At 41.3% G+C, this 68,850-nt stretch overlaps 1 protein-coding gene across 2 annotated transcripts; it reads left to right on the top strand.

The window, feature by feature from the left end:
* The first annotated feature begins 9,241 nt into the window (after positions 1-9,241).
* LOC137307222 (5'-AMP-activated protein kinase subunit gamma-1) lies at positions 9,242-59,828 on the top strand. Of its 2 annotated transcripts, XM_067976634.1 has the most exons (13): positions 9,242-9,422; positions 28,961-29,009; positions 38,410-38,516; positions 41,317-41,398; positions 43,882-43,940; positions 44,817-44,862; positions 47,025-47,079; positions 48,372-48,498; positions 51,530-51,695; positions 52,315-52,352; positions 52,437-52,583; positions 54,850-54,943; positions 55,875-59,828. In XM_067976634.1, the coding sequence occupies exons 1-13, from the start codon at positions 9,414-9,416 to the stop codon at positions 55,901-55,903; spliced, it is 1,008 nt and encodes a 335-aa protein (XP_067832735.1). In that variant the 5' UTR covers positions 9,242-9,413; the 3' UTR covers positions 55,904-59,828. The 2 variants fall into 2 exon arrangements, with proteins under 2 accessions (XP_067832735.1, XP_067832736.1); XM_067976635.1 differs by lacking the exon at positions 28,961-29,009.
* Positions 59,829-68,850: the final 9,022 nt, after the last annotated feature.

Below are 68,850 nucleotides of genomic sequence, written 5' to 3'. Positions count from 1 at the left end.
CACCTCCCCTTGACATTCAATGGCATTACCATCGCCGAATCCCCCGCCATCAACATCCTGGGGGTCGCCATTGACCAGAAACTTAACTGGACCAGCCACATAAATACTGTGGCTGCAAGAGCAGGTCAGAGGCTGGGTATTCTGCGGCGAATGACTCACCTCCTGTCTCCCCAAAGCCTTTGCACCATCTACAAGGCACAAGTCAGGAGTGTGATGGAATACTCGCCACTTGTCTGGATGAGTGCAGCTCCAACAACACAAGAAGCTCGACATCATCCAGGACAAAGCAGCCCACTTGATTGGCACCCCATCCACCACCCTAAACATTCACTCCCTTCACCACCGGTGCATCGTGGCTGCAGTGTGTACCATCCACAGGATGCACTGCAGCAACTCACCAAGGTTTCTTCGACAGCACCTCTACCACCTAGAAGAATAGGGGCAGCAGACACATGGGAACAACACCACCTGCACGTTCCCCTCGAAGTCACACATCATCCTGACTTGGAAATATATCACCGTTCCTTCATAGTCACTGGGTCAAAATCCTGAAACTCCCTACCTAACAGCACTGTGGGAGAACCTTCACCACACGGACTGCAGCGGTTCAAGAATGCGGCTCACCACCACCTTCTCAAGGGCAATTAGGGATGGGCAATAAATGCTGGACTTGCCAGCGACGCCCACATCCCATGAACAAATAAAAAAAAGTGCATTCCAGATCATAACAACTTGCTGCATAAAAAAAAATTCTCATCTCGCCTCTGTATCTTTTGCCAATGACCTTAAATCTGTGTCCTCTGGTTACTGACCCTTCTTCCACTGAAAACAGTTTCTCCTTATTTACTTTATCAAAATTTTGAACACCTCTATTAAATATCCCCTTAACCTTCTCTGTTCTAAGGAGAACAACCCCAGCTTCACCAGTCTCTCCACATAACTGAAGTCCCGCATCCCTAGTAACATTCTGATAAATCTCCTCTGGACCCTCTCCAAGGCCTTGACATCCTTCCTAAAGTGTGGTGCCCAGAATTGAGCACAATACTCCAGCTGAGGCCTAACCAATGTTTTATAAAGGTTCAGCATAACTTCCTTGCTTTTGTATTCTATGTCTCTGTTTATAAAGCCAAGGATACTGCATGCTTTTTTAACAGCCTTCTCAACTTGTCCTGCCACCTTCAAAGTTTTGCGTACGTACACCCCAAGGTGTCTCTGTTCCTGCACCCCCTTTAAAATTGTACCATTTAGTTTATATTGCCTCTCCTCATTCTCTCTACCAAAATGCATCACTTCACACTTCACTGCGTTAAATTGCATCTGCCATGTATCTGCCCATTTCATCAGTCTATTTCCTCCTGACGTCTGTTAATATCCTCCTCACTTGTTTACTTCATTTCCGAGTTTCATGTTATCTGCAAACTTTGAAATTATGCCCTGTGTACCCAAGTCCAGGTCATTAATATATATCAAAAAGAGCAGTGTTCCTAGTACCAACCCCTGGAGGACACCACTCCATACTTCCCTCCAATCTGGACAATTTTCTTAGCACAAATATAAAATATGTGGGATGATGGTGAATATACTATGGCCCAGAATTTGCTGTCAAATTAACGGTGAGGCTGATGCCACTTACTGTTAATTATGCGCAAATCGCACAGCAACCTCAGGCGAGGGGCAGTTGCGCGGTTAAATGTGGAAATCCAAAAGTTGCTGTCCGAGCTGCGCTGCTCCGCAATTAGCTTCGCGAAAACAGCATCTCGCTGTCTACCTCAACGTTCAAATGCATTGAACAGCGTGAAGTGCCTGTACTTGTGTGGTAGTTACGAACTAAACTTGCCACAGAAATTTAGGGCTTGTCCATTTCAGTGTAAGTACCCTTTTAATGGTGTGATAAGTGTTAATTACTGTCAATCAACCTCTCTGGCACTGAAAATGAACTATTACAAGTGTGGAGTCTCATTCCTTCAGGTTTTAAATGTTCTTGGAGATTTTTTTAAAAAAGTTTTTTATCTTGCCTTTCTGTCTCATTTTTCTCTCTTAATCCAATCTTTTTTTCCCCTCTCTATTTATCTTTCTTTAAATGATTTGACATTGAATTCACCATTCTCACTTACACTTCCTGGTTCAGACTGCGGTGCGCATTAACGATTCTTCAATCTGATTGGTTAAGGAGATAAACAGTTGCTTGCCCTGTTCACTCAGATCGCAGATGCCCTGTAGAGGGCACTGCACCATTTCCATCTCCCACTTCCAGCAACTTGCAGTGTAAAATACCATGGAGATTAAACAGGCAAGGGCAAATCTAACTGATCATCGACCGGCTACAGCAAATTCTGGGCCATTATCTTTTCGCATATGAAATTTAATGTGGAGAAATATAATTCATCCTCCTAACCATTTTAGGAGGATGAATATAAAGGGGAAATATACACTAAATGGTAAAACTTTAAAGGAGCAGATAGACTTGGGGCTTCCGATACATAAATCTTTAAAAATGGGATCCAAAGCTTTATAAATAAGAGCATCGAATACAAAAGCAGAGGTAATGCTAAACCTATTAAAATCATTGGTTAGGCCGCATTTATAATGTGTTCAGTTTTGGATGCCTTTAATTATTTCTTGAAGGAATTGTGTCCTGAGGCGATGCTCCAAATAATCATCCTTTGTATATTGAAGTTCAACCTCTTTTAAAAGAATGAGGAAAACATTCTTGTATGGTAGAATTGTAGTGACGCAAATATATTTTGGCTGGCAGTTTCTAATTTGACTCAACCAATGCTCATCTTGTACTTCTCGCGAGTAATTAAGCACTATTGGATGACCAGTTATTCTCTGTATTAGAGACTACAGAACAGGTAAGTCCATTGAAGGATGAGCTACCTAGTTCTTCAATTAGTTTCTGACCCTCAATTCCCCAGTGTAGTATAAGTGGCATCAGTTTTATAACTTGATTGTGCCTGTTGTTGCTATGGTACAATTCTTGTTGTTTTGCCAATGTCTCCCATAGCACAAATAACCAGCAGTTCACTTTACAATGCACTGTACTATTTTTGCTGGTGTTGCTAAATCAACTCAAGCTTTACTGCTGAATGTGAGGTTAATTGGGGACTGTTGGAAAAGGCATTTGAATTTAATGGAATACCACAAGTGCAGAGATGGCTCACTATTACTATGACTTGGAAGAGGGAAAATTAATTTTCTGGCACTATGCAGTGCATTAGGTTGTCAGATATGGCTATCCATTCATACTGGGAGAGTCACACATTATTTGGAATGAGAAATTTGCAAGTATTATAATCACAATTAATATTACAATCCAGGTGAAAATCTAACTATCAGTACAGATAGAGGAAAGCCAACATTTCCCAATGAGTTTGTTTTATGATGTTGCTTAACTGAATTGCTGTACATGTGTATTGTGTGCCTGGGGCAGATATTACTTTAAAGGGCACTGTTGAGGATTTAAGTCTATCATTGCACATATGGAGGTATTGTCTTGAGTGTGCTATGAGTGACGTACTGAGCCTTCATAAAGAAATTGCATTTCCACAAAACTCACCTTTAATTTGGTTGTTTAAAATCCTGATTGATGTGAGATAACCTCACACAAGTTGGTACAGTATTCAGAACAAGTGGTTGCTTCTATAGAATCTATGTAACAACTGTTTTCTATCCCCAAATCATGCAAACTGCCCAAATTCCTCTGTTGCAATTTTACTTTAACAAATTATACTGAAAGGATGCCATGTGGGAATATTACAACAGGAAACATTTCATTGTTTTTTCTACATAAATAGATGAAAGGAACAGACATACTAGTGAGGTAAATTGGCACAATGAAGTGAAGTGATGATAGTGAGCAGTGAGATGTTGCCGGCAGTCACAAAATATAGAGAGAAGTTTGCCGTTCTAGTGTTGCAACAATATTACAGTGCTGCAGTCAGAGGCAGCCCTGAAATACAAATGTGTCAGTGATGGAAACAGGCAGCTGCCATTTTGTTCTGGCTGTGGGCGACCTGAGCTCGCACCCCATCCCTAAAGGTCATCAATGTTGTTTTTGCATTGCAGGCAAGTCCTTCTGCCAACACAGGGAACATACAGGACTGGAATAGAGCAATGGTGTCCACCTGGCTGGTCCCAGTGTCTAGGCAGGAGCAGAAATTTAAACTTGTGAGTGTCATTTCATCCTTGCTCTGAAATCTGAAGTCTAAGTGGGGTGAATTCCAGAGTGCCAAACAGCTTCAGAATATTACATGAAACAAAATAAACATAATAATGGAAACCTTTAAATCATTACATTTTGGGAGTTGGGGGTGGGGGTTGGAAATAAAGTATAAACAAAAAATCAGGACTGCTTCACCGTAGCATTCTGCATTACATAATACATAGTGGGCGCTAAATTGGGCCGTGTAGCGCCAGTTGTTTCGGCGCGACACGGCCTCTTTGACATCCAAGATGGCGTCTTGGATGCGCACACACGATTCCAGCGTGACATGCGCCAGGTGCCATTTTGGTATAAGAGTTAGCGCAGGCATACATAATGAAAGCTGGAATCATGTAAAGTGGGGAGAAAATGGCTTCAATCAGTGTACAACGCTGATTTAAAGTGATAGACACCATTTTGGGACTTAACGCTCAACTCTACGCACAGTCTTAACCCCAACCATCTGAACGTGTCTTAGAGTGCCTGGAGGACCCCCCACCGGCGCTATTTAAAGGGACCATGCAGGATTTACAGGTTAGTGGCTGGATTATTGCTTCTGGCTGCCCAGACATTTGTAACTGTTTTTGGAGGTCTGCTACACTTGAATACTAGGACGCGGGGACATAGCCTAACATTTAGAGCCGGGACATGCAGGAGTGAAGTTAGGAAATGCTTCTACGCGCAAAGGGTGGGAGAAGTTTGGAACGCTCTTCTGCAAACGGCAGTTGATGCTAGCTCAATTGTGAATTCTAAATCTGAGATTGATAGATTTCTGTGAACCAAGGGTATTAAGGGATATGGGGCTAAGGTGGGTATATGGAGTTAGGTCACAGGTCCACCCTGATCTGATCGAATGGTGGAACAGGCTCGAGGGGATAAATGTCTCCGCCAGTTGCTGCCTCCTGATATGTGCCAGCTTCTCCTGCAAGAAAGCGGGATGTGTGTCTGGGTGATGTGCCTATCATGGTTGAATAGCTGCCAGTGTGTGGCCTGTGAGTTGTGGGTGGGCGGCTTGCAACGGTGGTAATGTGTAAGGGTGAGAGGGTTGAGTACTGATGGAAAGAGTTTGTTGGTATGTGGGTGATTGCGGGTGTAGTGCATGGAGCAATGGATGCGGCTAGTGGTGTAGTTGGTAGGAGACGCCACTTGACAGTTGACCTCACTCACCTTGACCACTCATGTCAAAGCGTTGAACTTCTTCCTGTACTGCATCCATGTTCATGATGCTGTGCGCCTGGCATTGACTTAATTCCCCGCTGCCTCCCACTATCTTTTGGGTGTATGTCTGGAGGGCCTCTTGCACCCCCCCCCCTCCACCGCGAATAAAGGAAGTCCCTCCTTCTGTCCACCTCTTGCACCAAGGCCTCTGTTGTATCAGCGGAGAACCTTGGTGCACGGACTCTCAGATCAGCAGATTGGTGAGGTCTGGCATGCAGATTGGAGGATGTGGGAATTAGTAGTGTACAACCTTTATTCAATGTTTTAACATAACTCATCAGTATGTAAAAATAGGGATGGGACCTGCATCTGTGCTTTACGTGTGCGATATCTGATCTCTGTTCAGACTCCGTGCAGACAGCAGGCTGTTATATTCAGCAAATAACAGGTACCAGCTACCTTTAAGAGATTTCCAACAGACAGCCTGCCTTTAAGAGATTGGAGCTTCCCCCTGCTGGTGGAAAGTGCGAATTGCATGGAATCCTTGTTCAATGCTGATTTCCAACGCAGATTGCAGGTGAGTCCTCAGGCCTGACAAAAATCTCCTCCTGACTGTGCAGGGACCATTGGGCATGGGGTAATAGCGGATCGTGCTACCCCCGCCCAAAAACAGGCCCTATCCAATTTTTCCCTCAGTATGTCTAGCATGCACTTCCTGTCGGTCACACATCTAAATTTCTTGCAGCTGATGGTCTCAAATTTACTCTTTAGATCAAATTCCATATTTGTAAGTCAGCTGCAAGAAACCTGAATATGTGTGACACCTCAGGCTTTAACACCATGAGTTTGTATTTCCAAATGATTTTAAAACTGTATAAATATATAACCGTATCTCGTATAACCAATGAACTGAGAAGACACAAACGGGATTCAAACTCTGAAACCTGAGGAACTAAATTTTCATTTTAATAAGTAGCAACTGTTTGGCTTCCAAAGGACTTATTTCCTTATTTACCTGGTGACAATGCTAAAAGGACATTTACAATGTTAAAATATTTCATTCACTACACAATCTCCTTATAAAATAGCACATCATCCAATTTACTATAAGCAACACCACAGGACATCTGCTGCTGTGTGTGTGTATGTATGTGCATATATTAGAAATCGTATGCCTTGCAAAATATTTGTCCATCACACTTTATGTATACATTGTGCCTATTATTATGTTTATTTTGTTTCATATAATATTCTGAAGCTGTTTGGCACTCTGGAATTCACCCTATTTGCATCTTTAATATAGTAACAAATCTCAACGGGAGAGGTAAGCAACATAATAATTGAATGCAGAAAAAGTAAGTAGATAAACTTTCAATGGAAAACTACTAAGGATGTATGAAAGCAACTAATCCAGAATGAGCCATCAGCAAAAGCTACTAATCAAAACAGTGAACTAACGAAATCCCTTAAAATATATTTTCAGCTACCATCTTAAGCTCTCACAAGCTGAGATGCTTAGTCTGGAAATAAGGTTTGTAACATAATATGCAAATTACAAAATTTACGAGAAAATGATTAAACTTGCCCATATGTTCCCTGTTTGAAATGTTTCCAAGTTGAGGCCTGTACCTCTCTGAGAAGCATGTACCAAGACTACCTACCTTCTGAGCTGAAAGACCACAATCACATTTCGGAGCAAGGGGCGATTTTTCGACAATTGACAGCAAAACTGGCCATTCAAAGAGTGTACCAGCATTTGTTGGTAAATTATGCGTCCTGGTCCATTCTTATGGAAAGTTACTGGGTATAAAAATCCCAGGGAAAGCAATTTTAGGAGCACTGAAAGTAACTGGATTTTTTTTTATAAAATAGCAATAAAAAAGATAAAACTTGATTTCTTTCAATAACTTCAACTGGTCATTCATCTCATTGCTATTTATGGGACATTACTTTTTTGCAAATTGGCTGCTCCAGTTGCCGACTGAAAATTGCTGACCACACTTCAAAAGTAATTAATTGGCTGTGAAGCACTTTGAGGATGTGAAAGGCACTATATAAAAACAAGTCTTTCTTTACATTTTATGAACCATTGAGTTCCTAACTACAATTAATAATGAAATTTGTGCCTCAATTTATTAACTTATAACTTCAGCTCTATTGTAATAAATCCATACATTTTCTCTGCGAGCAATGCCATGAAAGATCAACGATATTACAATACACTGTGTGTTAAATGGTGAAAACTTTTCTGCCCATATAAAACAGTGTATCCTGCAAATCGCAGTTAGCAACACCATGAGAGATTTGCTAGTTTACAAAAAAAATATGCTGGAATGACTTGAAGGCAGTAATCTCATCTTGATGTTTATAAGACGCTTACAAACCACTCAAGCATCTCTCGTTCAGTATTTGGATTATTTCAATCCTTAGATGAAATTATTGCCTTGCAGTCACTCCTGGACATTTTTTTCAAATATTTTTTTCCATGAAATATTCTGGAGTAATATTTCATTTAACCCATTTTTTTCCTTTTTTGCAGCTCTTAATACTTTCTTTGTATCCCTTTGCTTTTTTATTTAATAGCTCTCCCAGTCTGCTAAATTTCTACTTTTCTTTGCATTTGTGTAAGAATCATCTTTTAGCTTTTTACTGTATCTTATCTCATTTGTTGACCACGGTTGCCTAACTACACAAGTGGAGCTTTTGCCTTTTAGGGATATATACTGGTCTTGTATTGTACCAATACTTCTTTGAATAGCTCCGACTGTTTGTCTGTAGGTTTACCTGTTAACAATTCAGCTGAATTTACTGTGGTCAGTTTATGTCTCATTCTTTCAAAGTCAGCCTTACTGAAGTTTAAAACCTTCGTTTGTGACTCTCCCTTCTCCATCAAACTTAACGTCAAATTCCATCATATTATGGTTACTGTTTGCAAGATCAGATTGTTAACTAGTTCTGGCTTGTTACTCATCACTAAATCTAGTATGGTCTGTTCCCTTGTCAGTTCTAAAATATATTGTTCCAGGAAATTGTCCTTAATACACTCTAGAAATTCATTGCCTTTACGACTTGTGCTGTTCTGCTTCTCCCAATCTGTGAAAATTAAAATCTCCCATTATAACCACTTTGCTGTTACTGAATGCTTCTCTGATCTTTGTATTTATGTATCCCACTACTGCATCATTACTGTCATGAGGCTTGTAGTCAACTTCCACCAGAGTGCTTTTCTCCCCTCCCCTCTTTTCCTGAAGGTAGTTATTATTGCAGTACAGTTCCATGAGTACCAGCATCGACCCAAATGGTTATACTTCATGTGTGAGTCTAAGGCACGAGTGCTAACAGTCTATTTAACTGTAGAGGGGATTAGGACTGAGTTTACATCCAGTCGGGTCGAGTACGCTGTCGAGGGAGAGGTAGATGATAAGCAGGAAACAAAGAAGCTTTGCAGGAGAGAGGAGACTAGGAAAGAACATTGGCGATTGCTCCCTCATCTGAGAAGCCAAGTTCCCCTCATCTGTCAGTTGGGAAACTGAGGTCATTTGTCGTGCCCCAACTGCTGCCCCACCTGAGATCAGCTAAACCAGCACTGGCCAAAGATAAAACCTGGGATCTTCTAACCTGTATGGTTTGTTACCACATTGGATGGTGCATTTAACTACTAAGTCAGCAGGATAGCAAAGATTTTTTTTAAAAGAAAAATCAGGCTTTTAGAAAATAGATTCCATGGGCAGTATTTTTTGCAGTGAATATGGGCCAGTGCAACTCTTAACAAGACCATAGCTGTCTGCTGGGCCTGGATGTTCGAGTCTGCAGGTGGCGCTGCCAGATATAGGCGCACCAACGCTTTAAGCTGAAGCCATCTTTTCTCATCTTCTACATAGGCTTGTTGTTTAGCGGGCGCGGACCGGAAGCATTGGTATTTGGATGGGATACAGGGGCTGAAAGTCCAGAAAAGAGTTAATGAAAAACAATAAAATAAAGGAAGAGAGCAGCGATTCAAATCGTTAGGAGACGCAGGGTAGTCGGGAAAGCGATCAGTGGAGACGTAGGAATGGAGTCGGTAAGTTTGATGGGGTCCGAACGGCTAAAGCTGTCCCTGTGGAGAGTGGGCGCGACCTTGTTCTGGAACATAAATATTTTAAACATCACAAGTTTCACATATGAGCATGATATAAATCATACAATCGTTTTATGACTAATTGCACTCTTAATTTTAGATATAATTAATTATGTTAAATATATGGTTGTATGTGTGACAGACCTACTGTTTCGAGACTAATTGTGCTTTTGGTTTATAAAAAAGCTGGGAGAATATCTTGTTAGGAAGGGGATTAAGGATTATGAAGATAGGTGTAGATAGCGATAAATCGAATACTACTGGGAAACGTTGTACTAAGGAAGGTAACCAGCCAAGGATGAATAATACAAGGTCTAAGCTTGGCTATTCGACAGTTTGGCACGATTTACCTTCGAGGGAAAGGTAAAACTTGGCAGGATTTTCCGGTAGGCGGTTAAGGGCGTGGAGTCGAATTAATAATAGGTGTGTGGTCTGTGGAAGGGGTGGATTTGATGGGCTAAATGGCCATTTCCTGCTCCATAATAAGAAAAAAGCTATTAACCTCCCATTGCGTTGCTTATTAGAGGTTAGGCTGTTACAAGGTGGATGCTGCACAGCTCTCGTTTACGTTTGGAAAAGACCTCCCAGAGAGATAGTGAAGTAAGTGTTCCTGGAAAATGAGTGTTATCCTTACCCACTACTGAATAATTATTAATCTGGGTATATGATCAATTGTTGCTTTCAAGTTCAGTCTAAATAAATGAAAGCAACTATTGTAACTATTTAGAATACATTACAACATACAAAGATTCCACTAGGAAATTTGGCATTGTTTAATGCTTCTTTGCCACAGTGTAACTGTAAACATCCTTTTGAATATAGTAACACATTATTTTTGCCCAGGAATGTTACCTCAAAAGCAGAGTTTATGCTTTACCTTAAAAAAATGGTTACCTTGGGGGCTTTCATTCAGTAATTCTGAGGGGCAGACATATAAACAGCAAGTCTTAGCATGCTCTGTGAATGACCTGTTTTCTGTTTAAGAAGCCCATGAAACATTGCATGCCAGGAGTTTTATTTGGTGCACATACTCACTGCTGGATGATGGCCCAGGTACTTGCTGAGAGTTATAATTGTATCTTTAGCTGCCAGTGATGGAAGAATAGGAAACTCAAACCTGGGCTTCTCGGAGAGGCAAAGACCTCGAACGGAAAACATCCTTGGATACCTTTTATACACAGAAAATGTTAGTGCAAAATAAGTTTCATTTTCTTTTAAATTTTGTATTTTTATGCCTTTGTTACAAACCTTTATTTCATTGCCATTTTCTTCCATTGGTTGCAGTTGCTGATTTGTATTTTCTTTTAATTAGTTTTTTTTTAACTTAATTGGTGGTTTTCATTCCTGTTTGCTATTTGCAGACTGAAATGTTTAATCCTGATTTCTTTTGTGGGTATGAAATTTGAGAGGTGTAATGCTGGAAACGTGACAGACTAGAAATGCATGTGGTTATACCATATATATGTGTATTTTTCATATATTAAGAACAGTATATCGAGTGTATACAGATACTGCTCTCCCAACATTGTTTTACATCTGTAATGAAATGTAATCTGAAAATGTTGGGTGCTTCAGACCTGCCTGAAACTTTACAAACATTTTCCAATTTGCACAGTTCCTTCAAACAATTAAACTATAATTGATTTGAGGCCCTATTTACTTAACAACTGGATCTTTTTGCCCTTAAATAATGCTCCCCCGAGCCTCCTCCCACTCTACTTCATCTCATCCTATTAGTATATGCTTCTATTCCTTTCTCCCTCGTGCTTATCCAGCTTCCACTTAAATGCATCTATGCCATTCGCCTCAACCAGTCCACGTGTTAGCGGATTCCACATTCTCACCACTCTGAGTAAAGAATTTTCTCCTGAATTCTTTCTTGGATTTATTAATGACTATCTTATATTTATGGCCCCTAGTTTTGGACTCCCCCACAATCACATTTCAATGTTACCCTGCATTGCAGATATAAAACTTTTTTAAAAAAAAAGACAGCCTTTTCTTGCTAGGTTCTTAAGACAATGAGCCAGAAACTTAAAATCACCCACAATTGACCTCAGGACTTTAAGAGCACCTATAATTATCTAATTTTTTTACCTAATAATAATTATTTGAGAGGACAAAGCAGGTTAAACACAGTTCCATCTTAGTAGCAGAACATCACAGCTGTGCTGCAGACTACCTGTGAGCAGTGCCATCGGAGATCAGTGCATATAATCGAAGTATCTGTCCTTGTACAAATAGTGATTAAAATATTAAAAGTCAGACAATACCCCAATTCTTATAGGATACTGATGACTTTTAATTTGGAGTCAAGTGCCAGAAATAGCAAAACTGTTTTGCCATGAAATGTTAAAATAATTGAGTGTAAAGAATAAAACTCATGGAATTGTAAATATTAATTTGCAAGAATTTAATAGAATAAAATATGGAAGGATTCCTGTTTCATACAATTTAATGACAGCCGTAAAGAAATTGGTTCAGCTCTTCCCACGAGGCTGGTATGAAATCTTGAGAGTAGTTCTAAATAATTCAACTATCTCCTGATTAAAATTCATTTGTCTGAACAATCTTTTTTTTTAAAAAAAGGTTGACACCAAATTCTTGGGAATGCAGCAGCACAAAAACCTGGTTGCTTTAATCTATTTATTTGACAGGTTGCACCTGTTCCATAGGTCCCCTCTGCTCCAAGCCCATTCATTAGTTATTCATGAGAAGCTAATGTTAGTACATCTCTTCCCAGCAGTGTACATTTGTGGAGTGTTGCTTCTGCTGCAGTAATGTAGCAACACTGTGAATCCAACTGTTCTTCACAGTTCCTTTTAGAAATTTGATTGAGCCACCACTGACTAATGACTTATGTAAATATTTACGTATCAGCTGCGGTACTTTGCATTGAAGGGGACGATATGATTCTATGGATTAGTGTGATAGTGTTGTGTTTTAACTGAGTCATTCCCCAATTTTACTGCGCATAGTTCCAAAACAAATAGTTAGTGTCAAACCATGAAGCACGTGAACTTAACTGTGCTTGTACTAATTTTGTATATTGAATTGGTATGTTGGGATATAATTGACTATAATAAGCATTGGGTCATTTAGAGAGGATGTGTGGTTACAACTTGGAAGAATTATGTGACTGCATCTGTGTTCCTTTTCTAAAGTTCTTATTATTGCAAGCAATCCCTGCAATCACAATTTAGGATTAACAGTAGTTATTCAGATCTTTTCCCTTCACTTTTATCCTGTCAACTTTATAACAAAATATATAGAGCACAAAAAAGACCATTTGATCCATCTCACACATCCCTTTCGATGCTGCAGTGTCCATAACTAACTTAATCTCCTGCGGGTGGTGAATAATCGTGAATAAAACTTCCAAAAAGAGATGTGCAGTTTCTCTTTCGACCCCCTCCTCCCTGTCCAAAAAATGCTCATAAAGGAAAATTTCTAAAATACTATATTACTCGAACATTGCAGCAGTGTGAGGGGGGAACTGTGGTCATGTTCCATTCTTGAGTTACTGGTGAGTGGGGGAGACTGAACTCTGTGCGGACATATTTAAATGCCCACAGAGTGCTGATTACAGGTGTCCTGTCAGAATTTTTTATGATTAAAAAGAACTGACAGGAAAGATCAGCTATTAATTAGAAATTGATTGGCAGTACAGCAAACCGCAAAGGTATAATTATACAGCGGCCAGTGTGCAGTGCAAGAAGTGCACGGCCACCTCTTCCATGTGGTCTCCTTACTAAAGCCAAACTTTGTATTTAAACAAAATTGACCGCTTTATGCTGTTTGTTTGGCATCTGTGCTGAGCAAAAGATTGTCCTCGAATGCTAAACACGCGGTACGATTGAAACCCCGCATGCTAGAATTGTCCTGATCGTTCTTCTCTGAACTCTGTCCAGTGTATTTGTGTCCTTTTATGGGTAAACTGCTTCAAACTGCATGTAATTTAGTGACCTAAAAACAGAAAATGCTGCAAACACTCAGCAGGTCAGGGCGAATTTGTGGAGAGAGAAAGACAATTCTAATGCAAGGTCATCGATCTGAAATGTTAACTCTGTTTTTCTCTTCAGATGCTGCCTGACCTGCTGAGTGTTTCCAGCATTTTCTGTTTTTATTTCAGATTTCCGCTATCTGCAGTATTTTGATTTGTGTTTTATTATGCCGTTTAGTGAGTTTCACAGGGTTAAACAAACCTGTTTTGACTAATATTCAGATGCCCTTGAGATGCATCCCAGCACTTGATCAGCATTGTGACAATAGCTTCACACTGTGAGTGCTCTCGGTGGAGGTCGATAATCGCATGCAAATCCTTTTCCACCTTTATAAATGGACAGCCGTTTATCATCTGTGTTTCATATTTTTGGTTCTGGTGTGCATTATTTTATATTGATATTCACATTAAAATCCTTTTAAATGGCATCAGTTTCCCTTGCACTGCCATCTGGCCAACTTAATTTGTAGTCATTTCCAGAATTTATAATACACACAGTCCTAGTATCTTCTATAAATGGCAGGACACCCAGAGTAGATCCTTGTGGAACTCCACCAATATCTGCTTCTCTCTTTCCACCCACCCCACCACCACCAACAGAGCCTCTTCCACTCCTCACCACTTTCTGTTGCTAGTTTTCAGTACAGCTGGCTATTTTGCCATTAATTTCATGAGTTTCAATCCTTTCTATGAACTTCACAGACCAAACATTTTTTGTATCAACTGACTTCTGAAAACCCAAGTAGATTGTAACCATTGGATTGTACTTGCATGCTAATTTATTTACCCCCTCAAAGAAATCCAGTAGGTTCATGAGGTATAGCCTGTTGCTTATAAAACCATGCTGACTATTCGTTCAGGAATCCCCTGCTAATATCGAAACGGTCCTAGGGCGGCCCCATCCTATCTTCCGAAGCTGCCCAAAGTAAAAGTTGTTGTAGAAAGTGTTTTTAGTACTGTACAGCAACACGTATAACATTAGTGAGCCAGCAAATCCCTGAAACATATAAATGCAGAATTCCTGAGACACTGACTCACAGACAAATATAAATCTGATGACCTCGCAGCCCCCAATTGTGAACACTTATGCTTTCAATGAACGTTGATAACGTCTAATATACTGTTGAACATTTCCCTGACTCTGAATGTCAGACTGACTGCCCTATAATCCCCTGAGGCCTTTTTCAATATTAGGACTGCATTCGCTATCTTCCAGTCCTAATCTGCAGTGCTCATTAACACAGTGGCTTTGTGCTACACCAGCCCTAATGAACTTTAATACTTGAAGGAAACAGGATTACTTGCAGAGGAGAAATGGTTAACTGGTGCTGGAGGAAGTGCTTTTGTTTTTCTCAAAGAACTAAACACCATTGGTTTCCCTGCTCGCTTCGAAGACACATTGTGCTGCTGTTCAGATGGTTATTCTGTGTTCTGGTATGTTGATTTCTATTGGGTAATTCAACTGCGTCATATCATCCTGTTGTAAGAATAAACTGTTCAAAGCTAAATTGTTTTATGGTACGCCTTGTGTTAAAAATGAATACAAAGTTTAAATAAATACTAAATACTACTGAACTGCAATTGGTGATGTAAATTACAGCGCCATCAATTCAATGTAATTATTCATAGTGGGAGGAGGGAGAAAGATTTCTCCGGTGTATTGTACAGCCCAAGAGCAGTTAATGTGTGGTTCAACACTGAGACAATTACAGGTTGCACCATGTAGTTCTGGTCAGTATGTCTGTTTGTAATTGCAAACTATGATTCACTTGTGTGGCCTGGCTGTGAATGGCATTGGGATACTCTTCAAAGATGCTTTTATACTGTGTGAGATCTGTACCAGCGATGTCAGTTCCCAGTGTACGGGTCTCGGCCAGCCGGCTGCCACCTGAAGATAGATCCGCTAGGGTATCTCATCTTTTTAGTGGCTCAGTTGGTAGCACTTTCGCCTCTGAGTCGGAAGGGCATGGATTCAAGTCCCACTCCAAGGACTTGAGCACATAAACCAGTCTGACGCTCCAGTGCCGTCTTTCGGATGAGACGTTAAACCAAGGCCCTGTCTGTTCTCTCAGGTGGGCGTAAAAGATCCCATGGCACTATTCGAAGGGCAGGGGAATTCTTCCTGGTGTCCTGGCCAATATTTATCCCTCAATCAACATCACTAAAACCATGACGACCTTGCTGTGTGTAATTTGGCTGCTGCGTTTCCTACATTAAAACAGTGACTACGCTTCAAAAAGTACTTCATTGACTGTAAAGTGCTTTGGAACATCTTGAGGTCATAAAAGGTGCTATATAAATGCAAATTCTTTCTTTCTGTCTTTTCTTTTAACTGGGTCTTCCTGGCAGCCGGGTTGAGTGAAGCTGGAAGATTTACATTCGTGTTAAAGCCAGCTGCACCAGACCCGTGAATGGGGAACCAGCGGTGCTACTACTGGTCTTGCACAGTGTAAAGTATCTTGTGCTTGTACTCGTGGAGTTACACTTGTGACTAACTTTAGCCATTGAATGAATCCTTTGATCTCATCTGAACTATTTTGTGGCATTTTTACAACGCTGTGTTTGAGAATGTGTCTGTCTGTATGTTCCAACGAGAGCTGATGTTTTTATTTTCAAAGTTTAATATTTCCAAAAAGGGAGGTCAAGAAGGAAAAAAAACCAGTAGAAATCTGACAAACACAAAGTGCTGAAAATGGACATCAGGTTGGTTAGCACTGGAAAGATAAGTTAACATGGCAGCTGGGATCATTCATCAGAACTGGTGTGGTCACTGGCTGTCCTTTTAATCACATAGATAAGTACAGATGAGGAAGGACATTCAGCCCATCTAAAACATCCTTGAATCAAAACCTACAGCCCCCCCAACACAGTATCTAATGGCCTTTAGACAGACTCCAGAGTTTTTGCCTCTATTACCCTACCCAGAGCCCATTCCATTGATTACTCTGACAAAGTGCTTCCTGACATTAGTCCTGAACTTGCCTTTTCCCAGTTTGTGCCTGTTTTCTCTTGTCCTCTGGTCATTGTTTAACTTGAAACAGAGCTCAGGATTAACCTTTTGTATTCCACTGAGTATCTTTTATGTACTTCTATAAGGATCCCTCTCATTCACCTCCTTTCATGGTTGGAGACCCAAGTTTTTCTAAGCTTTCCTTGTAACCCAGTCACTCTTGACACTAAACCTCCTGGCCCCTCTGCACCACTTCCAAGGCTTTGGTGTTTCCCTTCTGCCTCAGTGATGCAAGCTGAACACTTATTCAAGGTGTGGTCTGACCAGAGCACTCTACAGCTTCAGCATGATGGCCTCCGATTAAATTTAGGTTCAGCATTCTGTTTGGTTTATTTGTTGCTCAGAAATCGGGGGCTAACCTGAAACGTTAAATTTTATCCTTCAGATGCTGACTGGCATTCTGTGCATCTCTAGCATTTCTGGTTTTCCTTCCTTCCTCTTCTCTTTCTTCCCCACCCCCCCCACTGCTCCAAAAAAAAACCCTAATTATACTTTGTTGTGAGGTTTATTTTAATATGGCAATAAAATCCATTCTTCACTTAAAAATTATAAGGATTAATATTAAATGGGCATTCAAAATACCATGTCAACTGAGACAATCTGTAGCTGAAGGTAAATCTCTGAAGTTGATGGTTTGATTGGGGTGTTTGGGACATTGTTAGGATTCACCCCATCGCTTGCCCATATCTAGTTTGTAAACTAGTAATTCCGGGACATTTACTGATGTTTTTAAGTATCAGCTTGGCTTAGTTGGTAGCACTCTCGCCTCTCGGGCAGAAATTTGTGGGTTCAAGTCCCACTCCAGAGACTTTGAGCCCCATAATCTAGGCTGACACTCCAGTGCTGCACTGTCTGACGTGATGTCTTTCGAGTGAGGTATTTAAACAGAGTCTGTTCGATGAAATGAATGAGGCCGTTGGATTTTTTTTTTACGTTCAAAAAAAAATGGTGTCCTGGCCAGCATTCGTCCTTCAACCCCCGCCACCAAAACAGGTTAGCTGGTCATTCGTTCATTTGCTGTTTGTGGGACCTTGCTGTGCGCAAATTGGCTGCCACGTTTGCCAACATAACGACAGCGACTGCATTTCAAAAGTAATCCATTGACTGACATATCTTTGGGATATCCTGAAGATGTAAACGGCACTATATAAATGCTATCTAATATGGATAGATAGGAATGTCGATCTTTTCCTTCTGATTCTCTGATTTCGACAAACTGCTGGCTGATATGATCCGGCTGGAGCTATTGCAATAATAAGGACCCCAGTCTAATGTCATTGCACATTACTCCACTGTACCAAGCGCTTCATTTTAGCAGTGATCCCACAAATTGGAGGAAGTGGAGCTGGGGTGTAACTCCTTGTATGCATATATATCTGCTGTTCAAAGTTATCTCGTCACAGTAGTTGTAACCAAGTATGGCCCTTTGTGTAGCTCGTTGCAGTGCATCTGTGGGTTTCAATACTGTTCTTTTTGTTTCCTCTGAGTTGCCAGACTTGGATTTTTTTTTCTAAAAATTCAATTGCATATTCTACTAAATCACAATTGATTCTGCAGGTCTCTTGTATATTTACATGACAGATCCTTGCAGTAGTGAGGTTGACACTGCCATATACCACCATAAGCGTGATTTAACCCAGCTGGCATTGCCGCAACTTGCCTCTCAATGATTTACTTTTTATCGTCAGACTGTCACACTACTGATACCATGTAGTCGTCTGGCGTTTGAGACTCCATGTAATCTTTCTCAAAGAAGTCTGACAGTGGCATTCTCTATACTTACTTATGAGTTAATGTCTTGTCCTCTCTGACATAGGGTTCAGCAATGCAATAGTGGCGTGCCACACCAGTCCCATCCAGTACCAAACCGGGTGAAACATGACATCCACGGCAGCCCTTATAAGGTTTATTCAGGAAAGTTTTTTAAATGTTCTCTGGACAGCACTGTTGTAAGATCCGATACTGTATATAGTTTAATTGTTCCATGTTTCTTCATACCCTTGATCAGATTTGTTGACTGACTCCAGTTTGTTTTTCTACTTTTTGTTTTGGTAACTTAGAAAAATCATGAGCCTGTGAGTTAGATCTATATACCTAATCCATATATGTATAGATATGATGCATTAAAAATTCAGACATTGATTTCATAGCACAGATTCATCTTGACTGTGGTATATGTGCAGTTAACAGTTGGATTTTATTGCAGTGTAAGGCACTCCAACATGAAAGGCAGGGGTTGCTGTCTGCCTTTTATGTGCCTGATTGATCTGCATAGAAAGTTCCAATCTTTGGTGTGAAAGTGGGAGAGAAGTGTTGCCTTTAAGCAGAGGGTGGCAACTGTCTCCGTCTTACATTAGGAAGTAAGTGTGGAGACTGAGGTTCAATACAAAATGGCCTCCTCACACTCCTGGCTATGTTATTCCTCTCAGCCAGAATCTGTTCAGGGACAATCGTTTCTATTCTCAGTGGTAGTTAAGTGACCAAATCCCAATAGATTTTGTTCTAAATAAATCTCGCTCTGTAGAAACAGTAACTGTCTTCAATAAATGAAGCTGCTTCTACCTCATCTGATATTATACCATTGCACTGACTCTGTAGGAACAGCTGCAACATTAAAAAAAAAGACTTGGCTCCTGTTGAGGGTTCAGTGAATCTCCTGTAACTGAACTGAGGAAGTTAGACTGGTTTACAGCTCTTGCTTCAGCTACCATTTTGTTTGATGTTTAGCTTAAAATTTAGAGTTGGCCACTTAAAAGTGTATCTGATCTTGTGTGGCTTCTTGATCAGAAGGCTCCAGGAAGTCTCTGGGCCAGTGACCACTAGGGAAGCCATGTACTCACTAGCAACAGAAAGTTAACCTTTTCTCAAATTTCAGCTGAGATAAGCTCAGAGAGAACGTGGAAATGTACAGGCCCACCTCCACTGCATCTCTGTGCAGTCTGTTCCATATATTCAGCACCCTGTGTGTAAACTCTAAACTGTCTGTTCACCTCCATTGAGCTTGAGTCCATGTTCCCTTGTAGAGTTCGTAGTCCCTCCTGACTAGGGCTGTTTCCAAGAGCCGATTGACCCAGACAGTGTGTGGAGGCAACAACGTTTGGTAGCATGGTATAACAAGATGATCAATGAGGTGCTTCCCATACGAATCCATGGGGACTTGCACTCTTAGACCCAAATACAATGGAGTACATTTGAATTAATTGTAATACCTGTAAATGGGATCCAAGGTGAGGTAGCCAATTGGATACAAAATTGGCTTGACGACAGAAGACAGAGGGTGGTTGTAGAGGGTTGTTTTTCAAACTGGATGCCTGTGTCCAGCGGTGTGCCTCAGGGATCGGTGCTGGGTCCGCTGTTATTTGTTATTTATATTAATGATTTGGATGAGAATTTAGGAGGCATGGTTAGTAAGTTTGCAGATGACACCAAGATTGGTGGCATTGTGGACAGTGAAGAAGGTTATCTAGGATTGCAACGGGATCTTGATAAATTGGGCCAGTGGGCCGATGAATGGCAGATGGAGTTTAATTTAGATAAATGTGAGGTGATGCATTTTGGTAGATCGAATCGGTCCAGGACCTACTCCGTTAATGGTAGGGCGTTGGGGAGAGTTATAGAACAGAGATCTGGGAGTACAGATTCATAGCTCCTTGAAAGTGGAGTCACAGGTGGATAGGGTGGTGAAGAAGGCATTCAGCATGCTTGGTTTCATTGGTCAGAACATTGAATGCAGGAGTTGGGATGTCTTGTTGAAGTTGTACAGGGCATTGGTGAGGCCACACTTGGAGTACTGTGTACAGTTCTGGTCACCCTATTATAGAAAGGATATTATTAAACTAGAAAGAGTGCAGAAAAGATTTACTAGGATGCTACCGGGACTTGATGGTTTGACTTACAGGGAGAGGTTAGACAGACTGGGACTTTTTTCCCTGGAGAGTAGGAGGTTAAGGGGAGATCTTATAGAAGTCTATAAAATAATGAGGGGCATAGATAAGGTCGATAGTCAAAATCTTTTCCCAAAGGTAGGGGAGTCCATAACGAGGGGGCATAAATTTAAGGTGAGAGGGGAGAGATACAAAAGGGTCCAGAGGGGCAATTTTTTCACTCAAAGGGTGGTGAGTGTCTGGAACGAGCTGCCAGAGGCAGTAGTAGAGGCGGGTACAATTTTGTCTTTTAAAAAGCATTTGGACAGTTACATGGGTAAGATGGGTATAGAGGGATATGGGCCAAGTGCAGGCAATTGGGACGAGCTTAGTGGTATAAACTGGGCGACATGGACATGTTGGGCCGAAGGGCCTGTTTCCATGTTGTAACTTCTATGATTCTATGATTTCTTCTGGTGTATTTCACTATCTCCAATTCAAGGGGCAGCACCATAGAATGTGCAAGTGTGTGCTGACCTGACTGCATCCTCTCCAGTGTTCATCCATTATCTCAGGTAGCCAGTGGTGCAGGCGAACTGGTGTGTGATAGGTTCAATCTTCAGTTGCCTCTCTTAAATATGATTGGAATTGCTTGACACGTGGCCTGCCATTCCTTACCTGAGTTGTCCATATTCAGTTCACTCCCCCACACCTTGTAAAGACCAGATGAGCTCTTTGATTCCATCGCAAGCCTGTTTGCCCTTATGAACTAAATCAGTTAAGGATATCCGGATCAAGAATTGCTGAGACCTTAAGGGCAGCCCCTGATGTTGGAAGAAAATTGCATAACTTATGGGAGGCGGGGGGGGGGGGGGGGGGGATTGCCATCTCTTGGGTGAGAAAACTTGGATTGTAAGGAAGTGTAGGATAAGATAGGATCTCCTTCCAGCATGTGGGAGAGCCGTAACTTATTGTAATTTCTGATGCCCTGAGTATTGTCAAGTGTGTTTTCAGGATAGGATTTCCAAGCATTATAAAAGATGAAACCTCTTGGATTATAGTGAAAAGTTAATTGTAAAGTGTATTAAAAACAATCTTTTCTAATGCTTGTATATGCTTCTGCACTATAGCTTTGGGACAGGCACAGAGAAGGGCAGGTATAGTGGCAGGAACAGCTTGACTAAAAGTACACGCAGAATGCCAGCATTTCTTGCTTTTGAAAGGACACCACACATTTATGCAAGATTTCACTACATTTACTTTTCGTGGCAAAAAGGAAACAATACTTTAGTGCCCAAGATCAGTGGTGGTAAATGTAGCTCCTCTATTTACATAATTAAAAGTTTGATCCAGTGCACGTCAGTAAAGTGGCACCTCAAAGGTGTCATGTCCACAGGACAATGGTGAGTGTTTTACAGTTAGTTATTTGAGCCAATCAAAAACAATTTCATTCACTCGTCAAGTCGCAAAAGCAACCAATTATCTGCAAGTAATCACAAAACCGAGCAATTGCATCGCTTGTTTTTCCAGCCAAAAATACCATTCACAAACTTATAAATACCACAAAACCAACCGATCAAATATCTTTAAAAAATTTGCTCCAACAACATTTGGTGGCCATGTTGTGTTTCAAACCACTGACTGATACGTTTAAAGTTAAATTCGTAAAATAATAAAACTCATTTAAAAAAAAAACTTAACAAAATAATTAAACTTAATTGTAACCTTAGCCCTGTAACAATTTTCCTCTGTACTAGCCTGCCCTATCTCCCTCTCCTGGGGAGCACGTTCTAGTAGGTTTCCATTGCTTGCAGTGGCTTTCCTGTTGATATTTCCCAGGCTCTGGGCATGTTCCACCTATTTGCAGCTTGTGACAGTCAGGAGGCTGACATATTTATGCCTGGCAAACTGGCTTTATGCCTGTCTGCTGCTGTGATAAATAAAGTCAGCAGTTTGCACAGCCCGACTTTATTTCTGAAATGTCTACTAAAATAAAATGTAATAAATAAACTGAGGCTTCGTTCCAGTAAAGTGAACTAGCAGGAAATGTTTAGCCTACTAGTAAAAAGTGTTTGGTCTACTGGCGAGGAATGTTTAACCTACTAACATGAGTCCTGCATTGAGGGGACCTTTTGGGAAAATTCTGGATAGCAGCTATAATGGATATTGTTCGGAACTGAATGAGTACTTGCACTGAAAAATAGCCACTCTGCTGAGATTTCTGTTTAATTTAAAGTCACCAGAAGTAAAAACATTATACGCACCAACTCCCAACTTAATTTGCTTCACCAGCAATCGTACTGCCTTCTGGCCACATTCTCAACCTCATGACCTCCTGGCTTCTAGCTCTGTACTATTTTCAGCTGCCCAGCTCCCAGACCAAGCAGATACACCCCAGGCCCTGGACTTTGCTCCTCCCAGACAGCAATAATAATGCCGGTAATCCACCATAATTGCAAATGCAAGTAAATCCTATCAATAATATATATCATTATAAAACAAAGCACATTTAAAAAAAAAATTTTGCTACCCTCCAAATGAGTGAGATGGTCCCTTTTTGTCTGTGCAAAATCGATTGTAATACAATAACTCAAAACAATGTTCTCGAATTTTATGGGCAAGCTATCAGCTCATAAATTTTGGTGCAGTATGTTAAGAACATCAACGCTGTAATGCCCCAGTAATGATGGGTGCAGGTTTAATTTTCTCTTTTACTGAGTTCCTGAGCTTAGACACATTTGCTGAGGAGAGATGAGATGAGTGATGGCCTGTCTCCTCCCAACAAAGGGAGCAAATATCATCCCTGAACTGCTCATGTGTACCTTTTTAGTAACTGATTCAGAGCAATGGTAGAGGAAGACAGAGAGTAGAGAACTGGTCATTCTGCACAGATGGGACATGACTTCACTTGGTGTTCTCTGATACCATTAAACACTGCTGTAAAACTGTACCGTGGAGGAGTTCAGGGCTGTAGTGGCTGTACATTGGATCCTGGACCCCATTCTCCTGGCCATCCTTAAACACAGGGACACATTTTCACCTTCCTTGTGTGCTCAGCTTGATGTATGATTAGACTTGCTTGCAATCAATCAATGCTGTAAATAAATGTTATCTTGCAAAGTAAATCCATTTTTATTGTTCATAAGCTGATTAATTGAATGGAAATGAATAAAAAGGATGAGGTTGTGCAGCTTTGAAATATGTATTAAATTGCTGCGTACCATTCACATTAATGGATGACTGAGGCTGCTGAAATCTTATGGTAATAGCAGTTCTGTCCATCTGAGACTGGATATAACTGGTGTGAATTTGAGATTCATTTAAAGCTTTTGTGTACTGACACCAAGGGGATTGCATCAGAAACAGTGGCTGTGCTGCCATCTTTTTTTCTTCACATTTGTTGAACATTGTAATCTTAGGTGAGTCATGACCATTCTTGAGAATGGAATATAATACTCTTGCACACACGGTCTAGCTGAAGGGTTTCCAGGTCAGGTATAGCACAGGGTTAGATCTAGGGTAACACTACCTCAACAACACACCTTAACTTCCAACCTTAGACTGGCACATCCTACTATCCCAAACCAGCTATGTGGATTTGTTGAGAGTGATAGAAATACATTATGCCAGTTGTGTGCTGTGGGTTCGCAGCTATTGGGAACTGGATTGGTACTGCTCTCCAGTTCATTTAGTTGAAGACCTTTGTAACCAGCAGAGAGAGAGATTCCATCCCATCAGCCTGGGCTGGATTGGAAGCTGGGTCTCTGAGGTGAAAGCACAGTTTTTCATCCACTGCACTGATTCTTTGCTTGCAGCTTGATGATGCTTCATAAAATCCTGATACATTTCCATTACATATTGGCCAGTTTTGGAGTTTTGATATGACATATTGAAATGAATGACTATTTGAAATGTAGCATTTAAATCTAATATGTATTCATATTATGTATCTGCTGCAGAAATCCAGCATTGCTTGCATCATTGTGAGTCAAACTTGAAACTGTAGTTTTCAGTAATGCCATTAATTGGAGAAAGAAACATCCTTTCTATTTCAGCTTGACCAGACATTCGCAGTGGTAGAAAGTGAATGGACAGATGTTGTGCATAAGGTTTTTATTTGTATTGTATTTTGTTGACTTATCCTATCAGCACTCCCCAACCCAATCTACAGAGACTGCAAAGGCATTTGAATATTTCTAGCTTTTGATCTTTCACATTGGGGATGTTTTATGGCTTAAATTACGTTTTCCCATGCACTACAATTTATTGCCAGCATCACCAGCTGCTGTTGCTGTGCACACGGTTCCTGACCCGGTCAAAGTGCCAGTTCTGTTTGTCATTAGGAAGAATGCTGCGGTGGATGGAAATACTCTTGTGTTACTCTCACTTACACTGTCCACTCTTAGCATGGGCAGCTGCCCATATCGGGCAAATGGTGCTACCCATTTGCCATCACCGTAAGAGACCGTTATAAAGGCCCCCCTTATAATGTATTAAGCGTGCCAACTATTTCAGGCAGTTCATTGAGTGCTTACCCTGTACTTACTGATTTAAAAGGCTGTGCTGATTTCAGGCTAAGTTGGGTCTTCAACTTCAGTCAGCTGTTCGCACCTGGTTAAAATGCGATTACCACTGTGATGAGATTGTGGATGCAACTACTAACAATTAGGAGAGGCGGTTACTAAGTGAGATTTCCTGTTTTTTAAAAATATGTTGGTTATCTTTTTGGTTTTACTGCCCACCATGTATAGTGGGCAAATCGTGGTAATACAACGTGCCCCCTAAAAGTGGTGGGGACTGTAATGCATTCTAAGTTTGATCCCCCCCTTCTCCTCTTAGTTTTCTTCTCTCTCTGGACTTATGAGGAGGTATGACCTCCTGTGAGAATAGTCAGTTTTGGTTTATTCAAATATGGGAGAGTCACGGCCAAGCCCAATTCTGTTCTTATCTGACATTCACATGCACACACTTTCCGGCAGGAGTCACTGGGTAGCAATCAACAGCCAGAGCCCTGGCTGATTTTGTTTTCCCTCCTCCTTGGGGCAAGGGCCCTGAACCCAATTGTATTGCTGCTGCCCTGGCTGAAATCAGCTAACTCAGCACAGACTGGGAATCAAACCTTGGGACCTTCCTATAAAGCTGAGTGTGACACCAGGCAGCTCTTATTCTTATTAAACTAACACTCCTTTTTCCAAAAGTCAACATAATGTCTGAATTCAATTTGAAAAGTATTTCTGGATGATAAATGCTTCAAAAACAAGTCCAGCTTAGTTGGATGATGTCAAGAAGGTCTTTGTATAATTCTTGTGAGGGAATGCTGAGAATGTAGGCTGGGTGCTGGGAGTTTAGTGCTTCAAGCTGTGACCTTGTGACAGCTGCTAATCTACCAATTGAATTAGCCAAATGTTTGGAAATATTAGCTATTTTTAATACCATTCTTTCAATTCAGATTCCAAGAGCCAGTTCCCGAGTTTTAGGCTGTTAAATCAGTTTTCTGTGGGTAAGTTGCGGATTCAATTTTTTGGCGTCTATGCGTGTTGTGGCAGTATACAGAAACCAGATTTAATAGCGCAAACAATGGGAGCTGTCTTATGGATGCTGGATTCCCAGAATCTGAATTAAAAAGACACTATAAATGAAGCTCTATGGTTTGAACTGTACAGCGCCTGATGCTGCTCACCAATACAATTCCTAACTCTCTCTAAGCTGGGGATTTTTCCTGTGACCACACTTACGCCTGAAAGGATACAGTTATACTGCCAGTTTTATGTTGATGCTTCGCCGTGACACCAAAATGACAGTATAACTCCAGTGTTGGGTCCTAACCTGATTCTGGAGCACAGAGGTCTCTTCTCTTCCTGAGTATTTGATTCAAAGTTCTGCCAGGCTGGAATCAATTCTGCAGCAATATGGCTCGTACCCTATAGTAGAAAAGGGCCATCAAATAAAGTTCAGTTAATGGGAGGAAATTGCTACTTACATTTGTGGTTATCGCCGACTTCATCTGCAATTGAAATTTGTTCCACTTGAGAGTAGTGTACCGAGGATTCTGCTTCCCATCGCTGATCCTTGTCTCATTAGATATTCGGATCTTATCTCCTCTAACCTCCACCTACCCTCTCCGCACCCTTGCACCAATTGTTGCAAATCGTTTTTTGAGTTTGAATAACTTCTGTTGCATCTAATTCTAATGGAGCGTTCCCCCTCCCTGAACTGTCTGTCTCTGCTTTGGAGCATGATTTCTCGGGTTTTCTTGGAACGTTTCTCTTTCCCCCCCCCCCCCCCCCCCCCCCCCCAACACCCCATGTCTTCCCCCCCCCCCCCCCACCAACACCCCATGTCTTCCAGTTCTAAAGTTTGATTTGATGAGCCACAGGCGCTCTGCTCATTTGGAGCGTTGTTTTTAAATAATGACCCATACACGTTTATTGTCAGTGGGAGTTCATGAATGGTGGGTTTGTGCAATTTCCACATAACCACATGTTCTTTGCTAGGATTTCGATAAAGGTGGATATGTAAAACTTCTCTCCTATGTCCACTTGAACTGTTAAAACACTCAGAAGTTTTTTAGAGGCTATTTTGAGCTATATATAACACGAGGGTGAAGTACTAGTAGTGGAAATCTGGAACTCCTTCTGCCCTGCCCCCCCCCCCCCACAAAAGAAAAAGCTGTTAAGGCTGGGGGTCAATTGAACATTTCAAAGTTGAGGTTGCTATATTTTTGTTAGGCAGGGGTATTAAGGGTTACGAAACCAAGGCGGGTAGATAGAGTTAAAATACAGATCAGCCATGATCTAATTGAATGGTGGAATAGGCTGGAGGGGCTCTTCAGGTCTGTTATTGGGAGCAATTTAAGGTTGTGAATTAAGAGCTTTGTATATTTAGTGTATTGGCTTAAGTACAATTTTTCCAATAGTGTACTATTACCAATCAGAAAAATGATCTGGCATCTAGCATGTGTACATGGCACAGCTTATTTGCTATTTTGTAATAAAATTGGGTCAGTATTTAATCATTTTTTTTACTTCATTTGTTTGTCCAGTTTCCAGTTTCTTTTTCTTTCCACTGCACTCTGAAGATGTGAAACCCTCATTTGATGTCTGGCATTATACATTACATTGCGTGTTACTTAGTATAACTTTCCTATCGTTATATAACACTGTATCCTCTGACCTACCAAGGGCAACACCAGTGGAGATGTGCTAGCATACTTTAAAGGGCGACTACAGATCAGACCTTCTCCCGAGTTCATACTGCACGCACGCTGCCAGTCGTCTTGTGAACCTGTGACAAAGTGCATCCCAAAGGAAGCGGCTGTACAGAGCACTAGTTGCCAATTGGCCATTGCACGTGTGCAATGTAATTGCATCATGGCGGCAGCCCATTACGTCATCAAGGCAGATGTGTACATGATATCATGATGTGACATCCGCAATGGTATATCTTTAAAGTTCACAGAAATCGTGCTGCAGCGCTTCTGCAGGCTGTAATTAGATCAGCAGGCGCTAAGAACACAAGGCATAAATTCCAGGCCGCCAAGCTAACCAAATCCATCAGTTTTACTTTCACCTAATTATCAGCGGCTGAAGATCAATATAAAAGCAGCTCATGTAAACCTAGTGGCAAAACTGGTGTTGCTGTGCATCATTGTAACACTTCTATTTCTGTACTTGGCTCAGTAAATGATGGTTGCAAGGATGTGCTTCTGATGCATTTCATAGTAACTGACTCGCTTGTTTATTTCCAGCATTTTGTTTTTGTTTCATTAGTAACTCTTTCCTGCAATTAGTTGCTTAATGTTGACTTATGATTCATAAGTGAAAGATATCAAATCTTGTTTTTGTGTCTATGATTGTGTCTTGGCTCCTTAGAGTGAAAACCAGCTCTGTGGAGACACTTGATATCCTTGCTGTGCTGTCTTTTGAATACTCAGATTGCTTTTCCCATTCTACTTTCAGTTTCTGTTCTAGTGTTTCAATCTTAGTTAATATCCCTGGCCAGACATTTGAGTTTCTGGGAATGCACTTCAAATCTATGTTCCACTGTAAGTCGCGGCAACTTGAGGACTTGCAGCACAAAGCACCACTTCTTTCCTTTCCTCGCCCTTACTTGCTATCGCTCTGCCTGCGCAAGTCTATTTATTGCAGGCTGGAGTTGCTTACAGCCTTGGTAATTAAAAAGGTTCTCTCCCTAACTGGTCAGACTGATCCAATGAGAGCAGTGCGGCGCACCCTCTGCTCGTGACCGCTTTGGATCCTACCCTGCTCTTACTTCTAGCATCGCAAAAATCATTAGGCATGAAGACCTGCGGTGGGAAGATTTTCCAATCAGGCATTGTACCTTGTAAAACAGATGGTGATTCACCCTCTGTACCGGTTGAAACGGATGGGGGAATTTTGTGGCTCAGTTTGTAATTGACACATGGGGCATTTGTGCCCAGATGGGTGTTTATGTAGCCATTCCTGAATCCTTGGTTATCCCAATAATGAGTTGTCAAAACTCTAGGAAGATATCATTGCCCTTTAAAATGTTCAGATTTCTGACAGATTGGTGGTTTTTTAATTATTCGTTGTACAGTTTCATTGTTTCTTTCCTTTACCCACAGGCTATTGCTGTCCTCGAAGACTTGGAGAAATTGAATTCTGCTGGAGATGGTACATCATTCATTTAAAGCCATTTTGTTCTAAGGTTTCCTTACACTCCATGTTGGAAACACAGCCCTTTCAGCACTGACTAGCAGACTAGCTATATTTTAAAAAAAAATAAAATGATGTGTCCATTTTTTTTTCTATGCCAGCTTAAGGCAGTGGGTATCCTAGTAAAACTTGGAGGTAGATATGAAATTGGCTGAAAGAGGAAGCGGTGGGCATTAGTTAAGAGAGTGATGCTGAGCTGGGGAGATGTATTGAGTGGAGTGCCTCAGGGATTGGTGCTGGGCCTCCACTGTGTCCGGTCTAGATCACAAAGATCATTACAGATGAGGGAGGCCATTCAGCCCATTTAGCTAATCGTTCCACAGCATCTAACTGCTCCTTGAATGACTCCAGAGTTTTTGCCTCTGTTGCCCAACCCAGAGGCCATTCCAGGTATTTGATCTCTTTTTGTGTAGAAGTGCTTCCTGACATCAGCCCTGCACTTGCCAGTTTGTACTTATGTCCTCTTGTCCTGCAGTTATGGTTTAACTTGAAATACTGCTCAGGATTATTCTTTTCTCTCCCACTTTGTATCTTGCGTACCTCTATAAGGTCTCCTGTCATTCACCTCCTTTCAAGATGTGGAGATGCCGGTGATGGACTGGGGTTGACAATTGTAAACAATTTTACAACACCAAGTTATAGTCCAACAATTTTATTTTAAAATTCACAAGCTTTCGGAGGCTTCCTCCTTCCTCAGGTGAATGTCAAGAAATTCTCGAACCTCTCGCATTTATAAATCACAGAACAATACCTGGTGATTACAGATAGTCTTTTCAACTGCCCGTTGCCAAGGCAACCAAAGTGTTCAGACAGATAGGTGTTCCCTACAGGGCCACCGAATATACAAACAGCCAGAACAAAAAAAAACACAAAAAAAAAGAGGCAGAAACATCCGGAAGGAAAAGACAGCAATTGACCCGTTATATTAAAAACAGTTAACTTTTGTTCGCTGGTGGGGTTACGTGTAGCGTGACATGAACCCAAGATTCCGGTTGAGGCCGTCCTCATGGGTGCGGAACTTGGCTATCAATTTCTGCTCGACGATTTTGCGTTGTCGTGTGTCTCGAAGGCCGCCTTGGAGTACGCTTACCCGAAGGTCGGTGGCTGAATGTCCTTGACTGCTGAAGTGTTCCCCGACTGGGAGGGAACCCTCCTGTCTGGCGATTGTTGCGCGGTGTCCGTTCATCCGTTGTCGCAGCGTCTGCATGGTCTCGCCAATGTACCAATGTTTGGGGCATCCTTTCCTGCAACGTATGAGGTAGACAACGTTGGCCAAGTCACAGGAGTATGAACCATGTACCTGGTGGGTGGTGTCCTCTCGTGTGATGGTGGTATCTGTGTCGATGATCTGGCATGTCTTGCAGAGGTTACCGTAGTAGGGTTGTGTGGTGTCGTGGACGCTGTTCTCCTGCAAGCTGGGTAATTTGCTGCGAACGATGGTCTGTTTGAGGTTGGGTGGCTGTTTGAAGGCGAGTAGTGGAGGTGTGGGGATGGCCATAGCGAGGTGTTCGTCGTCATTGATGACATGTTGAAGGCTGCGGAGAACATGGCATAGTTTCTCCGCTCCGGGGAAGTACTGCTCAGACGAGGAGGAACGCGATGGACACTTACAGATGCTGAAAGACGCCCTAGTAAGAACGGGATATGACGCTCGACTCATCGATAGACAGTTCCGACGGGCCACAGCGAAAAATCGCATAGACCTCCTCAGAAGACTAACACGGGACGCAACCAACAGAGTACCCTTCGTCGTCCAGTACTTCCCCGGAGCGGAGAAACTACACCATGTTCTCCACAGCCTTCAACATGTCATCAATGATGACGAACACCTCGCTATGGCCATCCCCACACCTCCACTACTCGCCTTTAAACAGCCACCCAACCTCAAATAGACCATCGTTTGCAGCAAATTACCCAGCTTTCAGGAGAACAGCGTCCACGACACCACACAACCCTGCCACGGTAACCTCTGCAAGACATGCCAGATCATCGACACGGATACCACCATCACACGAGAGGACACCACCCACCAGGTACATGGTTCATACTCCTGTGACTCGGCCAACGTTGCCTACCTCATACGTTGCAGGAAAGGATGCCCCGGAGCATGGTACATTGGCGAGACCATGCAGACGCTACGACAACGGATGAACGGACACCGCGCAACAATCGCCAGACAGGAGGGTTCCCTCCCAGTCGGGGAACACTTCAGCAGTCAAGGACATTCAGCCACCGACCTTCGGGTAAGCGTACTCCAAGGCGGCCTTCGAGACACACGACAACGCAAAATCGTCGAGCAGAAATTGATAGCCAAGTTCTGCACCCATGAGGACGGCCTCAACCGGGATCTTGGGTTCATGTCACGCTACACGTAACCCCACCAGCGAACAAAAGTTAACTGTTTTTAATATAACAGGTCAATTGCTGTCTTTTCCTTCCGGATGTTTCTATGTTTCTGCCTCTTTTTAGTGTTTTTTTTGTTCTGGCCGTTTGTATATTCGGTGGCCCTGTAGGGAACACCTATCTGTCTGAACACTTTGGTTGCCTTGGCAACGGGCAGTTGAAAAGACTATCTGTAATCACCAGGTATTGTTCTGTGATTTATAAATGCGAGAGGTTCGAGGATTTCTTGACATTCACCTGAGGAAGGAGGAAGCCTCCGAAAGCTTGTGAATTTTAAAATAAAATTGTTGGACTATAACTTGGTGTTGTAAAATTGTTTACAATTGTCACCTCCTTTCAAGGCTGAGGTATCCAAATTGTTTTAGCCTACCCTCATAACTCAGTCCCCCGAAACCAGGAATTAGCCTTGTGGTCCTTCTCTTCACCTTTTCCAGGCTTGGGTATTTCTCTTGTGCCTTGGTGACCAAAATTGAACACAGTATTCAAGGTGCGGCCTGACTAGAGCACTGTGCAGCTTCAGCATGATGGCCCTAGACTTATACTCTACTGATTTGCCAATATAACTCGGCATTGTGCTTGCTTTGTTGATTGCTGCTTTGCAATGACTGGATGTGATCAGTGTTGAGACTATAATTCCCAGATCGCTTTTGGCCTCTCCTCTATCTAGTTCACCAACATATTAAGTACATTTTCCATTGTGTAAGACTTTGCACTTGTATCCATATTGAATTTAATCTGTCATGATTCCGTACACATGCAGTTGTCTCTGTTCTTCTGTAGCTCCTTGGCTGCTTCATCAGAGGCTCCCTCAATTATTTGGTACCATCTGTGTTTCGGAATCCAAGTCATGTTTGTAGATCAGAAACAGTAGAAGTCCCAGCACCAATCTCTGGGGGCCATCACTCAGTACATTTCCCCAGCCTGACATCACACTGCTAATTAGGACGTCTACTGCCTTAAGTTTGTGTGGCAGTTTTTCATGTGGAACTTTATCAAAGAATTTCTGGAAGCCTAGGTATACAATATTGGGTATGGAAGCTTTTTGACTTCATGGGCAGCATAGGTATGTGCCACAGAGCCTTGGGCTCCAAATAAAGTTTAAACCCATGTGCCCATGAATTTGCATATATCTCGAATTGCTGGTACTAACAGATCTCGGCGTTCTGGTTTAGGATTGATTCACCAATGAGGCAACAGCGCTAAGCACAGCCCTTTCTAAACCTCCGTGCCCACAAAATTCAAACAGAAAAAACCAACAGACAAGAACTAAGCGCAAATAGGACTGAGCTATCTGGGCTTCGTGGACTGGATTGCTCGGGCTAGGGTCACTGGACACCCCTGCACTGTATCTCAGGACTTTTCAACGTCTAGTGGATGTCACTTCCTTAAAGTTTGGACAGGCAGGATCTGCCCCTTCTGAAAGCTGAAGCAATGTTGACTGCCGTTTACTAGATTATTTTTATATAGATGATGCTCAGGTTTGTTCCTAATCAGTTCCATTATTTCACTAGTCATTGATGCAAGACTAATGGATCTGTGGATACCTGGGTTCCTCTATCGCCTTTCTTGAAAGTGGGTATCACATTGGTTTATTTCCAATCCAATGAACCCTCTCTTTCTTGATGAATGTCGACACTTTGTAGATTTCATTCCAGGCCTGTTCCTGAGGATTTATTACTTTTGCACCCTTTAAGCCTCTCTAGGATAATCGTGCAAGTGACGTCAAAGTCATCCCTCATTGCCTTGAAATTGTATAATTGCCTATTAGCTTAGAGTATTGCTGTTTCCCAGGTCGTGTCAAATTTGATCACCTGGGGTGCCACTACTTCCACTCCTGTTATGCTCCCTGGTACACTTGCCATTCCTGGGTTGAGATGTGAATACCTTTTCATGGCACCCCTAATGCATTGAGTTCCTAGTTTACATTAGGTTAATTAAAATCTCCCATTCGAATGATCTTACTGTTTTTACATAACTTCCTTATCTCTTATAGTAATCTAACCTGTTTATTTTGACCCCGTGGTCTATAGCAAACCCCTAGAAATATCCTTGTGCCCTTCACACTCCATACTTCCATTAGAATGCTGACCCCTGTCAATGGGTCTACTTCCTTTACTTCCCAGGTGTCCCTGGCATATAAGAGCTCCTCCATCTTATCTTCCTCATTAGGAATTAACCATATTTCTGAGATTATGTTGCATCATAATTCCCAATTGCCACAACAGCCTCAAGTTCAGACATCTTATTGTGAATGCCTTTGGCCTTCATACATATACACCTTAGTTGGTTAAGCCTGTCTTTCACAACATTTCTTTTCTCCTTTCTTTATTTGAACTTCCTGCAATTCATTTCTTTTGGTCTGTTTTGTTTATCCCTCCTTACTAGTTTAAATTCTTGCCCAATACACTATTTATCCTCTTTGCAAAGACATTGCTACCAGTCTGGTTTTAGGTGAAGTATGTCCCACCTGAAGAGCTTCCCCTGCCCATGAATTTTCCTAATGCCCTAGAATCTAAAACCCTCACTTCTATGTCATCTTTCGAACTGTGCATTGATGCATCTAATCTGTTTCCGTTTAACTGGTCCAGCTTATTGCACAGAGAATAGTCCTGAAATTATTAAGAAAGGACTTGCATTTATATAACGCCTCGTCGTGTCCTCAGGATGTCTGGAAGTGCTTCGCAGTCAATTAATTGCTTTTAAAATGCAGCCACTTATGTACGCAAATGCGGCAGTCAATTTTGTGCACGGCAGTTCCCGCAAGCAGCAAATGAAATAAACGACCAGTTAATTTTTTTTTTTTGGTGGTGGTGGTGTTGAATGAGGACCCGGGCAAACTCCCTACAGTTCTTCTAATGGTGCCATGGAATGGGCACAGGCAGACGAGGCCTCAATTTGATGTCTCGTCCAAAAGACAGCACCTCCGCCAGTGCAGCACTTCCTCAGTACTAGATTATGTGCTCAAGTCCAGAAGTGGAGTTGAATCCACAACTTTCTGCCTCAGAGGCAAGAATTAACCAACTGAGTCAAGCTGATAACCCTCAAGACCTTGTACTTTGGTTTACAACATAACTCCTCAAACTCTCTCTGCAAGACATCCTTCCTACTCTTTCTTATATCATTAGCTCCAACGTGAACCACAACTTCTGGCTGTTTTCCTCCCTTTTCAGAGGTTCTTCTACCTGCTGTATTTTGTCTCTTTTCTAGTACAAATGAGCTAACGCAGCATTCAGGACTCCTGGCCGCAGATGCAAATCGGGCTGTCTATCCTCCTAATTATTGAAAACCCCACTCTAACTTGTTTTGACTGGTACTTTCCCCATGGGTAATCTCTTGCTCCACTGTGCTGTGGTGTTAGTAATGATTACCCTTCCCTGTACTTGTCCTCATCTTGGTATCAAGAACTGTATACCTATAGAACAAGACCAGGGTTTTCTTGTACTGGTTCTGCCTGTCTCACCCTTCTCCTGCAGGTGGTCACCCAATTCTTTCCACCCCCACCCCCCACTTCACTCTTTCTGTGAGGTGGGGGGAGGAAGTGGGTGACCACCTTCTGGAACGTATCTTTCAGAAACCTATTGTCTTCACGCATGTTGTGGAGCACAGCCGACTGGTCATTGCGCTCAGCATTACTCTGCCCACACAACAGAACCCTCTGACGTTGAATGCATTTATACTGTTGGATGCATTGCAGATACAGGACATCCCATACCATGGTACCACATACACCAAAGTTCTAGCTGAATGACCTGGATTTAGAAATGCAATAAAAGTTGGTTTTATTCGCAGATAAACTGAAGTAGGTGGGACAGCAGAGTCTGATCAGGCAGCCGAGGAACTTCAGAAGGACCTAGACATTACTTGCAAGTCGGCAGAAGAAAATCAAAACCGATAAATGCAAGGTGCTACACACAGATTGAAAGTGAGGGACATAAGAGTAATGAGAGTGATTGTGGACCCAACACTGACCATGTTCAGTCATCACATAGCAGCAATAAACAAATCAAATAAAGCTGAGTTGTATCGGCAAATCAGTGGAGTATAAGTCTGGAGCCATCATACTGAAGCTGTACAGTGCTCTGGTCAGACCGCACCTTGAATATGGTATTCAGCTCGTATCACTGAGGCACAAAGGAAACACTCAAAGACCTGGGAGCTGTGTAGAGAGAGGCCATGAGGTTGCTCCTTGGTGTTAGAACTGAATTATGAGCAAAGGTTAGAAAATCCTGGCCCTTCAACCTTGAAAGGAGGAAAATGAGAGAAGACCTTATAAAGGAATATAAGAAACTAAGTGGACTAGAAAAGGTTAATCCTGCACACTATTTCACATTAAACTATGACTCCAGGACAAGGGGACATGGGTAGAAACTAGTAAAAGACAAGTTCAGGACTGATGCCAGGAAACTGTCATTCACAAAGTGAAAATACCTGGAAAGGTTTCTTAGTAGGATATGAAGACAAAAACTCGAGTCATTCAAGAGGCAGTTAGATGCTGTGGAAGTTTCTATGGAAGGATAAGCTAAATGGGCCAAATGACCTCTCCTATCCTTGTCTTTGTGATATTATAGTCAGAATTGGAAACTTGCGGAAAGGAATCGGAAATGGTAGAAAATATTTAAGATATACTTTTAGCATTAAAAAAACTACTAATTTTTAAAGCTGTATTAAATTCCTGTTTAGTTAAAATTGAATTACTGTACACCCAGCAAAAGCGCGCTCAGAAAATAACATTTTTTAATAATTGAGTTCTGAAGGACTTTTTCAGGTTTGAAAAATATACATCTTATTTTGTATACTGTAAACTGCGTTGTATGTAGATTGAGCAGAATGGGCCTATACTCTCTGGAGTTTAGAAGAACGAGAGGTGATCTCATTGAAACATATTCTGAGGGCTTGACAAGTTAGATGCTGAAAGGCTGTTTCCCCTGGCTGGAGAGTCTGGAACTAGGGGGCATAGTCTCAGGATATGGGTCGGCCATTTAAGACTGAGATGAGGAATTTATTCATACAGAGGGTTGTGAATCTTTGGAATTCTCCACCCCAGAGGGCTGTGGATGCTCAGTCATTGAGTATATTCAAGACTGAGATAGATAGATTTTTGGACTCTAGGGGAATCAAGGGATATGGGGATCGGGTGGGAAAGTAGAGTTGAGGTTGAAGATCAGCCATGATCTTATTGAATGGCGAAGCAGGCTCGAGAGGCCATATGGCCTACTCCTGCTCCAATTTCTTAATGTGGAGATGCCGGTGATGGACTGGGGTTAACAATTTTACAACACCAAGTTATAGTCCAGCAATTTTATTTTAAATTCACAAGCTTTCGGAGGCTACCTCCTTCCTCAGGTGAACGATGTGGAAAAAAATACCCATCCTAAAATTTACACGGTGACCTATTTCTTATGTATAGGTTACCGTGTAAATTTTAGGATGGGGATTGCTCAATTGGCTAGCACTTGTATTATAGTCATGGGAATCCTGTTGCAGATGACGTTTTTATACCTCATATTGTCCAGCTGATGAGGTAATGTTAGTGACCTACTATTTTCATGGAACTGTACACATGTCAGATTGTGCTCACTGTTTAAACGTTTGCAGTAGTTTTGTGTCAAATGGACACTGAACAAAACCATACCATTCTAGCAATGCTAAATGAATGAGACATCTAAACTAATCCATTCAAATTGTTTCTGCGGCCACAATCAATGATTTGTTTCACTGCCTTCAGACACATTTTCTATGATGATATGGTACCACTACAGGCCATATCACTCAGATTTGTGGTGGTTCTAGTTTGCCTTTATTCAGATTTTCTGACCCACTCAAGCTTAAAAATTATATTTCTACAATAACCATAGTGTTAATATAGAAGATGGCTAGTTGGGTGCAGTATTTTTTTAAAACACTTTTTTTTTTTCCCCCCCCACTTCTGAAGGCACGGAGTCCTAAATTACAACCAAGCCCAATTCTATTCTCGCCCATTGTCCGCACCTGCACACTTTCCAGCAGTAAACAGTGACCAGGAGTAGGCACTCTGATTTGTTTTCCTTCCCTAGTCCAGGGACACTGAGACTAATTGTAGCACTCCGTACTGCTGTCCTGGCTGAGACTGACTAACTCAGCACAGACCAAGAATCGAATCTGGGACCTTCTGACCTGTACAGCTTATTAGGATGATGTGGAGATGCCGGTGATGGACTGGGGTGGACAAATGTCAGGAATCTTACAACACCAGGTTATAGTCCAACAATTTTTTTTGTAAGATTCCTTACAGCTTATTAGGACACCAGGCTGTCGATACAGTATGGATTCTCATGGTGTTTCTCCATTTCTTTCCCTTCAAATGTTCATTTTCTTCACTTCTTAATTTTAATGTGTTGTCAAAGAAGAAGGAGCTGTCAGGTTGAGAGGGAGGGAAACCAATCAGTAGATCTGGCAGGGAGAGGAAAAAGATAAAGCACCAAATGTTATGTAAACCCTTTTGTGACTGGCATGATAATACTCCAAAACATTATGCCCTTCATTGTTATGGCACAGATTCACACCCACAATTGTCAATGACAATTCCAGGATAGTCAGACTGTAAGTTAAGTGCTGTTCAAGGGGGAAGGATAGAATGGAAATCTATGGGGGAGTCACCCTAGTATACACTTGCTGATGGCTAGGTCAAGAGTGTCATTGGCAGAAGCCTGGAAGCAGATTATCTATTCACTCTCTGAACCAGGGAATGTTGGGCAGGGGCAGATAATCTAAAATATTCTGAGGCAGAGAAGAGAGAAATTAATTTAAAATATGAACTATAACTGGGGCATGTTGCAGGGGCCGTTTGTTATAGTTTGCTTGCACTGCACCAACGGTTGTGATGGATAAGTTTCTAACCAGTCCTGTGCTCCACTGCCTTGCATCTGAAAGAAGTAATGTAACCTTAGGAACATGGACTCTTTTTGTTTAATTGCAGTGAATGACTCCAACAATGAGGTCTACACCCGCTTTATGAAGTCACACAGATGCTATGATCTTGTTCCCACCAGCTCCAAACTTGTGGTCTTTGATACTTCTCTACAGGTAATGTGGATTGAAGTTTTACTTGTGTAGAACCATTGCAGCTATTCCATCCTAGATGGAGCCTTTGCATATACATTAGCCCAAGCTTGGAGTGCCAATATATTTAAAAAAGAAAGACTTACATTTATATAGTGCCTTACACAGTCTCAGAAATATTCAAAGTGCTTTACATACAATGTATTACCTTGAAGTAGGCAAACCATTTGATCCCACAAACAGCAATAAGATGAATGACCAGTTGATCTGTTTTTGATGGTGTTGGTTGAGGGCAGGACAGCAGAAGAACTTCCTGCTCATTGAATAGTGCCATGGGATCTCTAGCACCCATCTGAACCAATGGAACATGCAGACAAGGCCTTGCTTTAACAAGTTATCCAGTGGACAGCACCCGAACAATGCAGCACCCTTTCAGGGCTGCACTGGAGCATCAGCCAAATTCGAGGCACCCAAACCTTTGCGAGCCACATGGGTGCATACCATGGTGTTTCTGGGCCACATATAAGTTTAAATCAATATTCTGATTAGTATTCATATGCATCAAGTTGCTGATACTAACAGATCTTGGCCAGATTGCCAGGGTTTGGGGGCTGCATGTGGCCCACTGGCTGCAGATTGGATGCCCCGAGCCTAAGTTACGCATGCAAGTAGGGCTTGAACTTATAACCTTCTGACTGAAAGATGAGAGCACTGTCTACTGAGCCAAACTGACACAGGACATTGGACTCTGTCACTTATATTATTTAAAGCCCAGTATTGCCCCCAAAAGATCAAAGCTACCAAGTGTAGTAATGTCCCACAGATAAATAAACAAGTTGGAGGATCATTTACCCAGGATGGTTGGAAGCATCTCTTCAAGGCAGACTCAAGATAGGCAAAGGCGTGGGAGCATGTAAACTGCCTGCCCGCTCAGCTGGTGAAATGGTTGAGAGATCTGAAGGGGATAAAATCACATGCAATAAAATTCGAAGTGTGTTGGGAAGAGGTTTAATAACGGCTGTTTTCATGTTAGACTTTGCATCCATACCCTAATTTTCCCCTTTTACGCATGTTAAACACTTCAGTTTGATACTTGCCTTCTGCTCAATGTACAGAGCAAGTAAAATTGGAGTTAAAGGGAGTTGAAAAGTTTGACAGTACTTGGCCTGTTGGTCCTATGTAGGCTCAAATGTTCATGGTTAATATGTCAAAAAAAAAAATCAGCTAATCACCCTTTTGATCTTAATCTCTGGTGTTAAGGGTAGGCAATGTTGCGATAAAATTCCTCTTTAACTGGCCAAGGGTCTAAGTTGATAGAATGTTCATGTGGACTTATGAAGGAATGTGGAGGAAATAATTACATTTCATCCAATGAGCTATTCTTCTCGTTATGGGATTATATTAACTATTGGAATAATCTTTTAAATAATGTGATATTTCCTAGCTCCTTCATGAATAATTCTCTACTCCTGAAGCCAGTGACTCTTGCTTGGGTATGTTGCAGCCCTCCTGTATACCGTCCAAATTCCCATTCCCTTCTTTATATGTGAACTTAGACCATGAACATTGGCATGCTATTCGACTGTGAATAGCATCACAGTCACGCTTGATCCTGTGCTTGCCCAACATCTACACACATGCACTTTAAGCAAGGGTCATTGGATAACCTTACCTGACTTTTTTGGCCCCTTCCCCTCATCTTGGGGATGCTGTGTCCCGTTGAGTACTCACACGGTTGCCCCAGCTGAATTTAGCTAACTCTATACAGACAAGGTATCAAACCTGGGACCTCCTTGGTCTACATGACTCTGAAACACCAAGAGCAGCCCAAATTACATTTTTAACAAGTGGTGTATTTCAGCATATTTTGATTTTACCCCTGGATTGCAAATGTCAGGATTGTATGTCATTGTAGATTAGATGTACATTTCAAAAGAGGGCACTTTTCTGCATTGTACAGGGCTTCCTATTCACAATTGTTAATGTAGAAAAATGTGGACATTCTTCATGTGTGAGCCTCAACAAAGAGTGTTGGAAGGTATCACCACTAAACCCAATCCTGTTCTCACCTGATAGTCAAATATGAGCACTTTTCAGTAGGGGTCACCTTTGTATGGCTGAAGACTGCCCCTGATGGCACTTTTACCCACACAGCCATGGGTGAAGTTCATAATTTGTCCTGTGAATGAGGAAGATTGGTGCTAGAAATGGAAAGTTTTCTTCCATTTTGAATTCAACACTCACATTAAACCCTCAACTTAGGGTTAAGGTTAGATGCAGATTAGAGCTCCCTCTACACCAAAAATGTGTTTTAACCCCAACATCTAATTTCAGAGCACCCCTCTCCCGCTGTGTTAATGTGACATTTCTATTTCCCCCCAGCAGGCATGCTTGTGGTCTCCTTGAGTAAAGCTAACTATTAGGGGAAACTTAGTACCAAATTATTGACTCCTAGTAAACAAATTGCACTAGTGTGTATACTGCAATAGTTCTACCTGAGGATTTTCTACAATTACTTTCTGGGTCACGCATTTAAGGATACCTGCACCATCTATTAAATTTCTAATCTGGCTACTTGTTGCCTCACCTTGGGACAGTAAGATACAGAGCTGTGGATTCATGCGCATTTACGACTGAGTTAAGATTGTCCAAACATCTTTTACTTCCAGCTGTCAGGTAGAGAGAGATTATCAATCTGGGCTGGATTTAAATCCAGATCCCATTGGAAAGGATTGGATTCTCAATCCCTGTGCCATACCACAGAACTGTAATCTTCATGGCTATCTGAATCTGAGGTCCTCACTTTCTTTCTGTTCTCCTTCAGGTGAAGAAGGCTTTCTTTGCTCTGGTTTCAAATGGAGTCCGTGCTGCTCCACTCTGGGATAGCAAAACACAAAGCTTTGTGGGTGAGTCTCTTTGATGCTGCAGTATTTTTTTAAAAAAAAGTAATTCTTAGAAAGCTTTACTGTGGAAATCATTAAAAATGAAACTCTATTAATATCATAGTAACCAACTAATAGAAATAATGGATTATGTAGTAATTGCAGTGCTGGTTCGAAATTGATGGGCCTCAAAATTGCTACAGACCCTCACCTATAACTTCTGGACCTGCCTACTGGCAAATGATCCCCACCTGCATTATGCAAGCTGGCACGACTGTCACTGCTAGCTGCAAGAAGAATGATTCTCCGGTTATGGCAAAGCACTTCCCTTCTCACAGCAAGCATGTGGGTGAAACATCTGTGGGATAGATGCCAGTCAGAGGTGATAGTGTATGCCCACCACCTGGAACTCGAGAGTTACCAGGCAAGCTGTAGCCCTTTTCTGGCAACCTCCATGAGTTGGGCACCCACCGTTCATACCCAAGCTACCTTCAAAGGTCAGACCGGGACTACAAACTAACAACGTTTCCCACGTCCCGGTCCCAGCCTGGAGCCCCTTAAAGGGCAGTAACCCTACCCTGCGGGTAGACACACCTTTTGATATTCATCCAATTATATGGAACCCTAGCATGAGTTCCTAACATGCACACAACCATACCAACAACCCTAAATCTGCCATTGTTTTTTCCTCTATGTATCCTGTGACAAAAGTAACTGCAGAAAATGCGCATTTATTCTCCTTAAAGAAAATAAACAAAACATATAGTGATGTACTTGTACTCGTAAATTGTATAAACATATACATAAGCATCGGCATGGACCGAGTGACCTGTTTCTGTGCTGAAAAATCTATGTAATTCTATGTATATAATACCCATGATTATATTGCTTTTCTTTGTAAACTCAATGGATGGAAAATTGAATCTAAATTTAAAGTGTCTTTATTAAATCGTGCTGGGAAGACGTAGGACATCACAGTATAATTGGTTATTTTTGATGTTAAATTACAGAAAAATTTACTATAGTATATTTTTTGCACTGGTACACACTTCTGATTTAAAAAAGTTATTATATTGAAATAAATCAACCAAGTGGAAAATTGTGCAAAACTAGGAGTTTCTGATTAGAAAATCATGGAATTTGAGCTGGAGATTGATGAGAGAAAAGGCACATTTTATTGAACATTTGACAGGAACCTTGTACTTTCTTCAAGTTCAGTGTTTATATTGGGTGGGGCAAATAATTTTGCACAATAATTACAAGGACAGCCAACAAAGTTAAGACTGGTCACAATGAGACACCATGAACTTAGATTGAAGTCAGTGGCTTCATAATTGCATGCCTGGATACCAATGTCACTATTACAATGATTTTTCCACCCTGCAACACCTTGCCAGATGTTGTCATCCTTGACCTGCTTGCTGGCACAGTGTGCACTGAGGATTGTATTTGAGTTGCTGCACCGTTTCTGGCTTGTGCTGTGTCAGGAAGTGACTCACGAATGGCAGATTCATAAATCAGGGTGTGCTATGCTAAGCTTTCATTTTTGCTTCCCAGATGGCTCAGCAAGTAGGTCAGGAGAGTCCCAGGTTTAAACTTTGTCTGTGCTGAGATAGCTGATTTCCTGCATTCCAGCTATATAGAGTTCCTGGAGAGTGTGAGGCTTGCCAGGTGGCAGCGCTGTCCATTCCCATGGACAGATGGGCTGTGAAGGCAGGTTTTTAGTGCCACTTTTATACTGCACTATTGAAAGCAATATTGGATCTATTTTCAATAGAAGTGGGGAGCCATGCTTCCAGTGCCCATTTGCTTGTTGCAAACGTGCAGAAGTCCGAGCTTTCTGCTGTGTGCTCAAACGCATGCATGAAGTGAAGCGTTGCTTGATGCTGGCACAAATTTATGATTGAAAAGAGGCCAAGATAGTGAACTCTCTTCAATTGTTAAAATGTGAATGGTGCCACAGCAGAACAACTTTTTTTTTACGCATTAAAAGCTTGTTTTTTTTGGCAGCGTTTTGCACTGGCTGACTTTGTCCTGCAACACATTTTTCAGGTGACTTTGCTGACAACATAACTGTGTACTTGCCGTTTCATATAGCACGCTTTGTGTTTTGATCCGCACTCACAAAGATCCCAAAAGTGCAGAATAAAAGCAACAAGACCTGGTGTTCTATAAGAATTGCATTCCTTGGAGAAGCTAATGGATTTAAAAGGTGGTTCACCACATCAAAGATGTGTCATTAGGGGTTGAAGACAGGCTTGAGGGGTTGTGCACAGTCACTGAGTCAGCTGGGTCATAGTTTATTTATTGGTTGGGTCATCAACTGAAAAACCTAATGGAAACAAACTGGTTCACTGTCAAGTTCATCCACAGTACTATGCAAGACACTGCATGCACATTTAACCAAGAAGTCGTGCTATTATAATGTAATGCATGCAAATTTAATAATATGCAATCAACAAAAGTAGTCTTCATCGTTTTGACTGTGGTCTTTTGTTCTGTTGCAGGCATGCTCACAATCACAGATTTCATTAATATTTTACACAGATACTACAAGTCGCCACTGGTACGTCCAATATGTTTGCTTTGTGTGTATGCTGGGGTTGCAATTAATCTTAAATACTGTGGTATTAAGAATGGAAATCAAAAGCTTACTTAGAATCAATCAGCTGATGCTAGGCTTGAGTCACAAGGCTGCTTTGTCACTTTATCTCAGTGAAGATATATATTATCAGCTGCACTACTATACAGACGTAGCCCAGTTTTTCCCCGTTTTGTCCCCTCCTGCCCTGAAAGTGACCCATGTTGGGATGCGGAGCACTGGCCACCCACTGATGCCTCATCCACATGGTCGTTCTTAATGTGTGAGCCTTGATGGTGAGTGTCAACAGGCTTATTCCACCACAGAAGGCATCACAGCTAAGCCTGAACCTGTTCTCACTTGATGTCTACATATGTACTTTTCACCAGGTGTCGATCTTTACTGATTTAGGAGTGGAAAACTTGACTAATTTCCCCCCTTTCTCCCCCAACTATACCCACTTAGCTCTGGGGTGAGGGCACAGGTTAATTGTAGCTGCCTTACAACTGGTCTGACTAAGATCAAGTACCTTGGCACAGATCGGCATCCGACCTGGAATCTTCTAGTCTGTGTACCATTGTATTAAGTAGTTAATTTTTTAGGTGTGCTACGTCTCCTCGGGGAAGGGGGAGAAAGCCAAGAGGAGACTGGCCTGCATTAAATGAGCCTCCGATTTGATTGTTGAAGTACTCCGTGTGAAGAAGCCTACAGGTTGCGTTGTGTTAAAGTGGAGTTTGGGGGGGTGGGGGGACCTATGGAAGAAGCGTGGGGAGAGATAACTAATCTGGTGGTACAACAACAATTTACCAATTGATTTCTGGGGATTGTGGCTAATTTCAAATGTTTTTTCCTTCCACACAGGTTCAGATCTACGAATTGGAGGAACACAAAATAGAAACGTGGAGAGGTAAAGTAAGATCATGAAGGGATTGAGGGTTGAGTCATAGAATTTGGCAGTTATGGAGGGGAGGGAGGGGTGAATTATAATATGGAAGTCGTAGGGAAGGGGAGAGGGTTGAGTCCTACAATCTGCACATCACTGAAGGGGGAAGAGTGGTGCAGAATTGTGGGGTCCTGTTGTTTGGCCTTGAAATAGGATTGCTAAATTTACTTTGCCAAAAGGATTTTGGACTTAGTAATAAACATAAACCTCTTTCTGGTTAAATCCTTTAAAGAGGCTTTTGTTGTCTGCAGTTGTTTGTCTCCTGCTTAGGAGATCATTCTACTGCTTTATACTTTGCTGATCCTCGTTTTAGGTCTCTAGTTATTGAAGGATACATTTAAAGAATGAAAATCCTGAAAAATTAAACGGTTTAAACTTTTTTTTAATGTACACATTTGCTGATGACCCCTCCAGTTAGCAAACTTCCTCCATGGATGCAGCTGTTAACCTAGGATGTTCAGTGATTGTGGGTTTTTCTTGGTCATATCAACTGCGCTGCATTAATTTGGCTCCATGATCCTACGGAGCTGGAAGTAGAAAACAATAATATGTTAAAGTTAATTAGAATTCTGATTTATTTATTTAAAAGGGGGTCCTGATGGCAAGATTGTACTTTAGGTGTGTGGCCTTGCATTATCAAACATTAATCTACTATTTAAAGGCATTATAAGCATTTTTGCAATTCTGTTCTCCGCACCACTGATTTAGTAACAGAATCACTCTTTCTTTGGATTGTAGAATTTAGTACGGTAAATACCCCTTTAAAGAACATGTTAGCTAGAACTGCCGATTGCTACTTACCTGTACTATGGAATTAGGAGTGCATTTGCTCTTCTCTGTCCCTCCCCTCCCAAACTGGGAAGATAAAACTCTCGCTGACCAACAGGATTACACTAGTAATACATAAAAGGTGGGGTGGGGGTTGCTCTCCCAATGGCTCAGTGGATAAAGGCACTTTACAGATTGATAAGGTCCCAGATGCCAGCCCTGATCTGTGCTGAGTTAGCCAATCTCAGCCAGGCAGCAGTAGAGGTGCTACATACAATTGGCCTCTATATCCAGGTAGGGAGGAAAATAATTAGTATCCAGTGACCCTGCTAGAAACTGTTTGTGATGCTGGATTAGTGTGTAATTTAAAATTTTCATCCTTTGATCTTAGAAATGCAGCTTATTACACTTGAACAATTGATTTGTTTTGAGTTCAGATAGTTATAGTGAAAGTGAAATCGTTTGTTTTTTAAATATGATTTGTTTGCTTGGAAATATTTTTTTTAATTCGTTCGTGGGATGTGGGTGTCGCTGGCAAGGCCAGCGTTTATTGCTCATCCCTAATTGCCCTTGAGAAGATGGGCTGCCTTCTTGAACCGCTGCAGTCCGTGTGGTGAAGGTTCTCCCACAGTGCTGTTAAGAAGGGAGTTCCAGGATTTTGACCCAGTGACGATGAAGGAACGGCGATATATTTCCAAGTCTGGGATGGTGTGTGACTTGGAGGGGAACGTGCAGGTGGTGTTGTTCCCATGTGCCTGCCGCCCTTGTCCTTCTAGGTGGTAGAGGTCGTGGGTTTGGGAGGTACTGTCGAAGAAGCCTTGGCAAGTTGCTGCAGTGCATCCTGTGGATGGTACACACTGCAGCCGCGGTGCGCCGATGGTGAAGGGAGTGAATGTTTAGGGTGGTGGATGGGGTACCAATCAAGCAGGCTGCTTTGTCCTGGATGGTGTCGAGCTTCAAGTGTTGTTGGAGCTGCACTCATCCAGGCAGGTGGAGAGTATTCCATCACACTCCTGACTTGTGCCTTGATGGTGGAAAGGCTTTGGGGAGTTGGGAGGTGAGTCACTCGCTGCAGAATACCCAGCCTCCGACCTGCTCTTGTAGCCACAGTATTTATATGGCTGGTCCAGTTAAGTTTCTGGTCAATGGTGACCCCAGGATGTTGATGGTGGGGGATTCGGTGATTGTCATGCTGTTGAATGTCAAGGGAAGGATTTTATTATTGTCCATAAAATGGTCTAGCTATCTGAAGATTATTATGAGTGGCTCCGTTTATAGTGGTTATCTTATCTCCTGTGATTTATTCAGTATTGCCACTCATTGAGTTTTTTTGTCGCTATCTTCTGTCTTGTTATCAGAGGTTTACTTGCAAGATTCGTTTAAACCATTGGTGAGCATCTCCCCAAATGCCAGGTAACTAAATGTCCTAATCTTATGTAGCTGTGTGTGTGTAATTTGATTTCTCCGAGCTAATTCCATGTGATTATTTGCTCACTTTTCTGAGGGGTCTGTTGTTCATTTGGTCAGAGTACTCTGGATTATAAATTGTTCTGGTACAAGAGGTACTTTATGGCCTCTTACAAAGAATTCAGGTGGCAGTTTTTTCCATACACTGGTCACCAGAAAATTTAGTAGGAATAATATAATTGCTTTGGAGTTGAGGAACGAAATGTTACATGAATTTTATGATTCTTCATTGAAGGAACTTGGGAATTTACAGAGCTGAAAGAGACCATTTTTCCTGTTCAAAAAATACCATTGCTCTTATCTCTCGCACCCCTTTAAGTATTCATAATTATGGGGGGAGGGGGGCACAGGTTGGTTAGTAGTGGAACAGAATAATTAAAATAGAGTTGGAGGCCTGGGCCAAGGGTGAGGCAGATAGCTGGGAGAGGGAACAAACTCTGAAGATGCTAATGGCTGTTAACTGAGAGAAAATGACTGTGGGAAATGAAAGCAGGGGTTGGAGGATGTGGGGGTCTGGAGGCCGGAGAGAAGTACACCGGAGGCGGGAGAGGGGAAGGAGACTGGAAAACTTTGGGTTGGAGGAGGCTGGGGGCTGTAGGCAGTTCCGTAGGTACAGGTGGAGAGAAAGAAAAATAATTTAAAGCAGGGGGAAAAGTCATTTTTAAAAAGAAGATTGAGCCTGGATCAATGACTAACCTTTTTGGTTTATGAGTTATACATTCATACATCTCTGCATTCTTAGACACAAACTTCTAATAGTATAGATTGGCTTTCTTTGATAATTTTAGCCACTGAGAGGCAGTTACAGTAATGGTGAGAAAAAAGGATGTAATGTAATCTACTTCCCCCGTATCGTCTCGTTCATATTACGGAGCAATTCTGTAATGTGTGCTGGTTTGCTTTCTGCTGAGCCTGCCATTTATACTGTGAGGCAGCTTCAGCATTACTGATAGCCTATGCATGCACACTCCAGAGTTGCAATCAAGCCTTGGCTGCAAGCAGTTGGTGCAAACTTGCTTGGGGACTAGAATATTGTGATTTAAGAGCTCCTTTGTTTCTGTCCATTGTTCTAATTCTAGTTGATAGAATTATTAATCATTGATGGGAAATACCTTTGGAGTTTGGTACAAGTGTATATTTTAAAAGTTGAAAAGGCCATTCAGAGCTTAAATGAACCAGTGGGTCATACAGTTAAGTATGTGTGCCAAGCTGTGCCTCACAACCTTTCCATATTGCAGCTTGTACGATGCAGTTTCATCACTGATCAAGAACAAAATTCACCGTCTTCCAGTCGTTGATCCGTTGACAGGGAATACGCTCTACATCCTTACACACAAGCGCATCCTGAAGTTTCTCAAACTCTTTGTAAGTATCCCAGACCAGTGAAGTGAACAAAGGCAAAAGTGAGGTGAATTAATTCCTTCCACACAAGCAGGCGCACACTTATTTTTATTCAGAAATAGCACATAAAAAGCTTTGTCCTGGTCTCTCTCTTAACTGATTGTCAGCCTGTGACTCTAGAGAATGAATAACATTGTAATTTAGGCCACTGGGGTCCAGAGTTACTCTGATACAGCTCACTCTTGAGTACCGTTGAAGTAAAGGTCCGAGATCTGATCCATTTGCTCCTCGAGTCTTTGAAATTCAGTGACAGAGTTGAAATTGTGTCCCTACATTGATGTTCTCTATTATTTGAAGACAAGAAGGGTATATCACTGAGCAGAATCTCATCTAACACTGAAGAGGTGGGATTCTGTATCAGGAGAATTCCTGAGCGTAGGATTTATATTGCAACAGAAGCAGAGCTCCATCACATCTGAAACAGGAACATTTCTATATTTTTTTCCCCCCCTTTGGCTTTAGATAAAACGATGCATTTTTAAATTGACTTCAGTTGGCTGTGGCTGAGATGGTGAATTCTTTTGCTTTGTTGCTAAGGGAGAAAAACAACAGAAAACAATGATTCGGGATGAAAGGGTCATTTTCAAAATGGCAATCTGTAACTAATGGGGTGCTGCAGGGATCAGTGCTGGGGCCTCAACTATTTATAATATATATCCATGACTTGGATGAAGGAGCAGAGTGTCTTGTGGCCAAATTTGCTGCTGATACAAAGATAGGTGGAAAAGCAAGTTGCGAGGAGGACACAAAGTGTCTGCAAAGGGATATTGACCGGTTAAGCGAATGGGCAAAAATTTGGCAGATGGAATATAATGTGGGAAAATGTGAAGTCATCCACTTTGGGAGGAAAAATAAAAAAGCAAAATATTATTTGAATGGAGAAATACTACAAAATGCTGCGGTACAGAGGGATCTGGGTGTCCTCGTACATGAAACACAAAAAGTCAACATACAAGTGCAGCAGGTAATCTGGAAGGGAAACGGAATATTGGCCTTTATTTCTAGGGGGATGGAGTATAAAAGCAGGGAAGTCATGCTACAACTGTACAGGGTGCTGGTGAGACCACACCTGGAGTACTGCGTACAGTTCTGGTGCCCTTATTTAAGGAAGGACATACTTGCATTGGAGGCAGTTCAGAGAAGGTTCACTAGTTTGATTCCGGGTATGGAAGGGTTGTCTTATGAGGAAAGATTGAACAGGTTGGGTCTATACTCATTGGAGTTTAGAAGAATGAGAGGAGATCTTATTGAAACGTATAAGATTCTGAGGGGACTCGTTAGGGTAGATGCTGAGAGGATGTTACCCCTCGTGGGGGAATCTAAAACTAGGGGGCATAGTTTCAGAATAAGGGGTCGCCCATTTAAGACGAAAATGAGGAGGAATTTCTTCTCCCAGAGGGTTGTGAATCTTTGGAATTCTTTACCCCAAAAAGCTGTGGAGGCTGAGTCATTGAGTACATTCAAGGCTGAGTTAGACAAATTTTTGATCAGCAAGGGAGTCAAAGGCTATGGGGAAAGTGGAGTTGAGGTAAAAATCAGATCAGCCATAATCTCATTAAATGGCGGAGCAGGCTTGAGAAGCCGAATGGCCTACTCCTGCTCCTATCTCTTATGGTCTAATATCCAAAATTGCCTAGAGAGATACCCACATTGCCACGGTGGCCATCTGACCCACCCAGTCTCCTGTAGTGGCAAATTCACCTGCGTTGATAAGTTATACCTTTTTGAAATGTTAATTTGTGCGACCTTGCAGACTCTCATCAGACATTGAATGTTTCTCTGGAGGTCAGGTATCGGCAGCAAATGACTGCAGTCTGCCCCATCACACCTTACCGACTTGAATGTTTAGTAATTAATGTCTTCTTTGTCCAATTATTATGAGGAATCTGTTTAGTCTTCAGGGGGAAACCTACCTTTAGAATCCCAGAACATCATATAAGCACTGGGATTTTCCTCTGATCTTCAGTTCCATGTTTTGCACTGCCTATCCCACGTGAGATGGCAGAGGTGGTTATCACTCGTGCAATATTTCATTAGATTTTGGGCACTTCAATGTTTTTGGCACAGTTGAAGTATTGTTTTAAGTCAAGTAGTGTACCACTGCTGTGTATTTTCTGTATAACTGTCCTACTTGTAAATAAATTTGATCATTAGTTTTAGCCTGAACAATACAGCCTGACAGTGAGATATTTACTGCCTTTCTAAGTGGACGTGGGCATGTTGTCGGCAACCCACGTAATCCATGGTGCGAAATCCCACAGTAACGGGGTAATTGTTAGTCCTGTGCCATGCAGTTCCATTCACGTCGTGTATAAGGCTGCAAGATTCAGTTCATAGGAGACTTGGTCTGCTTATGGAAACTGATGTTTTGCTGTGAACAGAAGTTTAAAATGTTAGGAGAAAGCCCAAATTGTAAAATAGGTGTGTCAATGGAATTGCCTTCAGTATGGAAGAAAATTTGGACTGTACAGACCTTGATTTACTGCTCAGGAAGGTGGGGAACCTGAGTACCAGCACTGAGTGACGCTTCACTGTCTTCGACCTAAGTCCACCTCTTTTTCTTGTCCTCTCCCATTTTATCCTTGGCAAGGATAGTCTGGCTCACTGACTTTTCCACAGATGGTGTGGGCATACCAGCCAGGAGATGGGCTTGAGTGATGGGGAATGGGCACCAACCCATCTAGTAACTTGTTTTCCTCCATTACTCAAACCATGTCAAATCCACCATCACCATGACGAAATTTATTGGTGATGGTGGATTTAGGAGATTCTTGACTGGGCAGGGTGGGGGAGAACAATGGACTTATTCTTGAACAAAGAATAAAAACAACATGAATTAATTTTATTATGTTACTTTAGAAAAGTACATTTAGATACCTAATTCAAAACCATAAGCAACCTTGTGTTTTTCATCAGTACACTGCAGTGAGTTTATTTCGTGTATTTAATGTTATAGTAAGTGTTTGCTGTGTTTCTTAAACTATTTTTATTGCAGATTTCAGAGATGCCCAAACCAGATTTTATGTCTAAAACGCTAGAAGAGTTGAACATTGGAACATACAAGAACATTGCAGTGGTGAACAAAAATACTCCCATTTATGTGGCTTTGGGGATCTTTGTGGAAAAAAGAGTATCTGCATTGCCTGTTGTGGATGAATCTGGTAAAATGAAGTTCTTATTTTTAACCTCCATTGCAAAATGTGTGTTCTCATTATTTCAACACACTTGGCCATCCAGTTAGTTTCCAGCACATGCATGTAAAAACAATTGACTGTAACTGTAGACCAACACCACAACTTCTCAATAATTGTCCGTTAGAACACTTCTACTAATGTCATGAAATTTAGTTTCAATGCCCTTTTAAATTTTTCTTTTGCAAATACTGTATACAGGTCAAACACCCATAATGGCAAGATATGCTGGTGGGGGTTAGTAAAGTAGACACCACTATGAATAATTGGTCAAAGATGAAAATAGGCTGGAATAGCCACAATTCATTTCACCTATATGGACAAATCCTGGGGACAGGAACTTTACTTGGTCCTTTTTAAGTAATCGAAATAACGCTTCTTGAATTAAATAATGAAGGCAGTCCTGGTTCAGAGAGATTCACTTGTTTACTATTGTACCAGTGAGTAGAGAAGCCCGGACATATTCTTACACTATTCAATTCCTTCAAGTTAATCACTATCAAACACTCGAATGATTAGTTACCTTGTTCTTCAGGCCTGCAGAGTACCTTTGGTTTTATGCTAATTGGTTCTGTCTTTCCCTATGTAGGGCGAGTGGGGGATATCTACTCTAAGTTTGACGTCATTGTAAGTACCTTGCAGTGACTTAAATGTATATATATTCTTTTTATTGCTCTTGGACAATTCTCTAATCAAAAGATTGTATTTTAGAACCTGGCAGCAGAGAAGACCTACAACAACCTGGACATAACTGTAACTAAAGCATTGCTGCACCGCTCACAGTACTTCGAAGGTGTGCTGAAGTGTTGCAAACATGAAACTCTCGAGACAATTATCAACCGACTTGTGGAGGCAGAGGTACAGGAAAAGAAGCTTTAAAGAACAACTAATAAAACGAGTTACAGTTTAAAATTATAGGTCAATTGAATATTTTTTTTTGTCTTTCCTCCCCCCAACCAACCTTCCTTCAAAAAAATGCTGACTCTGTTGGGGGTATTGTTCTGTGAGCACTGAGCAACCTCCAGTTCATCACCAAAGAGTCTATTCTTCATGTGTGAGCCCAGTCAGGATCATTGGATAGGAGTAGGAATCCTGGCTGATTATTTTTTTTCCATCCCCTCCCTCATCCAAAAGCACTGAGGGCAATTTTAGCAACCCCGGGTGCTGCAGCACAGGCTGGGAATTGAACTTGGGACCTTCCAGGTTTGCTTCACTCAACTCCACACTGGGACAGGCAATTAGCAACTGAGGCATGAATGGTGCTCACCCCTGTTGCCTTTGCAGTAACCTCTTAAGTGGTGTGGGAATTTTAAACAGTACAAAACATATCCTTTGCAGCTCAACTGCTTGAAACTTTAATCTGGAAGAGATCTGAACTGCAAAATCATTTTTGTTTTAATAAGGTAATTCATTATTAAGCTGCTTCAAGAAAACTGTAAAATTGGCAGGAATTGGAGTACATTGAATACAAACCAGTTGGCTATGTAGTTGCTGCTTTGTGTTTAATTTCTTCCTACCAGGCTTTGCCAGGAGGAGCATCTCCAGCATGGTTTAAAATGGTGAGAGAAGTGCACCGACTGCCTGTTCAAAAAAAAACTAAATAGCAAAACTTTGTTTTTTAGTCAAATTTGACATAATTTAATTGCCATTTGGAGTGTTACCAATAAAGGATGTCAGTGTTCTGGTGAGAGTAAGAAATGTTGACAGTAACTTAATAGAAGTAAACTAAAAATGGAAAATGGTGGAAATGCTTAGGTCCTTCAGTGTCTATCAAGAGATAAGATGGGCCTTAACATTTCAGTTGTTGGTCTTTCATCAGAACTGATTCGATGGGGTTACACCCAAAATGTTAAACCAACATTTCATTTTTCAGTTGCTGATTGGCCTGCTGTGTATTTCCAGCATTTTCTGTCTTTGTTTCCAGCATTTACAGTTTTGTTTTTCTTTTTTCTCTCTGAAGAGAAGTAACCAGTGCACAAAATAAATGGCTTCACTTTGATTTTGTTTCCTTGCATAAATTGGATTTATACAAAATTCAAACTTTTATCTTTTCCTTCTCTTATTGTAACACTTCACCAGATTTTGTTTACATCAGTAATAGATTGTTGCTGTTTAACTGGTACATATATTGCATTCACCCTCCCCCACCCCTGATCACAGTAATGACCCATCTGTACAGGTTATCATTGATAACTTGTTATGATGGAAGGAATTCCTACATGAGGCAGTACCAGAGATAGAAGATGCAGATAGAGTTTAGTAATTTGAAACTCTGCTGATTAAGAATAAAGTGCCCCTTATACCCTGGTATTTGTTACAAATGTTGTAGTCTCGTCCAGATTCTGTTGTGATAGATATGAGATTTTTTGTTTCTATTTATTCCATTTTCCTTTCAGCAAAATTTAGAGTTAAACTTTTGTTTCTCAGGGATTAACATCAATAGAGTAAGTTGTTGATTTTATTGGACACTTTAACAGAACACACACATATTCCAGCAAATACCATGTGAAAACCATAAGGAAAGCCTTTTTAAAACTCCTGCATTGGATGAGGTAGCCCTCACTTTATTGAGCAGCAGTTGATAAAACCCCAAATTTCAAGCTTCCAGAATAACTGCAATTAATGTTTTTTTAAACTTTGTGGTATTTCCTTGTACAGACATATCAATCAACATTTTGTGTCAGAATAGGAGTGGAACATTCCAGCTAGCCAGGCGTAATTTCCTTTCCAGCACCGATTAGCTGAAAAAACAGAACAACTCGGCAGCTCTTGAAAATTGGCACCGTTTGTCCCTCTCATTTCCAATCTCTTGTTTTTCTCCTTGAAAATGTAACACCCTCTCAGCACCCCCTGCACTAGGGAGGGAGGGAGAGTCCCTCTTCCAGATCACTGGAATGAGTCACTACCTTGGTGGAGGGAAGGAAGAGAGCTGGAACAGTATCAGGATGTGTGAAACTTAGAAATTTAAAGAAAAATGGATTGCTTTTGGCCCAATGTCAAGAGCTGGTAAACTATATTGCTAAGAAGTAGTCCTTAATTTGTAATGACATGAGCCATTTTGCCGTCCATCTCATAGATTCTTCACAATAACCACGTCACTGATCAGGTGTCTCCCTGTTTGTAGGTTCATCGGTTAGTGGTGGTTGACGATAATGATGTGGTGAAGGGGATTGTCTCACTGTCTGATATTCTACAGGCATTGGTGCTGACTGGGGGAGGTATGTATATACACTATATAATCCAGTTGTTAAAAGCAGACAGAAACACCATTCTGGCTCTCAATCTCAGTGCACCGTATGCTCAGGGAGACAATCAACCTCTACTGGTACAGAGTGAGAGAGATTTCTATCCTAATGGAGGCAGACTAACCCATACTGAAACCATTCCATAAACTACAATCATTATAAGAGAGCTTTCACTCTTGCTGGTGGGCAGACTCTGTTTACCCAGGTACCGATTGTCTCGACAAACTCTTTAAGGCTAAACATTGTTTGCCTTAGGTTTAAAATTAACTGAATTTTTTTTTCCTTTTGAGTGAGGAAACTTAAATCAAGAGCTGAATCAGATTTTCATGTTTGAGTGAGCTGGTGGAAAGGAGCATTCATTTTTTTTATGCCACTTTGAATTTAATCTAATCTTGTATTGGTAACGTGTGTGTGATATCACGATGATAACTGTGGTGGCAGTGATAATTCATGGTATCACAAGAAAGATTCATACGCGTGCTAAAGAAATCCCTTGAGGACTTTCTAATGCATTAGATTCTTGTTTCACTGAATTTTAATAATAGAATACATTAGTATTGCAGTTTTTGTCCATGGTATAATGTGGGTATTTATATAATTAGTTATTACTGTATTAAATTATATTAACGGACTTGTACCAAAAAAGGCTCTGTCTCGTCATTCTCTTAAAATTGATTCCAGTGCTGTGGTTAGCTGGCTGTTAAAGAACTTACTCGTGCTTTTTCTTGGAATATGAACCAGTGTACTTATTGTCTGAAATATATTTTTTTTCTTTCTCGCTGCCTCCCATCAGTAATTTTTTAATTAAAACTCATTGACTTCAGAATGTACTGTGAACTTAGCATAGTCCCGCAGCACACGGTGATAAAAGTATGAAGTAAAGTTCTTCTCATTTTGTCCTTAGGTGATGCACCATCTGAGCTCAGACAGTAAGAGATGTGTGTAAAGTGCACCAGCGACATCTTCCCCATGTAGAGACCTCACCAGCCTGGAAATCTTTTGTCCAAGGACATGCATCCATGGTGGCTCAAAGTTTTTTCACCAGCACCAGTTCCATAAAGTAGAGAATGACCCTTGCTACTGCTCACTGTTCCCATTTTGATTTGACTTTGAAATGTTTCTGCACCTTTCTACATAAAGCCATTGACTTTCTGTGTCCACTGAAATGATACTGCAGGTCAGGTCAAAGGAACTGAATCTTTTGTTCTTTTAATTATCCCATCCTACCTCAGGTGGGTAGCTTTTAGAAGTGTATTAGCATGACTGATTATTTGAACATTACTTTTTTATACTTTGATTTAAGTTTGAATATCTTTTCTGTACTAGATATTATAATCCAATTTATGTAACGAACAGTTTGATACAGTGACATCACTCCTTTATTCCCTGTTCTCAGCTAAAATGTGTGCGAGACTCTGACCAATGCAAACATAATGAACAAAAACCAGGTTACATGAACACAGTGTAATCAAACATGATCTTTTTGACTTAAGGCATTAAACAAGTCCAATACCTGGTTTATCAGACTTTTTCCACAAGAAATATTCTTTGACTTGTCACTTTATTCTTTATAATATGCTGTGTCATTCACACCAAAAAAAAAAATCGCAATTAATTATTTTGACAGCCTGATTTGTATGGTTGTTATTTTTGCATTACTGGCTGAAACACGATTTAGGGGTGTGAATGTGTCTGCATCTGTTTCCTGGAACTTCCCTTCAAGTCCAGTTCAGAAAATGCATTTCAAGTTGAAGCATTCCTTCCCTGAGCTCTTCATTTAAACATTATTAAATAACACAGCTCAATTTAAATTTCTGTAATTATTTCACTTATTAAAATCACTTGATATTTAATACAGTAGTTTAGTTTCAGATAGTCTTGTTCCTAAATGGTCCTACTATACCCAAGTTGACTAAAGTTGATTTTGACTTTTCAAAACTTTAAACAGCTGTGAAGAATGATCGATCCAGCATCTTTAAAGAAGTCTGAAGGAAAACCAGATATGAAATTGATTGTCCTAGTATTCAAACAACCAAATTGTATTTCTTTATTTGTAGGAAAATGTTGATTACAGATGTTTTAATTCTGGGCTTGAATGTCATTTTTGCTGTAGATAATTTTTCCCATGTCATTTTGTTGCTTATGGCTTTGAGTATCAAAAGTATGTGTTTTTTTTCATTTCTACAAACAAAGCAAAGTCTGAATGGAAATCGGTTTGATGGCAGACTCCTGGAATTCTAATGCACCATCTTGGAAGTGTTGCTAGTGGTTAGAAGTCCAATTGGGAAAACTTCTGCTTTATTATTAACTTGAATTCTGGTTAGGCACAGAGTTCAGACCCAGAGTGCAATGTATAGGGACCTTATATAAGAGATGGAGCTTAGATCCAATTGTGTGCATTATGTATGGAAGTGTTCTGTGCTGATTTTCTTTTAATTAGGTGATAGTTTGCAAATTGAAGGTGGTTGTGGCAGGAATCTTGGACATTCTGGTATGGCGATGCAAATGTTCCAGCACACTTGGATACCTTAGGACATTCTAGTGATATAGTTTGGCAAGTTCCTGATGTCTAAGCAGACAGGATCTGGGGTGCTATTATCAGGCAGAGGCAAAAATCCAAACTGGTTGGACTGAAGAGCCAGTGAGGTCTGGTGAGAATACAGCTACTGTTTCATTTTCATAACAGCAAAAAGGTAGGATTCATCTGTGCCTAAGGTGCAAGAGAACCTGATTCTAACAGGGAAAACTAGTTGCAAGTATCTGTGTATGATCTGAAGCTTCCTCCCTCCCAGAAATTGGTGTAGTTTGTCTCCTCCAAAGGTTCTGCTGGATTAAGACAAAATCTTATGATGCGGTAAACTAATTGGAAGTGGAATTGTATGAAGCTAACTTCAGAGCTGAAAGCTAATTGTAATTTAATAGGAAAGAAGTTATGGAATTTTTATGCTGCAGATGCAAGTATAGGTCGAGAGTAACATTGACTCCAGTCATTCTCCTGACCTAGTTCTGTACTAAATTGCTGTAAACATACAACATGAACGTTGGATCTAAATTTTATTGAGCTGATTAGGTTGAAAATATCAGGTGAAATGGAACAAATTCCTTTTATTTAGTGGGAGCTTCAGACTTTAAAAAGCCCCATAGATCTTATCAAGGGAACCATGTGAATATTATTTTCTTTCCAATTTTCTCCCATTTTCCTCCCCCCCCCCCCCCCCCCCCCCCTCACCTTTCTCTCTTGAAGGTGCTGCCTCTTGCTGGCTGCCCTTCAGAACTTTGCCCAAGTGGTCATTCGTCATGTGAGAGCCCAGCGGTAGGTATCGGCAGGCTATTCAAACATGTAGGGCATCACTGCCGAGCCCAATCCTGTCCCCACCCGACGTTCACACACAAGCCCTAACAGCAGGAGCCACTGGACAGTGATCAGAGTGAGAACCCTGTTATTTTCTACCCCCCCCCCCCTTTCCTCATCCCAAGGGTGTAGCATCCCTGCTGAGTTTTTTTTTCTTTGAGCAGTGAGGTTTTGAACTTTATAGTGTGCCAGATTCTTGATGTCACCATAGAAATGTATTTTGGGAAAGAATAAGACTGCATTGCTAGTAAACCCCATGGTGTATAATCCACACTGCAATTCTGACTGCTTAATCCTGGGAAGTATAGACAACAAGGCTTCTCGAATAGAAATTATTCATTATTGCTGAAACCATCACATTGTCCACACTGGACAATCACCACACCATTTCTATAGACAGTACTGTGAAAATAATGTTTGTATTTTCAATTGTTGGGTTGAAGAATGGCGGATTATATGTAAATAGTGGTACAGAGCTGAGCAACTTCAAGAACATTATTGGTGTCATTTAAGGTTATATTTAGCCTTCAGATCTTTGTGGTGATGTCACTAGATACAGATGTCCATACTATCCACCGAGGATTCGCCAAATTTCAGTGTTGATCTGTTCGTGTTGCTGGGTAGCTTATTCCTTGGATATGGAAATATTTGCAATTTTATAGAACTCCTGAAAGGGACCAGGTGTGAAAAAGGAAATGAGTGGGGAAAATCAATATGTCCAGGCCAAGGACATTTCTGCTCATTTTTTAAAATTTGTTTTCCCTCATTCACTTTTCCCCTCTGGCTTTTGGGTCTCCTGCTGCTGCCTCCCACTGCCGCATAGATTTTTCCATGGGCCTCCAGGTGAAGGGTTGGGTGAGATTGGCAAACTCATCAGTTGGCTGCGGTGGGGGGATGGAATCAATGGTGACACTATCGGTGAATGATTGGTAAGTGTCTTCACAGTTCCAATCATCCTGACCTCTGTGTGGAGTCATAGGGGGCACCATTGGGCACTGAAATGTGACAGCAGGGGGCACCATTGGGCACCAAAGTTTGGAGGTGAAGTACAATGAAATATTTTTTATTTGGTCCTAAAAAATAATTTTTTTTCTTAAGTCTACTAAGCAACCTGCCTACCATCCTTGTAACATTGTTTCATGATGTGAACTTGCCAACCATGTGCCATTTTATGCATTGCTCTGTAGACTGTCTGGATTTCTGTTTTTAAAACATTTTATGTTTTGTTAAATGGTTTTATATGATGCTGAATATGTTTTGCTCATTAATATAATACGATTGAGTTTCATTTTAAAAAAATTACAATGGAATCAATGTGAACTTAAAGTGCAGTGATTATTTCCTCGTAGAATCAAAATCATATTTATTCCGATTGTAATCCAAACCTTTCTCCAGTAGAATAGTGTTTACACTCCTTTCACATTTACTTGTGAAGATTTGAAATCTCATTGAAAGAGGTGTTGATTGTAACATCTTCAAAACTATAATAAAATTCTTCAAAACATGGGTCACTTATTTTCAGGATTTCTGACTTAAAAGTTACTCTCTGCTCTGTTAATAAGATTCACTTTTGCTTGATGTCCTTGTTATGATTATGGGGCCAAGGCAAGTGAGGTGCATTTTTTAAAAAAATTCACTCGTGCGATTGCCATCTGAATTTTGGAGGAAATTAAAGTGCCTGTTTTTGTATGTGTGTGGCTCATTTCTGAATGGTGTGTGAGACTTGTAATGTGTATTGGTCTCTGCATTAGACTGTACCCAACATAGTGCTAATCCTTACAGAATGCCAACTCTTTGTCTCTGCCTCAATAGAGGCAATTGTAAACAATTTTACAACACCAAGTTATAGTCCAGCAATTTTATTTTAAATTCACAAGCTTTCAGAGGCTTCCTCCTTCCTCAGGTGAACGATGTGAAAATGAAAACCTCGAAATGAAATCGCATTTATAATTCACAGAACAATGCTTGGTGAGTACAGACAGTTTTTTCAACTGCCCGTTGCCAAGGCAATCAGTGTGCAGACAGACAGGTGTTACCTGCTGGGTCTCACAGAATATACAAATCACCAAAAAAAAACAACCAACAAACAAAAAAAAACAGAGATAGAGAGGTAGAAACATAGAAAAGACAGCAACTGACCCGTTATATTAAAAACAGATAACATTTGTTCGCTGGTGGGGTAACGTGTAGCGTGACATGAACCCAAGATCCCGGTTGAGGCCGTCCTCATGGCTGCGGAACTTGTCTATCAATTTCTGCTCGACGATTTTGCGTTGTCGTGTGTCTCCAATAGAGGCAGGAGAGCCAAACTGGAGTGCAATTCATACTGCTACAGGCATCAATTTGACATGAACCTCCTAATAAGCACAAGTCATATGACAATGTGGATTTTTTTGTGCTCTTTATAAGTGAAGTACTGTTGACTCAATTTTCCTACACAATATATTAGACGTCTTATGGATAATGTGCGCTTCCTCAAATGTCAACACTTAAATGTAGTACTCTTCCAACTCACTGAGCAATGCCACATGAGATCTGCTGTAATACATTTTTTTAAAATGGTATGTCAGCTTCACCTTGTTGTACTTCCTGTGCCACTATGTGTGATTAAGACTGATCAAATACTCTGATAGATGCTTGTTCCATGTGTTTAAACAGCATTTAAAGAAGAGAGAACTTGCATTTATATAGTGCCTTTCATAACCTCACGCCATCCCCAAGCACTTGACAGCCAATGAAGTAATTTTGAAATGTCGTCACTGTGGTAATGTTGGAAACACAGCAGCCAATTTGGCACAGCAAGATCCCACAAACTGCAATGAGATAAATGAGCAGATAATCTGTTTTTAGTGATCTTGATTGAGGCATAAATATTGGCCTTGAAAACCTGGAGAACTCCCCTGCTCCCCTGCTCTAACTTGAATACTGCCATGAGGTTTTTTACATCCACCTGCACAGACAGGCAGGGCCTCAGTTTAACTGCACTGGAGGGTCAACCTAGATTATTGTGTGTTCAAGTCTCTGGAGTGGGGCTTGAACCTGTGACTTATGACAGTGCTACCATTGAGCCAATATTTGAAAAGTTGGGACCATGGATGAGTCCTCTTGACTGCAGTTGGTAGGTTGGATTTTTGGATCTAGAGCTATCTTTAATTACATATGAAAAATGACGAACCTACTGGCCCATCCAGCCTCTCCCATACACTCCCACCCCACCTGGAGCCTTGGAATCTCTGGAGGTTGGAGGGAAATTGAAGAAAACTTTAATTCCTGGTAGTTGGTTGCCTCCCTAGTGTACTGAGTGAGTTGGGTAGAGCCTCTCAAGGAAATTGGCTGAACGGCTTTTTGAGGAACTCCTAGACTTCTGTTTGGCCCCTCCTAGCCAGAAAACACTGCAGAGATTCGAACTCACTGTGGGAAATTGTCGCTGCGACTCCCTGTCTTACAGTTCTGCGGTAGAGTATGTTGGAACATCAGCAAGTCTGACCTGCGTCAACAGCATAAATTGGGCTCTGGCACCTCTGCCCACTAACAATTCATTGTTTTTTTATTTAACTCAAAAGCAAGTAGTTTAAAATCAAGTTTGTGGATTAGTAGAAATAATTTATATTTTAAAAATTCTACTTCTTGGAAGGAATTATGGAAAAATACACGAATTAAAACAATAGATAAAAGCTGACCTTAAACAGGACAGCCAGAACTTATTGCTTATACATTCCCACACTCATCGTGTATTCTGTGGGAGCTGAGCAGTCTGTGATTTTAATGAGATGCCTGTTGCCCCATACCATAGATGCATTTAAGGGGAAGCTAGATAAGTACATGAGGGAGAAAAGAATAGAAGGATATGCTGATAGGGTTAGATGAAGTAAATAGAGTGGGAGGAGGCTCGGGTGGAGCATAAACTCCGGCCTGTTTCTGTGCTGTAAATTCTATGTAATACCAGCAGCAAATGTAAAGTGGTGAACAAACTGTCATTGTTGAAGCCATGGGATGTGCTTTCCATAGTAACCAAGTGGTATCATTGTGAAGATATTTCAGTTGTGTTGGGTCAAACATGCTTGTATTCCATTCTTGCACTGAATACTGCTTTAAAGATAACGGCCCTTGAAAGTGTTAAGTAGAGAGGTCACAGTGTCTTGTCCTAAGTTGCATTGAAAACAAACTGGGTTTTTGTTACATATGTGTCATGACTTAATATCAATGTCTTTTAAATCCTGATTTTGTGCATACCTACGTTCCTTACTACTTTCAAAGGGTAAGTTGCTTTAAATTTTCAATAACTTGTGCTTCGTGGAAATCATATTGTTACTTCTCCAGGTCCTGGTGTTGAATGGATGCTCTGTGCACCTTCAAAACTATCTGAAAATATTGTTGTGGAAAACAACATTTGAGCAGACTTGCATTTCAACAGCAGTCTGATTTGACAAATCCTTCCCCGTTTGTGATCACACAGATTTCTGGCTTGCAGGCTGGACATTCCTGATGACAATGCCGATTTAATAATGTGCCTTAGCTGGGATTAAACTGTTCCATTAGGGCTTTACCAGGTCTTTGTAGTGAATAAACCAGAATTCTCAGTAAGTCTACAAATTGTTACATCTAATGTATCTGACAGCTATTAAATGCAGCTTATGAGGTAAAAGTATTGCCTTTATTCCTGCTACAGTGTAGGTGTTTAGTCTAGTTTGACAGGGTCTGAGGACATCGTGCCAAGCAAGCACGTGTAGTGTCGTGACATTACATAGCTACAGTACCAAACATGGTTTCTTACTCCCATGATGTATAAAGTCCCAGAGCCTGTACCCCTGCACCAGTTCATTTTTCCTCAGCCAGAGTTCTTTGATCCTAATGTTGGACCTCTCAGCGCCAAACATCTGGAGCAAAGTCTCCAGCCACTGTATAGGGGTAGGTTAGATTAGATGGGCAGTATCAAACTGTTTGTAAGCTGCGTTTTTTTCTTGTTCCTTTTTCAGGTGTCCCAGGAGCACCAGGGTGACGACCCTCCAAAAAGTCCTACCAGGCCATTCTTTGCAGGACAAGTCCACAAAAGAAAGAAAAAAAAACTTTGCTCTTTTTAGACCAGTGACCAATTGTATGAGAGCCGTACTGTGAGCAAGTATAGCAGCCAAAAAAACAAATGAGCATTACTATTACAAGGGGCTAAGGCGCAAAATAGAATCTTGCACTCGGGATAGTGTCCTTCAGCTAGCCTGCAGTCATTGCACACCTTTTGAGCTCTCACCCATTCACTACATTGCCTGCATCAAAACAAACTCAGTGCCTCCGTAATTTGGTCGGCATGCTCGCACCAACGAACTGCTGAAGGTTCTAAATACGGTTCAAAATGTAACCGTCTATTCATAATTACTGACGCTTACAATTACTGCATAAATGCTTCTCCTGTAAATGATATTACTACTTGCTAAATTTGCTGCAGGTCCACAAAGCTCACCCTGTAAGGAATGACTGCACAATACTTCATGCATTGTTCAGAGCAATATAGTCAAGCACAGTAATCCAAAAAAAAGAGTTGGGTGTTGGTGAACGCATGTCTGGCCATGTCGACTTCAGTCGATGGTGGGGGGCTTGCTGGTTTGGCCGTTTTGCAGCCTTATTGTGGATCAACCATGTTCACTTTGACACTCTGAAGGGATCATCCTGCACATTCCGTCCTAATTTTCACTGAAGTTTCATTTTAGTGGTGCCACACAAGTCAGAACTGGAACATTGTTTGCACTATGTAGATGCTCACAGAGCTGGCAGTTATTTGTTTCCTATAGTGCAAGTACCCAAGGCAAACGAATGACTGAGAATTAGATAGCCAAATAGATGGTTCAGTTAGGAAAGAAGTCTAGAAAGTAGGTGAGGTTATGCTGCCCATTTCATGGCTGCCGTGTAGGACACCCTCACGTGTTCAACATTACTGGCTTGATTTAACTGTAGTACACAACAACACTTTAGGCTGATTCAGCCCTGCTAACCAATGTTATATCTCCCCCACACCTCCATCTTAAATCACTGCTATTTTGATATGCTCCTACAGTGTTTGGAGCATGCAGAATAAAGAAAATGGATAGATTGACTACCTAGTAGGGTCGTGTTCAATCTTTGAATGATGTATATTCTCCACTCACCACAATTGTATCCTTCCCTACGGGTTTCATTTTGAGCGCTTTTAAGTGTTCAGTTAGTTTCAATTAATTGATGTAGGTGCTAGGGATTTATATAATACTGATGTAGGAATCTCACATTTCAGGATTTTTTTGACCATTCTTCCGCAGAAAGGATTTGGGAAAAGTTACTTTCAGTGCTGGGTTTTTGGGAACATAGGAACAAGAGTAGGCCATTCAGCCCCTTGAGCTTGCTGCACCACTCAACTAGATCATGGCTGATCTGTTTTTACACTCCATTTACCTGCCTTGGTTCCATATCCCTTGATACCCTTACACAACAAAAATCTATTGAACTCGGTCTTGAAAATAGCAATTGACCCAGCATCCACAACCTTTTGGGGGAGCGAGTTCCAGATTTCCACTACCCTTTGCGTGAATAAGTGCTTTCTGATTTCACTCCTAAATGGCCTTGCACTAATTATAAGATTATATTCTCTTGTTCTCGATTTTCTACAGGAAATAGTTTCTCAGTATCTACACTATCGAATCCTTTTAACATTTTAAACACCTCGATCATATCACCCCTCAATGTTGTAAATGCACGGGACTACAAGCCATGTTTAGTCAACCTGTTTAACAGCAATGTGCATTATCAGGAGTTTTTTTTAAAAAAAAGAAGCCCTGAGATGAAAGGTGGTTAATATGCTAAATGGAAATTGTTTTTCCAGGACTAAAGAATAAATGATTCATTAGCTTGTCTGGGTGATCATAAGAACATCTCTTGCCCCTTGTGTTGGAGAACCCTTTTGATCTTTGTCGGCCTGTGAAGCAGGGTTCAGTAGAGAGAAACACACTAAAAGGCAGTCTGGCTTTTAGGAACATAGGAACAGGAGTAGGCCATTCAGCCCCTCGTGCCTGCTCCGCCATTTGATAAGATCATGGCTGATCTGTGATCTAACTCCATATACCTGCCTTTGGCCCATATCCCTTAATACCTTTGGTTGCCAAAAAGCTATCTATCTCAGATTTAAATTTAGCAATTGAGCTGGTATCAATTGCCATTTGCGGAAGAGAGTTCCAAACTTCTACCACCCTTTGTGTGTAGAAATATTTTCTAATCTCGCTCCTGAAAGGTCTGGCTCTAATTTTTAGACTGTGCCCCCTACTCCTAGAATCCCCAACCAGCGGAAATAATTTCTCTCTACCCACCCTATCTGTTCCCCTTAATATCTTATAAACTTCGATCAGATCACCCCTTAACCTAAACTGTAGAGAATACAACCCCAATTTGTGTAATCTCTCCTCATAACTTAACCCTTGAAGTCCGGGTATCGTTCTAGTAAACCTACGCTGCACTCCCTCCAAGGCCAATATGTCCTTCCGAAGGTGCGGTGCCCAGAACTGCTCACAGTACTCCAGGTGCGGTCTAACCAGGGTTTTGTATAGCTGCAGCATAACTTCTGCCCCTTTGTACTCTCGTCCTCTAGATATGAAGGCCAACATTCCATTTGCCTTCTTGATTATTTTCTGCACCTGTTCATGACACTTCAATGATCTATGTACCTGAACCCCTAAGTCCCTTTGGACATCCACTGTTTTTAACTTTTTACCATTTAGAAAGTACCCTGTTCTATCCTTTTTTGATCCAAAGTGGATGACCTCACATTTGTCTACATTGAATTCCATTTGCCACAGTTTTGCCCATTCACCTAATCTATCAATATCGCTTTTGGAAAGAAAATACCGCTGCCCAGGCAATTGGGCAGCAAAAAAGGCTCCAAGAGTTGGAAGACTGCAGGGTCAGAAGGTTCTCTCCTGGGCCGTAGGACAGAATGCAGAGCGGATTTTGGTTTGAAACTAAGAAAGATGACACCCTGAATTGCAATTGTATTAGGAACATAGGAACAGGAGTAGGCCATTCAGCCCCTCGTACCTGCTCCGCCATTTGATAATATCATGGCTGATCTGTGATTTTTTTTATATATATGTCATTATGTGAAGATAGGTTTTACCAATTGAACTTGGTGAATCTGATCATATTCATTGCTCTGTACATTCTCCTTACTGTGGAATAAAGCCGCTTAATGATTCAAATCAAGACTTGTCTCATCTAGTGTTAACTCATACCATCTTTGGAGAAATACACATGTAAAAGACACAGATATCAAGTCCGGATCACAAGAGGATTTCAGTTGTACACTTGCAGGCCCCACTATCATACAAGTAGAAAGAAGGCTGTATGAGTCAACTCCCGTGAAAATAAAGCACTCAGACCACTTAACGGGAGTGACTGACACCACTGAATCCAAGAAGGTATCTGCAGCAGAACCTTAGTTGTAATGGGCACCATTTGTAACACTAGCTATTTATTATGTGATGACAAAAATTTTATGTGCATACTCAACTCATGCTTTCCACAGGACCTCTTAGCATTAGCTATACTCTTGGAGTGTGGAAGATGCAATTTATTGGAAGAGGGAAGGTGACCCTAACGGGTAGATAATCCATTGTCTTTTTAATAATCAAAAAAAAATTCTGCTGTTAGATTAGTGTTGCTCTGGTACTGTGTTTAGTGACTGAAATACTGATTGGGCATGAGACAGGGATTATTTCCACATAGACTGTCTGCTCAGTTTGTGCTGAGCTTGTAATCTCTCTGTAAATCCCCAGTCAGTCTCTGTAGAGTTTTTGAACAGCCTGTGAGGAAAATGAGAATTGTCTGTCTGTCAGATCATTAATGTTTGATTCAGGAATTCTATTTTGCCTCAGGCTGGTTTCAGCATTTCTGGTACCAAGAGGTTCTGCTGTGCAGCTGAAATGGATGAACTCACTTTAGAAAAAAAACATAATCCTTTTGTAAGAAGAATAAAATGCAACCACCCCTCCAATTTGATTTTTTTTTTCCAGGGAGCACGTTGCTCAGAAAGCAATAAGTGGATGCAAAGCAAAGTAAGAGGACTGAAGTGGGAAAGGAAAATTGCCTGTTGTTGACAGTTGAGATCTGGGGGACTAATCGCATTGTGCTGTAACTTTTATGGAGAGGCAAACACAGCAATGATTATAAAATGGAATGAAGTACCAGGTCAGACTAATGAAGGAGAAAAGCACTGGAGGGTGAATTGCTGCATTGCTCCTGACTAGGGTTTCAAAACTCACCAACAAGCAGGAAAAAGGAAAGGACTTGCATTTATATAGTGCCTTTCATGACCCCAGGACACCCCAAAGCGCTTTACAGCCAATGAAGTACTTTTGAAGTGCAGTCACTGTTGTAGGAAATGCGGCAGCCAATTTGAACACAGCAAGGTCCCACAAACAGTAATGAGATAAATGACCAGACAACCTGTTTTTTTAGTGATGGTTCCTGTCGAGGGCTGGCAAAGGAGAAAACAGAAAGTAATTCGTTAGCTCTCAGGTTTTTGGTGCATTGGAGGTGCTATTAAGGTGGGTTGGGGTCTGCTGATATTGACACGAATGCCTGCCCACTTTATGCAAATATTCTGACCCCAGGAATTTCAATGGGGTCATGGGTGCTGGGCCTAGCAAGCGCCAAGGAAATGTGGGGCCTGTATTTATCTCACCATCCTCATTTCTTTGCATTCCTGTGGAACCTAACCCCCTGCAGCCTCTTGCACTTCTTCCCTACTCTTTGTCCATTGCACTCACTCTGTCTGTACCACAGGTGTATTTTACTTTTTTAAGAATTCCTTTTCTTTTAAAGTTCAGAGGTTTTAGTCAAACTTTTCCAAAGTTTCTATTAAAGTAAAGGGTCGCCCTGCTTGCAAGTAACTTTTGAGATATTTTCTCTGCACCAGGTAGAACACTAATTCTCTTCAAGGACCTAGCTTTGAATCCAGGTTAGAATGATGAGTATCAAGTCAAGTGAGGTTAAGCAGTCTTGATGAATTTGTCAGTGTATGTAATTCAACAGCACAAAACTGTCCTTACAATTAAGACAAACTGAGCAATAATGACCCTCCCTTTACAGTCCTGATTGCGGGATCAAAGCTCTGTTCTGCCAAACATTCATGCTTTGAGTTTTGTGAGTTGAAATTCCCTACAGAGACAGAGGAACCAAAATATGACTTTTTCTTGGATGTCAGAGAGAACTCCCATCCATCTGAACATGGTCTGCAAACAGAGTGATGGTCCTGCTGCAAATCGGGCAGAAATTTAAATACGGGTTATTTTAAACGGAGTGAATATTAGCACCACTGTGTCAGCCAATGAGTTGGAGGTGGGGCGGGACTTGTGATTTTAATTGACAGAGTCTCCGAACTCAGGACTGAAGCTACAGTAAACAGTGTATTCCACTGTGTACAGCAGGATTATTTTTTCAGCAAAATGCTGTGACTGGAGGATAATTACATAATAAAAATTATGTGCGTAACATCAAATCCCATTACTTACAGCAG

Source organism: Heptranchias perlo, chromosome X, assembly GCF_035084215.1.
Source record: "Heptranchias perlo isolate sHepPer1 chromosome X, sHepPer1.hap1, whole genome shotgun sequence".
NCBI lineage: Eukaryota > Metazoa > Chordata > Chondrichthyes > Hexanchiformes > Hexanchidae > Heptranchias > Heptranchias perlo.
This window is presented reverse-complemented; position numbering and strand designations above follow the sequence as displayed.

Excerpts from the sequence above, each read along its gene's own strand:
- LOC137307222 (XM_067976634.1), top strand. Across the intron at positions 41,399-43,881 it reads CAAAACACAAAGCTTTGTGG|GCATGCTCACAATCACAGAT; the intron begins GTGAGTCTCTTT and ends GTTCTGTTGCAG. Across the intron at positions 54,944-55,874 it reads ATTGGTGCTGACTGGGGGAG|GTGATGCACCATCTGAGCTC; the intron begins GTATGTATATAC and ends TTTTGTCCTTAG.